Genomic DNA, 72,089 nt, shown 5'->3' with positions numbered 1-72,089 from the left:
TGGTGACCTCGGCCTTTAGCGCAGTGAATGCCGCGGTTGCCGCCTCGTCCTAGGAGAAGCCATCCTTTTTGAGGAGAGCTGTGAGTGGCGCAACGACGGTGTTGTAGTTGTGGACGAATTTGCGGTAGTGCCCCGCCAAGCCGAGGAAGCCCCGGACCGCCCGAGCTGAGCGCGGCGTTGGCCAGTCGAGGATGGCCTGCACCTTGGCCGGATCCATGGCCACGCCCGCCTCAGAGATGACATGCCCCAAGTATGCGACGGAGGGAACGCCGAAAGCGCACTTGCTGCGCTTGACGAAGAGCTGGTGCCGCCGCAGCTCGGAAAGGATGGCGCGGAGGTGACGAAGATGATCCGCCCAAGTCTTGCTTTATATCAAAATGTCGTCAAAAAACACAAGAACGAAACGGCGAAGAAAGGGCCGAAGTACATCGTTCATCAGCGCCTAGAACGTCGCCGGGCCGTTGCAAAGCCCGAACGCCATCACCAGGAACTCGTAGAGGCCGTCGTGGGTGTGGAACGCGGTCTTATGCACATCTTCCGGCCGCATCCGCACTTGGTGGTACCCGGACCGTAAGTCCAGCTTGGTGAAGAACCGCGCCCCATGGAGCTCATCGAGTAGCTCGTCGACCACGGGGATAGGGAACACATCCTTTATGGTGAGCGCGTTCAGGGCGCGGTAGTCGACACAGAACCTCCACGACCCGTCCAGCTTCATGACGAGGATGACTGGTGAGGAGAACGGCAAGTTGCTGCGGCGGACGATGCCCTGCGCGATCATGGTTGCGCACTGTCACTCCAGTTCATCCTTGTGGGCCGCCGGGTACCGGTACGGGCGAACGGCGACTGGTGGTGCGTCCGGCTTGAGGATGATGCGGTGGTCGTGGGCGCGCTGGGGAGGTAGCCCCGTAGGCTCGGCGAAGACGTCCCCAAAGGAGTCAAGGAGCTCGTCGAGGAGGGGCGCGCTGGCGGCCGAGGCGGCGAGAGCAGGCGTGTTGGGCAACTCCAGGCCGGACCAGCTGATGGCGCGCCCCCAGTGCTAGAACGACAGCCGACGCGCAGCGAGGTCCCACACGATGGGGCCCAGGGCTGCCAGCCAACGAGTGCCCAGAACCACGTCGTAGCCCGCCAATGGCATGACGAAGAGGTCTGCCGGGAAGGAGTCACCGCCGATGAGCAGCGGTGCGAAGCAGATGACGCCGATGCACGTGACGCGCTCGCTGTTGGCGACCATGGCCGTGAGGTGTGGACGCTGCTGTAGGTGGAGGCCAGAGCGCTGCGCGGCCGCCTCCGATATGCCAGAGTCCAGGAGGGCGACGAGCGCTGCGGCGCCCAGCACGACCTCGAGCTGCATGGTGTCAGCGAAGGAAACTCCTGCTAGGGCTTGCAGGGAGAAGACCGGCGCATTCTCCGGTCCGCCATCCTCGGCGTCGGCCGGTAGTGCGTCGTCGTCCTCGTCCACAATGCCTTCCAGGAGGAACAGCCGCTGGCAGACACGGTTGTGTCCCCGGGAGTACTTCTCGTCGCAGTTGTAGCAGAGTCCCTTGCGACAACGCTTCTCCTGGTCCACCTGAGTAAGGCACTTGATCTGGCGGCCCTCGACGGTGATCGTCGCAGGGCCAGCCGGCTTGGGAGCCTGCGGTGCCAGCAGAGCGAGGCGTGGAGCCGGCACAGGAAGCAGTGGCGGCCGGGGCGCAGGCTTGGTCACCGGCGTGGAGTACTGCTCGCGCAACTCGAATTGCCGGGCCAAACTCATGGCGGCGTCTAGGGTTTGCGGGTTCTGGATGCGGACGTCGAGGCTGAGCGACAGCATGAGGCCCCCAGTGAACAGCTGAACGCACTGTTCTTCCAGGAGGGGACCCGCGCGGGCGAGGAGCGCCTGGAAGCGATCCATGTAGTCCGCCACCGTGCTGGTGCGGCGGCACTCGGCTAGCTCGGTCAAGGGAGCGGAGCGCAGGGGCGGTCCGTAGCGGAGGTTCAGCAGCTCCTTGAAGTGGCGCCACGCCGGGGTACCCATGTCTGTTTGGATCAGCATGTACCACAGTTGAGCCCCATCTTTGAGGTTGTAGGACGCCATCCACACCTTTTCCTCCTCCATGATCCGCTGCTGGTGGAAGAAGGATTCACAGCGGTTGATGAAGATGAGTGGATCGGTCTTGCCGCCATAGCGTGGGAAGTCCATCTTGTGGAACTTCGGTGGCCGATCATTGTGATGCTCGCCGAAGGTCTACTTGTTGTTGGAGCCCTGCGACCGGTCGGCCGCGAGATCGGCGATGGCCTTGGTTTTGGCCTCCGCAGTGGCCTTGAGGGCTTTGACGGACTCGACCAGGGACGCCACGGTGATCTTGAGATCGTCACCTTGGTCGCCCATGGCGGCGGCGCAAGACGCAGCGGATGAGGACGACGGAGATGGCGGCGTTGCAGCTGGTGGTGGTGAGGGCTGTGGAGAGGGAGAGGATTGCCTAGATCATGATACCAGGTTGTCAAGGGCGTCGGATCCTAGGGTAGCTGGACCTCGGCTACGCAATTCGTAGCCGCGATCCGTCTTCTCCGGCGAGGTTTTCCCCTGCGCCGCAAGCTTGTTTTGAGAGAGAGAAGGTAGGGTTTAGGAATAATAATCTTGCTTAAACTTCCAAGAGTCACGATTACAACTTATATGGCCACAGGCCCACAACCGAATAGGAGAGTCCTTCCTTGATTCTTTGATCTAAACTGATAACAAATCTTATTTCCTTAATCTAGCCACTAGGATCCGTCTAGTCCTCGCCGTCCCGATCCACGCGTGCCGCATCCCGGCGTACGTTGCGTGCGCGCCTACGCCTAGTGTACGTCTGACCGTACATGACAGCCTCTTTCAACTTAGTTAATGTGTATGGCCCTGTTCAGGACTGTAGAAAAGGTGACTTCCTACATGAATTGAGAACCTTAGTGGAGGAGTGTCAAAATGCAATCATTATAGAGGGTGACTTTAACTTAGTAAGGTCAAGGTAGGAGAAGTCAACTGGTGCTGTTAATGAGAGGTGGATGACTTCTTTCAATGATTTCATAGCAGAGGCAGAATTAAGGGAGGTGCATCAAGCTGGAGCTAGATATACTTGGAGCAACAATCAAGAACTACCCATCAGAGTGGTACTAGATAGGGTGCTGATTTCAGGAGAAGGTGAAAGCCTGTTCCCTCTGCTAGGTATTCAAGCAATAACTAGACTGGGCTCAGACCATAATGCTCTTTTGTTAGATTTTGGGGAAACTGAGAATATTAGATCCAGAGTTTTTCGTTTTGAGCCTTCCTGGCTGCTTCAGGAGGGTTTCAGGGGTTGGTTGAGTGAGAAATGGCCTTTGAGGAGCAAACAAAATATTCTGGACCATTGGCATGAGGTTTCTTATAAGCTGAGGAAAGCCTTACGGGGTTGGGATGCTAATGTGGGAGGAAGAAGCAGTGCTTACTCATGAATCTAAAAGCTATTGATACTGAGTCAGATCAGCATGATATCCCTGCAACCAAGTGGGAAGAAAGACATAAATTAGAGTTGGAGTTGATGGAGATTTACCAACAAGAGGAATTATTTTGGAGGAAGAGAGGAGGTGAGAAGTGGTTACTGGAAGAGGATGCTAACACTGGTTTCTTTCATAGATTGGCCAATGGGAGGAAGAGGAAATGCACTATAAAACAATTGGAAGATGGAGAAAACTTAATTTCAGTGACTGAGCAGCTTAAGAAGTTCATCACAGATTACTATAAGAGTTTGTTTGGAAGTGAGCAGCCTTCCAGCATTCACTTGCAGAGTGACATTTGGGCTGACCATGGTTTTGTTACAGCTGATGACAACTCTGAGCTAGTCAAAGATTTCACCATGGCTGAATTAGAGCATGCTGTGAGTGAGATGAAATCTGACACAGCTCTGGGCAAAGTTCGGCTAGGCGGCGACTACTCGGCGGCTACGCGCGCCTAGTCGCTGGGCGAAGCCCGTCGCCGCGACTAGGGGCATAGTCGCACATCGCGGCTCTAGGCGGTCAATTTTGGTGTGCCAAATCAGAGCACGGGAGGAATTCCTACGAGGCCAGGCCCGCGTGCGGCCACGAGACCCAGGCGCGGGAGGATTAGAAGGGAGCGCGGCGCCGTTCGCTTGTCCCCGCGTAAGATTTGGTCGTCCCCGCTGCCGGTCCTCCTCCTCCTGCCCGCCGGTCTTGCTCCTCCCGCCGGTCCTGCTCCTCCTCTGCTCCTCCCCTGCTCATCCAAGCTCGTCCCCTGCTCGTCCCCGACTCGCGCGCCGCCGTCCTACTCGTCCTCAACTGGAACCCCTCCCTGCCGGCCACCCCAAGTACACAAGATGAGCTCCATTCCCTCCCATGCTCCTCTCCCCTCCCATGCCGGCAGCTCCTCCCCTGCTCATCTCCCTGAATCTGCATGTGTTTATATAATTTATGGCTATATTGCCAAAACGCCTAGGAGCGCCTAGGACCGAGTACTCCCGACTAGGCGCTAGGCAATGGGTCAGCGCCTAGATTCCGCCTAGCGCCTAGCTGAACTTTGGCTCCGGGGCCTGATGGATTTTCTACTTTGTTCTTCAAAGAGTTTTGGGAGCATTGCAAATCAGTTATCCTAGAAATGCTAAATGAGTTACACAAAGATTGCCTCAATCTTTCAAGACTGAATTATGGGATCATTGCTCTTATCCCTAAAATTAAGGGAGCAGTCAACATTAAGCAGTATTGACCTATATGTTTGATGAATGTCATTTATAAAATTATCACAAAGGTTCTCACAGTCAGGCTAACTAAAATAGCTAGAAAAGTAATTGGTGAGAGTCAGACAGCTTTTATCCCTGGAAGGTATATTTCGGATGGGGTGGTAGTGCTGCATGAGGTTTTACACGAATTACAAAGAAAGAAAGAGCAAGGCATTGTGTTAAAATTGGACTTCGAAAAAGCCTATGACAAGGTGAGATGGAGTTTTTTTTGCAGGAAGTGCTGGAGAGGAAGAATTTTTCTGTGAAATGGATAGGCTGGATTATGGTAGCTGTAACTGGGGGCAAAGTTGCTATCAACATGAATGGTGAAGTGGGTAATTTCTTTAGGATTTTTAAGGGCCTTAGACAGGGGGATCCTCTTTCCCCTTTGCTGTTTAACATTGTTGGAGATGCCCTCTCTGAAATGCTCAATTTGGCCAAGAAAAATGGAGTGATAACAGGCCTGGTCCCGCATTTAGTGGAAGGGGGAATCACTCACTTACAATACGCGGATGATACAATCCTTTTTCTAGAGAACACTAAGGAAAACGTGGCTAGGGTCAAATTTCTGCTTTTTTGTTTTGAGGAGATGTTTGGTCTGCGAATAAACTACAACAAGAGTGAAGCTTTTGGTTTAGGAATGGAACAGCAGGAGCAGTTGGAGTTAGCTCAGTTTCTGAATTGCAAAGTTGGAGTGCTACCTTTGAAATACCTTGGCATTCCAGTGAGTAATGTTTAACTTTCTAAGAAGGATCTCAGTGTGGCGGCAGAAAAAATTGAGAACTGATTAGCTACTTGGAAATGTGGACAACTTTCATATGGGGGAAAGGCAGTGCTACTTAACTCAAGTCTTACTAGCATTCCCATGTATTTGATGGGATTCTACCTCCTTTATGAAGGCAATCATCAAAGGATGGACACAGCACATGCATGTTTTTTCTGGCAAGAAATTGGTAAGAAAAAGAAGTACCACATGATGAGATGGGAGGCGCTTAGTGTACCAAAAGACTTTGGAGGATTAGGCTTTTTGGAGACTAGAGCAATGAACATGGCACTGCTAGCCAAGTGGCTATTCAGAATTGAAAGTGGAGATTCCAGCATGTGCATTAATCTCCTTAGGACTAAATACCTGGGGAATTGTGGTGTGTTTCAAGAAAAAGTGAAAAGCTGTTCCTTTTTCTGGTCAGGCTTGAGAAAAGTCAGAGACTGGTATGGGTATGGTAAGGGGGTGATTGTGGGAGATGGTAAAAGCACACGCTTTTGGCTGGATGTGTGGAGGGGAGAATGTCCGCTTAATAATAGATTTCCTTCCCTCTACAGAATATGTTGGGAAAATGAGGCCACGGTGGAGGAAATTGTCACAGGCCACAGAAGCCTCTCTTTTCGTAGAAACTTGGGTACGTTGGAGAGAGAAGAACTAGTGGCCCTTCAGTAGGAGATTGAGGGAGTCAGTCTTACAGAAGAGAGGGATATGGGGATATGGAAGTTAGAAGAATCGGGAAGATACTCAATAAGATCTCTCAACCAGTTTATGCTGAACCTGGGAACAGTTGACCTTAGATTAACAGACATTTGGAACACTAGAATCCCGTTGAAAATTCAGATCTTTCTATGGATGGTGTGGCACGATAGAATTCAGATAGCAGAACAACTGAAGAAAAGAAAGTGGACTGGCCAGGTTCATTGTAAATTATGTGCTCAAAAAGAGGACCTTAATCACCTTTTATTCAGATGTTCGGTGGTCATTTTTGTTTGGTGTTGGGTGCTTGACAGCCTTGGATGGCTGCGTATCCCATCTAGCTTTGAGGATTTTCAGGCAAGCTTCCTGGGAAAACCAGGAGCCAAAAATAATTGTACTCATATTTTCCTTTTTGCTGGAGTTTGTTGGGCGCTTTGGCGCACAAGAAATGATTGGGTCTTCTCTGACATCCTGGTCAGACACCCCAAGCATATCGCTCACCGCACTTTTGGCTTCCTCCAGCAATGGCATGCCCTGTCGACCAAGGAAGCGAAGAGGAAGGTAGAGGATCTGTTGACCAAGCTACACGTGAAGCTCCAAGCGCTCTGAAGACGGCGGCCGTCGCTTAGTTTCTATCTTGCTGCGCCTTTGTCTTCCTTTTTTGCTCTAGTTCCTCTAGTTCTGGTTCTGTTGGTTGCTGAAACGAGGCCCTTGTCGTGTTTCTTGGTTCTTCTGAACCTGTTTGCGCTCTGAGTTGGAGAGGTTAGAGTTCCCTAGAAGGTTTTTGTACTCTATTCTTCATGTAAGCTGGTGTCCCCGGCAAACTTGCTACCTTTTGCTTTCAATACAAAGCAGGACCAAGGGTCTTTGGTCTAAAAGTTAGGACTAGCAATCAAAGCGGTCACGAAAACACTAAATATTTTCATTTTTGTATTTTTATTTGGAGTGTTAGAATGGAAAGTGAAACAAATATAATGGATGGGAATGATTGTACTTATTGATTAGTGGAGACTACTTTTTTATACATGTACAAAGAGAGATAAAAGGTGTTTGTTCCTAAAGGATTTCGGCGGTGACCCCTTCATGGAATTAGCCACTGTCTTATAATATTCTAATGATGTCATAAATCTAATTAAATATTAATTATAGAAACTGAGCACTACTTTATTTCTTCATAACACTCTCCTTTGATCAATTTTTTTTCTTTATATGGCCTTGTAATCAATCGAATAACTCCTTGAGAACCATGTGGGAAAAATCAGGAGACGTATGAATATGTCATGGGAAAAACTTCTTAAATCCTTTCCGAGAAAATGGGAAAAAATGTTAATATGGCATATATGTGTTGGTATTCCATTAAAACTCCTTTAAAGCCAAATGGAAAAATATAAGCAGAAAACGATATGGAATATCATTGATTGCAAACTCAAATGAGAAAAATTTAGAAAGGAAAACTCATAAATAAGTTTCAATGTTTCAGAATCTATGGATCATATCTGAACTAATTCTCCCCCAAAAACTGATGGGAAAATATGCGGAAAAATTATATCTTTAATATCTTCTTCAAAATTTTGGTGAGAAAAAATAGAAGCTATGACATATGTAATATGTTTTGTATACCCATTCAAAACCCTGATGGGGAAAATAGAGATATGACCTAAAATATTACGTACCTTATTAAAAATTTATATAGGAGAAAAATCTTGATATGAAAAACTCATTAGGAAAAGAGAGCAAATTTATTATCAGAGTTATATGAAGGGTTCACCCCCCTATACTTACAAATCTTTAGGTTGTATCCAATTCTGAAATATATTTTTGTAATAATGATGTAGATAAATATTTTATGAATAAACCTGCAACATTATCGCATGACTTTGTTTGCAATATTTCTATCTCTCCATTTTTCTATAGCTCATGAGAAAAGAATAATTTAGGAGTAATGTGTTTTGTGATATTGCTCTTTATGTAACCTGCATTCATTTGTGCAATACAAGCTGAATTATCTTCATAGATAATTGTTGGTTTTGTAATTGAACCAATATCACATGATTGTTATATGTGATTGATCATTCTGTGAAGCTATACACATTCACGTGAATCTTAGTATAACGCAAATTTTCAGAATGATTAGTGGATGTGGCTATTAAAGTTTGTTTGGATGATTTCCATGATATAGTGGTTCCACCATATAAAAACACAAATTCTATCCAAGATCTGGCATCGTGGGGATCATATGGATGGCCAACATCTGTATATCCAACTATTGATCTATCTTGATCAAACTGATAGAATAAACCAAGATTTGTTGTACCTTGGAGATATATGAAGATATTCTTAAGTCCTATCCAATGACGTTTTGTTTGGAGCTGTGCTATGTCGAGCTTGTAGTTTACCACAAATGCAATGTCAGGCCTAGTGCAATTTGCGACAAACATTAGCGCTCCAATGGCACTTAAATATGGAACTTTAGTTTCCAATAATTTTCATCTTCGTCCTTTGATCTAAATTGATCCTTAATCATGTCAAGTGATCTAACAACCATTGGTATCTTTGATGCATATGATTTATCCCTGTTAAATTTCTGAAGAATTTTCTGGATATATGTAGACAGATGTACTAATATCCCTGATGGGAGGTGTTCAAGTTGAAAGCCTAAGTAAAATTTGGTTTTACCCAAATCTTTTATTTCAAATTCCGTCTTTAAATGGATTGATGCTTTATCAATATCTTGTGTATTCCCAATGATATTGAGATCATCCACATACACGGATATGATGCAAAATCCACTTAAGAATTTCTTGATGAATACACATGGGCAATCATCATTATTGGAAAACCCCTTCTGAAGAAGGAATTCCTTAAGTCGGTTGTACCATATTCTTCCTGACTGCTTCAAACCATATAGTGATTTTTGAACTTTACACAATGCATGTTGCGAGAATGATTCTTGTTCGGAATGTCAAACTCTTCAGGAACTTTCATATAAATATCTGAATCTAGTGATCCATAAAAATATGCTGTCACTACGTCCATGAGATGCATGGATAGACTTTCATTAGTTGCCAATGATATTAAGCATAAGTATGTTTCATTAAAACCGATGCTGGGTCTCTGCGTAAACTCTTGTGCTACAAGCCTCGCTTGGTATCTCACCACCTCATTGTTTTCATTTCTTTTTGAACAAAAACCCATTTTGACCCCACATGAAAAATGTTTCGAGGAGTAGGTATAACCAATCAGAATACCTCTCGTTTCTTGAGCAAGTGCAATTATGCCTCGATTGCTTCCTTCCATTTGATCCAGTCCGAGCACTTGATGCACTCTGCCATGGTCTTAGACTCTGGATCAGATTGGAGGTCACTTGCAATCTTAGATGCGAAATTAATGCCGACAATTGTAGTCTTTCTATTGAATGATTCTCCAGAATCAATATAATAAGTGGAAACTTCATTTACCCTTTGTGACTCTTCTATGTTTCCCAAAATGTTAGAGTCTGGGTCTTCCAAAGTCCTAGCGTTTATATTTGCGTGCACATTTGTACTAGAAATATGGTGTATCTGTTGAACATCCATATTGTTTGGATTTTCAATATCCAATTGGTGTCTATCAAGTTGATGTTGATTTGCATTTACTGTTTTGGAAGTAGTCTTCCTAGGCTTCCAAGGAGGCTTATCCTTTGTTCCCGTACTTCTTCCACTCATATTTTGATCTAGGAGATTTTGAGTAGGTACCACTACTCTTTCTGGTAAATTACGGTAGGATTGTGTGATTTTGTGATACCTCTGTAATCAGTAAATGCTTCTGGTAGGTTATTTGCAATGTTTTGCAAATTGATAATCTTTTGAACTTCACATTCAGTTTCTATAGTACGTGGATCATAGGATTCAGTACTTGAGGCATTTCAATTTATTTCTTGGCATTCGTATTGGTACATATTGTCTTCCCTTAATGCCGGGAAATTGTCCTCATCGAAGGTGCAATCAGCGTTACGGGCAGTGAATAAGTCCCCTATAAGAGACTCGAGGTATTTTATGATTGATGGTGATTTATACCCCACATATATCCCTAATTTTCTATGGGGGCCCATTGATGTATGCTGCGGTGGTGAAATCGGTACGTATACAGCGCAACCAAATTTCGCAGATGGGAAATACTTGGTTGATTCACACGTACTAACTGCAGTGGGGAAACTAGTGGCATGTAAGACGGCATGATCCCAACATGATGTTGGTAATTTGCAATCCTGTAGTAATAGTCTTGCAATTAGTTTTACTCTTTTGATAAGAGATTCAAAATCAATTTTGTATATGTACGTAAAGTACCGAATGTTCCACATTAATGCCAAAAGCCATAATAGTCATTGAAGGCTTTTGAGGAAAAAGTCGGCAGTATTATCCATCCTGATGAATTTTATTGGGTTATTCGGATAATGTGCTCTTAATTTGATAAAGTGAGCTATGAACCTTGCGAAAGCATGGTTTCTAGTGGACAATAAACATATATGAGACCATCTTGTTGATGCATCTAAGTACCATGAAGTACCTAAATGGACCAGTTAATGAATGAATAGGACCACAAATATCTCCTTGAATGTGTTCAAAAAATGTTAGTGGTTCAGCTTTGATCTAAGATAAGAGGGTCCTAAGATTAATTTCCTTGTGGCACATGTGGTGCACACAATTCTGAAGGTCTATAAAACTTTGAAGTATTCATGTGATGACCAAGTGAATTGCTTATAGTTTTTTGAATTATCCCAATTCCACGATTACCTAGGCGATCATGCCAAGTCTAAAAGATATCAAGATTTTGAAAAATTATCTTATATGCAACAAGTTGTACGGGTTTGATGTATGTGAAATACAATCCAATTGATAGTGAAGAAATTTTCTCAAACAGCTGCTTGTTACATCCATCCTTTTTGGTGATGAGTAGATATTCATCTTTGTTGTCATTATATGTTTCGATATGAAAACCATTTGATATCTTTGTAACTCAATAAGGTACATGTTGAATCAAGCTACATGAGTGCATTTTTTTATATTAATTGTGTATCCATAGGGAGAATTATTATGGTTCGTCCTGAACCAACAATCACTATATCATGCCCTACGATAGTCGTGACTTTTCCTTTACTGTTAGTAAGAGTTTGGAAATATTTAATTTCCCTGAGTATAGTATTAGTGGTAGCACTATCCACTAAACAAAGTTCTTCCTCCATTAGGATTGTCCCCGTAGGATAATCTATAATAATTGAGTCAAATATATTAAGAACAACTCAAAGATTATATAATACATATATTATTGAATAAGTATCATATATATTACAATACTTACCACAACATAATTATTACAGGAATATGTCTAGATAATCATTGGTGTAACGGAAACTAGTTGTTGTCTCCATATATGTTGTTGGATTGGATTTCAATGAGCATATCGTCAGTGTTGAGTAAATCGTCTATCTGCGGAGGAGTCTTCTCATCATTATTTTCCAGAGGAGTATCCTCGGAGCAACTGGCATCAGTCGGTTGAGTAGTGAAGTGAGCTTCATACTTGTCCCCTTGAACTTGTTTGCCAACAGATTTCTAGTAGAGTTCAACCAAATGCATGGCAGTGTGGCATTTCTTAGTGATGTCGTTGTGACAACCACACCTTTTACAAACTTGAGAGTTGTCATTGCGGAAATTTTTCTTAGAAATGCCCTTGCCTTTGTGAGAATCCTTATTTTTTAGAAAATGATGCTTATTTTTCTTGTTCCACTTTCCCTTGAAATTATTTTTGAATTTCTGGCCACCAAACTTATTTTGAGTGTTCTGATTGTTGTAGTGAACTTCAGATAGAGGTGCTGCACCCATGGGGCGTAATTGACGATTCTTTGTTAAGAGTTCATCATATTTTTCTGCCTAGAATAAGTCATATATCAAGTCAGAATATTTAGTATAGTTGTGGCGGCGGTAATGCTACTGCAATAACCTATTAGCAGGAGAAATGTAGACAAAGTATTTTCAAGTTGTTCTTCATCATTAACTGGTTGATCACGAAAATGAAGCTTGGAACAAATCTTGTGAATGGCAGGGTTATATTCTGCAATAGATTTGAAATCCATGAGATGATGTAGAAACCATTCTCGTCTTGCTTCGGGCAAAATGATTGCCTTTTGTTGATCATAGCGTTCTTTGAGTGCAACCCAAACTGCTCTAGGATTCACTTCCATCATATATTCATTCTTGAGATCAGGGTGTATTTGGGTTCATCTAAAACAGGGGCTTGTGGATTTGGCTCTTCAATCTTGATATAGCCTTTTGTCATTAGCATGATTTTAACGTCCATAGCCCAAGTCAGATAGTTGTTACCATCTGCAGCAAGTTCAACAAAATCTTTGTTAACTAAGTGAGCCATTTTCCTACCTGAAGGATCATGTATATGATTAATTTACTGGTAAATTAAATAATATGTGTGTGTAAATTTGTGCAAAATAATGAAATCAAGATGATCCGTGAATCATATTGTATAAGATATTGTATAAGGTATATTGATTTGAATAGTGTAACTGTTTTGTTTGTATTCCCGCTGGAATTAACGATAGTCTGAATATAAAAATTTGATTGTATAGAATATTTGGATATACACTTTATATGTAATCATCATAAGATGTAGACCTCTTAGTAATGGGAAAATAAGTTGCTGCCTAAAAGCATGGTGTTAGGGCAAATAAGTTCTAAAATAATTTATCACCTGATGCCTAGGTCTCCATTACTTTATGTTTTTTTCCAAAAATTCATATTTATATACCTTAGTTTTGATTTTGCATATTACTACATGATGTAGAATATAAATAAAGTGTCATTTTTGTACTGATACAAATAAAATAATTTGCACATGAAAAGATTGTTCTAAAATAATATTTGCATATCCAATGTGCGATCAACGGATCACAGTGTACAACTCCTGCGATAATTATAGCATCTATATTAGATTGGTGCTAATTTACAGAGTTCCTATGGGAGTTGAAGAAGCTTTTTTGAAGCTTTTGTATAACTTATCAGTGGAAAGTTTAAGACATTTGAGTCTATTTTATGGAGTGTGAAAGTACTTATTCTCTATTGTTTACGTTGTTGAACATTGTCCTTGATATATTCACTTATGACATCTTCTATATGTGTGAAACTTGATTCTAGCGCACATACGAGATACATCTGGTCTTCTTATGACAATCACTTAAGATATATTATGGTCTCACTGCTAAAAAAAGGAGCAAAGAAGAAATAATGGAAAAGAAAAATAACCTGCAGATGTATCTGCACCCAGCGGCCACCCACGGGCACGGTGGCAGCAGGCAGCAGCACGCTAGCCAACACAAAGAGCATCCAAATAGTCCCACCTCGTGACAGTAATTGGGAGAGCAGAGTTGGTGGCCTATGAACAAGACTGAAGCGTCCAAACTCTATTAGACACAACTTGCTTCCTCGCCGTGAGGTACAAGTAAACTACCTGGGGCAATAGCCCCATCAAGTCTTTTCCATGTACTTACCCGGGGCTGCCTCTCCACACGAGACAGATAAGAAGAGTGGACATTCAACTACTGATCGACAAGGTTGCTACCAGGCTCCAAGCTTGGAAAGGGAATTTCCTCAATAGGGTAGGACGTCTTACTTTGGTTAACAGAGTCCTCTCCTCAATACCAACTTATTTTCTCATTGTTTTCCCATTGCAAAAATGGGCAATTAAGCAAGTGGACAGAATTAGGCGGAGCTTCTTGTGGAAGGGATCTACAGATGCAAATGGTGGTCATTGCTTAGTTCAGTAGGCTCAGGTAAAAAGGCCAAAGAGACTTGGAGGCCTTTTTTTTTGCGAATGACTTGGAGGCCTTGGTGTACTGGATTTGGAAGTTTCTAGTACAGCTCTTAGGCTCCGGTGGCTGTGGTTTGATTGGGTGTAAAAGGACAGGCCTTGGGCTGGTGGCCCTATTCCTATCAATGACGTTGATAAGCAACTCTTTAGAGTCTGTACCATGGTGCAGCTAGGGAATGGAGGCATGGCTCAATTCTGGGAATCGAGCAGGCTAGATGGCAGAGCACCAAGAGACATAGCACCTTTGCTCTACAAGTTTGCTTGGTGGAAGAAACTGATAGTGCGAGAACAACTAGAGAATCAGAGTTGAACATGGGGTTTATGGCGCATGTCAACGGTGGAAGAGATGGCAGAGTTTGTCATGCAGTGGGACTTGGTGCAGGGCGTGCAGCTCACTGAAGCTGAGGATGAGATCTTCAGGTTTGTTTAGATCCCTCCCCAAAAATTTTACATCCCATCACATCAAAGAGAATCTTGCTATTTAGAAGTATTAAATAAAATATGTTTATAAATTTTTTTACACAGATGAGTTGTATATCGCAAGATGAATCTAATGACAATACTTAATCCATGATTTGCAACAGTGCCGCTACAGTAACAATCCGCTAATCCTAAATTAATATACCTCATTAGATTTGTCTCGCGATTTACAACCTATTTGTGCAAAAAGTTTTATAAATAGATTTTATTTAATACTCCTAAATGGTAAGATTCTGTTTCAAAAAAAATTCGGGGGAGGAACTAAACACAGCCACTTCAGATGGACAGTACAAGGCGAAGTCTGCTTATGATATCCAATTCGGAGGCTCTTTCTGCTCCTTCAGACCAAAGTGGATTTGGTCTGCTTATGCAGAACCTAAACACAGGTTCTTCACATGGTTACTTGTGCAAGAGAAGATACTCACAGCGGACAAACTGCAAGACAGGAATTGGCCTTCCAATCCTTTGTGTTCCCTTTGCAAGCTAGCGCCTAAAACAACAAAGCACATCTGCCTGGAATGCTCGTTTGCGCAGAAAGTACAGGCCTAGTGTGGACACATCTGGGAGCTCGTTCAAGTGTGGACACATGGCCTAGTGAGGAAGCTGGACGGTGATATGTGCATCGAAGAGTGGTGGACTCAGACATTGTAAAATCTACCAAAGGACCAATGAAGAATGAAAATTGCAGTCAGCATGTACATGGTATGGAACCTTATGGAAGGAGAGGAACAGAAGAACATTCGATGGAAAGGAGGCTGAGCCGGCGATTGTGCTGCAACAGATCAAGGAGGAGGCCAACCTACGCTTCCAAGCTTGTGGTACCCCAGCGGTCAATTAGCTTTTTTATGTTACTTATTCTTGTTTCTGGAGTGCGTACTCTTGTTCAATGTAATATTCGTCTTGTAAGATCTGAACCTCTTCTTCTTCTAATATGATTTGACAGTGATCCTGCCCTTATTTTCAAAAAAAAAGGTACAAAGAAACTGCAACACAGCATTAAATATGGGAAGAAATTTAAGAAAACTGGAAATTCCTTTTAAAATCTGGCGTTGGGGATTGCCACCTTCGACATGGCCAGCCGAAGGTTATGCTGGTCTCCAGAGTAAATAGGAGACCATGACGATAACCTTCGATCGGTGATGTGTCCCATGTGGAGGAGGTTTCTTTTCTTGTTTGTCACTACAAGTCAAAGCGATTGGAAGATCGAAGGTGGTTTGTTCCTTCCCTTATTTGTCACTACATGTCAAATCTTCTGGAAGATCGAAGGTGGTTTGCAAGTCCCGTAGAAGGCGTGGAGGGCTTGTGGGACCTCCGAAACTTACCAAAGAGGCCCGGCGGTGTATGATCTGAAGACCGATGATCAGAGGTCATCGGGCAATCGTTGTAGCGTGCGAGGATCATGCTACAGCCTCTGAGTGTGCCGGGATCTTCTCACAAACCAATGAAGGAGAAGACAAGCGAGAAGGATGGATCCACAACCGGAGGATACCTTCGGAATCATATGAGAAGCATGATTTTGTAAGAGTAGTCAATTTGTACACTCCAACCCCAGGAAAAGACCTTTGGCCCGGAATATGCTTCGGATATTGGGGGCAGGTAGGCCATTTCTGGGATTATGTAATGAGGGTCAGGGTATAAATACCACCTCCCGATTTCACTATATGAGGGTTGATATTTTTCAAGAATATATATCATTTTTACACACTTTTACCTTCGAGCTCATAGTCTACCTTCCTTCCTTTTCTGTGCTTTGTAACTTACAACCCAACAGAGGCACCTACCGTGTTCCCCGCTCGAAAAACAACCTTCGATGGCACTCGCAAAGAAGAAAGCCACCAGCTGCCAAACCAACACCGACAGCGAGCCTCCTAGGCTCCACCAAGTTCCTGTCATTCAAACCACCACTAAGACGACTGTAACCTTCGACCCAACTTCCGAGCAACAAAGGCAGGCAAGAGTAGAGTGCAACCTCCAATCAAAAGGCAAGGGAAAAGCCTGCTCAACTAAACAACCAAGAAGACCATAAAATTAAAGATGCCCAACCTTCGCAGGCGCAACAGTCGCAACCGTGGCGCAGCTCAAAAGTGTCGTGAAGACCAAGGCACAGCTCAACGCGCAAATGGTAGTAAAGCAAAAGGCAACACTGCAGGACAAGCAGGTGGCCAAAGCCAAGCAGAAACTAGCTGAAATATAGGCTGAGCTTGAGGACCTCCGAAGAGCCCAGGATGACACCATAATGTTACTGAACAAATCTCGAACCATTACTCCATCAGAACCTCCCACTAAACAGAAAACACAACTCAAACACAACTCTCGCCAACAAAACCATCAGTGCACAATTACGAAAGGTCCCGCTAGACAAGCTTCTACCAGACAAAGTGATCACCATTAGTCCAGCTCTCGAGCAACAACAAGAACAAGAACTACTTGATTTCCTAAGCAAGAACAGAGATGTGTTCTCATGGCCTGCCAGTGACCATCGCAGTGTCAGTAGAGACATCATAGAGCATAAACTCGACATTGATCCTTCCATCAGACCCAAGAAGCAGAAGCTTCGAAAGATGTCAGATGACAAAGTCACGTCAGTCAAAGAGGAGGTCCAGAGGATGCTAGACGCAAGGGTGATCAGAGAGGTCAAGTACCCAACCTGGTTATCCAACACTGTTTCGGTGAAAAAGAAGAATGAAAACTGGAGGATGTGCATCGACTTCATAGATTTAAACAAAGCTTGGCCAAAGGATGACTTCCCGCTACTCAGAGTTGACAGTGGTCGATAAGCAGCTAATAGCCAACTCATGTCCCTCCTCGATTGCTTCTCTAGTTACCACCAGATCTGGATGAGGAGAAATGAGCTTCATCGCACCCTTCAGCACCTACTGCTTTGTCAGAATGCCGGAAGATCTAAAAAATGTGGTACAGTCATTTTCCAGAATTTCCAGTGTGGTCCTCAGCCCTCAACTCAGAAAAAATGTACTAGCCTATGTTAACAACATCATTGTAACTAGTGCTATCAGGCGAAACTATGTGGCGGACCTTGTTGAAACCTTCGCCAACCTAAGAAAAGCGAACTTAGCCTCAATCTTGAGAAATGCATCTTCAGAGTACTCAAGCGACTTAGTCAATTAGTGTTAATTAATGCTATAATCGATTATACATGCTAAGAATTAGGAATTAGGCTGTAAACAAATTGCTGTTGAAGATTTTGAATACCCAGGTTTGAAATCCTAGGCCAGCCCTTGATCACCACTATCCATACTAAGAACACATCTTGAACTCACATATATATGTAAATAAGCATTAGAAGAAATATATCATGAAGCATTGATAGGGCATAAATACATGAAGTAGTTAAATATCAAGGATCCAATTCACCTTTGAAAAGAAGAGAAGCTTTACTCCATCATTATTAGGGATTGCAGTAGGTACCCGAAACCCAATGGGTTTTTACTCTATTAGCACGGGTCTGGGTCAATTCTTATACTCGTGGGTTTGTTATTGGGTGCAATACCACATCCATCAGGTTTGCAGGTGTGGATCTAGGATAATAGAACCCGAACACACAAACCCGCGGGTTTGTTAAACCCGATTTATCAAATAAATAGGCCCATGGCCATATACTTGCACAACCAAATTTGGCCCATTTAGCCTAATATATAAGACTAGAACCATCCATCACCTATCCCTTCCCTCCCATCACCCCGTTCAGCATTACGTAGGGGCGGCGGCGCATGTTCTGCAGGCCTGCAGCTCACACTTGTAGCTTGCCCTGTGTGTCTGTTCCCCACACGTGCTCACCTCGCACTCACCCTCAGTGCGCACACGTGCTTGTGCGCGGCCGCGTTCGCGCACCCGGCTCCTCACCGCCGTAGATCTACTCAGCCTCCGCAGTGCCTATCTTCGTGTGCTACGAGGGTTGCCGTCACTAGCAGGTAGCAGGTTCGCTTTGCAGCCCATCTGCCCAACTGCGCCGCATCGCCCTCAACCCCCCTGGTGTCCGCGCACCCGGCTTTCTCACACTAGAGCACCCTCGGCCCCTTGCCGACTCTCTTCCATTGGCGCGCCTCAATGCTACTGCCACCCGCGGGTGCCCGAGACCTAAGCGGGCACGGGTTTGGGCAGAAATTTGTACCCGTGATGGGTCGCGGGTTTCTTAACGGACCGATTTTCTATTCGCGGGTATGGGTTTGGGATGGATAAACTTAGCGGGTTTGTACCCATTGACATCCCTAATCATTCTACATATTTTGAAGCAATATCTTGAAGCATAAAGGGGTTGCAAAGATTCAGAAGAACATCATGACCGATGATGCAATGATGATCTAATCCCCATTCCTCTACTTGTGGCGGTGGTGGTTTGGGTGAAAGGAGGTCTTTTCATGGAACCTGAACGTCCCAATTAGTTGCATTCCTTCAGGGTGTATTTATACTACTTTAAACATCGGTTGGTGTGCCTTCTAAGAAAAGTGTCTACAGGAAACCCTGGGATAATTGAAACCTTCCATCTAACGAAATGGGACATTTGTTACTACTATGAAAAGGGTTTGCAAGGGTGGGTTCCAGGGGCGGGTGTGGTATCCCCTCTTGCTTCTCGTAGCTAAAATGCTGATTGCAGGGGCGGATAACGTGACCCCCCTTTGAAATTGGTTTTCAGGGGCATGTTAGGGGGTTACCTGCCCCTGGAAAGATCCAGCCCGCAGGCAGACGACCTTCCCAATCCCAACCTTTCATCCCCGCACACGATAGTGCAGTGGACTCGGGCTGGCGGGAGTGTACTCCGGCAAAGATGGTCGCTGCTTATATTGGAGATCAGCACTAGCGCCTGACATCTGCAACGTGGCGATATGAATGACTCGCCCTCCCAAAGGGGATGGAACAAGGTGTTGCCGATCACCTTCCTTGGGGAGAGAACCCCCACAGTCCATCCTGTCGGCATGTGCGTGCATGCACATTGGCCCCCTTCCATGTACTCTAGATGGGCGATCTCACATGACATGGAGCCAATTGGGCTAGAGTTGAGGCTGGCCGGCATGAGGTTTTTGCCTAGCCCTCAGGTGGCAAGGACATGGCCTCAGCCATTGCCACTAGCTCAATGATCCTGAAGTTGCTCGATGAAGCGCAGCTTTGGTTGGACTTGGATGGTGCTGAAGGTGACGTGTTGACCATGGGAACCGATTTTGGAGTTGTGGGAGTGGTGTGTTTGGCCGTCAGGGATCTCGAGTTTGTATGAAATTTGGAAGTGGGAAGGAATGACAGGCTTGGGAAGAATAAGGAGTTGCGACCTTTAGTTTTAAAACAACGTTCCTCGACCTAATTCTCTCGGTAGTTCGAAAAGGGGGAAGGATAGGATCCATTCAAACTTGGGCTCGAGGCCAGGCTGACCTAAGGGAGTTCGAATTTGAACTTGAACGTTCCTCGGCCTAATTCTCTCGGTAGTTCGAAAAGGCGGACAGATAGGATCAATTCAAACTTGGGCTCGAGGCCAGGCCGACCTAAGGGAGTTCGAATTTGAACTTGAATATCACCTTCAAATCATAATAATTTTGACTACTAATAAATTTGTTAAAAAATATTTATACAACAAAGAGAAAGGATATATTTATGAAAAATAAATTTCATGACAAATTTACTCATATTTTTCAAAATTAAAATTCAACACATAAAAATGTGATATGCGACTTAAGTTTGGAGTGGTTGATTTACGATAACTCCAAAGTGTCTTTTATTACACCAGTGAACATGAGTGTGAACCTTATTGTGGTCTCCAGCCTAACAACTATATATACTTCGAAGCACTTTGCGTCCTCTCGATGGAGACAGGTTAATATTTTATTATATGTATTCTAGATTACAGAACTCATTGAACAGTGAGTATATGTGTTACACCTATAAATATAGTCTTCTCCTTTCATATCATGAAAGGGAAAGAAGCTATCAATCATTTAAGATTACAATTTAGACATGCATCTAGACGCTGCAGTGGGCAAGGTGCATTTTTGTATTCTAATATAATTATATTGCTGGTTACACATTTGATGGACCGAATTCTCACATTGTTCACTGAGAAGAGGAATCTAGGACGTCACACAATATTTGAATTTGTAGCGTTGGATTATAGTGCTATAGATTAGTCGATGTATAGGTGTATATATAGAAACACAAAAAAGAAACATAGTTACAATAGCAAGGTCTTAGAATTGGAAAAAAAATGAATACACCCAGTTAATATGGTTTGAACTATAAATACGAACATATAAAATTTACTATGTTCGCTTAGCTGTGGCTGGTACTGATTTGGTATATGAGAGAAAAGCACTGGTGGTTGGTTGGCTGACAAACCAAGTGAACAGAGAATAACCTATGAACATATTGTGTGGGCTTAAGGAGAGCTTAAGTATATTATGCACAACTTTTATAGCCTTAATTTAAGCTCGTTTAATTTCATTATACTAGCAGGTACGGTTGAGGTAATTATTAACTCATTATAAACATCAAGGCTATACAGATCATAGAAATACCCTCGCAAAAAAAAGATCATAGAAATACATGCAGATAGGCAAAATTCACGCCCAAAGAGTTGCCGCCTGACGGTCAATGCTTGGACCTCGTTTGAGATGCTGCACTGTTGAACATGTTTTTTGTTCCTCTGCAGATGCAGCTCAAGAGCATGTTGATCATTACAACCCAATTCGTTTATTTAGACTACTATACAAATTAGCTATCTAGACTAATAACTTTTGGTGGAAATTAGCTAGATACGTATATGTTATGTGTATTTCAACTACATCTGTGTACAATAATAATATATGCTATAGCACACCGAGAGCCCAACAGTTAGGCCTTGCCACCTCACAAAGATCTTGTACTCGAATCTAATATCTGTGAGCACACGATCTATTAATTTTAAAATGACAAGTCAAATTCCACCAACTTATTAACTAAATCCTCTTTCATGACATTACATGTAAATTGTATATGCAGTACACTTGTTAAGCAACCACTAATATACAATTCTCGTCTCTTAAAACAGATGTATGGTATATTTCTGGTGTATTTTTTATGTGCATCCAGCTCAAATTCTATCGTGTACTTGATTATATTGAGCTAACTGACTAGTTGTACTTGATTATACTTATCTCCCAACAGCTAACGAGGCGAATCTATGAACATGGGTAAGGTTTAATTTGACGGTTGGATTAAGATTATGTTTGCCAATGCAAGCATGTGCAGACAATTACTTTGCTCTTGACTCTTAGCTTGGGCGATAGAAGAAATAGAATTTTGCTTAGACCAGAAAGCCAGATTGCTTAATACTATATAAATTAAATGTCGTGCCTATAACTAGCAACTAATATTGCAACATCAACCTCTCAAGAACTATGGGCTGTTCCTCTCTGTTTGAAGTCATATATATCATGCATGTCTTGGAAAGGGTACGATCGAGCTACCAAAAAAGAATATTTAGCTTACTCGTGTGAAAATTATATATTTACATTTATCTTTTAAAAAAAGTATATATATATAATATAATATAATATAATATAATATAATATACTCTTAGATTTGTATTGATATATATCTTTTTTGCTAACAGTTCCCAAAAAAATAGGAAAAAGTCTACATAACCCCCTCAGGTTTGATGTCTGGACACTTAACCCCCTGAACTCAAAAACCGGGTATTTTACCCCCCCAAACTTTGCAAAACCGGACAAATCACCCCCTGGGGTGGTTTTGTGGGCGGTTTTGCTGACGTGGCGCTTCTAGGGCCCACTTGTCAGTGCCACGTGTGCGTTTACTCTCTCCACTCTCTCTCCTCTCTCACACCCTGCCCCAACTCCTGCGGTCCTGCCCACCGCCGCCCGTCCACTCGCTCGCCGTCGGCGCCGCTTGCCTGGGCGCCCGCTCCCCGGCGCCACCTGCGCGCCCACTGCCCGCGTGCGCTCGCCCGGCCGCGGTGGCGGCGGAGCGGCTCGCCCTGCTCCCCCACGCCCGGCCACGGCGGCGGCGGAGCGGCTCCCGCGAGCGCTCGCCCGCGCGCGCCCGGCGGCGGCGGCGGCAGAGCGGCTCCTACGCGCGCTTGCCCAGCCGCAGCGGTGGCGGAGTGGCTCCTGCATGCCCGGCCGGGGCGGAGCGGCTCGTCCTGCTCCCGTGTGACTGGCATGGCGGTGGAGGGGGCCGCACGGGCTAGCAGCGCAGAGGAGGAGGGCATGGCGGCGTGGTGGACGTCGTTGCCGCCATTGCCGGCGGCGCGGAGGAGGAGGCCACGATGGCTCGCGCACGGGGTCCTCGGCTCCCCGCCGCCGTGGAGCTCTCACGTGGCCGGCGGCGCGAAGGAGGTCGCCGTGGAGCTAGTCCACGATGGCAGCGCCGCGGAGTTCATCCACCAGGCCACCTTCAACGACTCGGCCGGCCTCTCGACCACCCACGCCGAGGAGGCGCTCCGCATGGCCAAGTACGCCACCGATGGCGAGCTCGCCACCCCTGGCTCCGCCTTCCTCCCCACCCTCGCCGCCGCCTGCTCCCTGCTCGTCGAGCACTCCCACCGCGTCCCGCTCTCCCTCGTCGAGGCCGCCTTCTGCTCCGCGCCCACCCTCGCCGACCTCGTCTCCCGCATCGCCACCCGCCTGGTCCTCTCTCCCCTCCCGTGCTTCGACTACGCCGCCGCCGCCCAGGCCCGCTTCCTCCTCCGCTACGCCTCCAAGTGGAGCTAGCGTAGAGCCGCACGCCTCCGCGGGAGCGCCGCTGCCGGATGCGCTCGGGGGAGCGGGAGCGCCGCCGCCGGGTGCGCGCGGGGATCTGCCGCCTGGGAGAGAGCAGAGAGTGGGAGAGACATGACAGGTGGGACCATGCCACGTGTTCTATGATGTGGCGTCGACATGTGCGCCACGTCAGCAAAACCGCCCACAAAACCACCCCAGGGGGTGATTTGTCCGGTTTTGCAAAGTTTGGGGGGTAAAATACCCGGTTTTTGAGTTCAGGGGGTTAAGTGTCCAGACATCAAACCTGAGGGGGTTATGTAGACTTTTTCCCAAAAAAATAGCAGTGAAAAATTATCATGGGGCTCTTGGGTTTTCCAAACTATACAGAACATGGAAAGATCAGAATTTAACCATTGGGAATTCCTTGCTAAACAATACTGCTTGGTGTTGTATACAAGCTTAGACAAGCATGAGCAAGAATCTAAAACTGGCAGCAGCACTAGTATACAAAGGAAAAAAAATACCGTGGAGACGGTATGCAAATCGATTTGCATACCATCTCCACGGAATTTTTCTCCTATACAAAGAAGACTGGATATGAACACGAAACTTTACCAGAAGAAGAATCGCCCACTTTCCCTCTTGGAAGGAGCATAGCCCTCTAAGCCCTGTAAAGAGGAAGAGAGTGTAATGCCTTAAAGATCTCATTTTCCTTTTTTCATTACTCTAAACTAAAGAAGCGACATGCCGTTCTTGAGTTAGGAAGGAACTGATTTCCGATTTTCGGGAATTGAATCTTGTGCTACTTTTTGGTATAGAATTGAACAAGTAACTTCTTTGCCGAAACTACTACCTCAAAAAACTCCCTTTTCTTGCAATCCCCCTTCTCTCGAGCTTCCGCTTGACCAGCTCCTATTTGGCCTATTAGAGTCGGCTCCATACCTGATGACTCCCCTCCCTCAAAGAAGGACCTATTCGCCTAAGCTTGACTTGAAATACCCAGGTCTTTGTCCCTAATCAATGCATCCATTTAGGTCAGAATTCTCTATACCATAACTCCTCTTTTCTCTACTGAGATAGATTTCAGGAGTACACCTACACCAATCCAGATTTACCTTGGCGGCCTGGATTTTTCTAGGTGGTCGCAACTTAGCCATCAAGGAATATAACATTTCCTTGGCGGTAACAATGAATAGCTAAAAAATATATTTTCTTGGCTATTTTTGTGAGCCGCCAAGAAAAATGTGTGTTTTCTTGGCTGTTTTCATCAGCCACCAAGAAAATAGTGTCTTTCCTTGGCCGTTTGGCCGAGCCGCCATGAAAATGGTCTGTTTCCTTGGCTGTTTTGGTTAGCTACCAAGAAAACGGTGTGTTTTCTTGGCTGCTTTGCTGAGTTGCTAAAAAAAATAGTGAAGACCACATGTATATTTCATATTTCTCTCTTTAATCCAAAATTAAAATTTTTAATTCATATTTCCCTCATATGAACTCAAAATTTGATTATTCTTCTTCCAAAAATTTTCAAAAATCATGATCTTTCATTTAATGTTGTCTGTTTTTATGTTGATTTCTATTCTTGGATCTTTTATGAATTGTTTTCTTCCATCCAAATAGAGAATATAAAAATATGTTTTCGCATAAAAATTAATCTTGTAACTTCATAGTTTCTAATATTATGGTAGAAACAAGATTGTGTCAAAATTTGAGGTCCATACGAATTTTAAAATATTATGAGATATTCAAATCTCAAATTTTCACTTGAGTTATAATAAACTATTTGAGAGATGTATACTTTTGAGAACAATGTGTGATCCAACTTTATTAAAACTATTTAGGTTTTTTATGACAAACTTATGAACCAAAAATATATTGTCACTTCAATTTGTAGAATTTTCTAATCAAACTTAGATATTATTGTAATCATTATGTGGTAAATTGGAGAAAGAAGTTTGAAATATCACTATAAAATAGTTGAAATTTCCATGTATCTCTGCCGGATTTCAGCAATAGCCCAATTTAGCGTCCATAACTACTCTAGCGGCAAAAATACAAATAGCATAGCGGGAACTCACTAAAAAAGCTACAACGGAGCTATATCGGGGCTATAGCCCGTTATTTAAAATCATGATCTCCGGGAAATCGACATGAATGGAACATATGATCCTACATATAATTTTTGTAGAATTTGGTATATCTTATTAGACGGACATTGAGTTCAATTTAGAATTATAACCATGTAGAAATTCATTTAACATATAGAAAAAACAAATTAGTTCCAAAAAATTTAAAACTTCTACAAGACATCTTATATGTAGTGTATTACATATAAAAATTATATTTGTGTATATAAGATAATTATTTTTATGTGCTACTTCACAATCATGCAATACAATAAAAAGGGAAAAGAAAAATTGTTAAACCGGCCGAGAAACTTATCCAGGGTCGTTTTCCACTAGGGTCCAAGTTCTCTCGGACGTCCATCCCCGATGCAACGATTAGGGTCGATCCATATATGTATAAAATGCTGGTCGACTTGAAACCCTATCTCCATCTCCTCATCACCACCGCTCCTACCTCCGCCTCTGCCTCCAGCTCCCGTCCTAAGATCTATGCATTTGGTGAAACATTATATTACAATGTGCCATGCTTTGTTAGCTGATATACTCATTATTTACCCATTATTTTTCATAAGGTGATGAAGACAATGGCTGTGATTTGTAGTGATGTGAGGTTAAGTCGGTCTATGGATAACATTGTTAACTGATAGAGCTATGTATTGTGATGCATGGTGTTTAATCGAGGCTTGTAGCGTAAATAGATATGTAATGATCTTGAGAACATGTGAATTTTCAAGGCCAATGTGTGTGCTTACCAAATTGTGATTTCTAAACATAGCAGCTATATTATCAATTCTTGTTGGCTTTTAAATTTATAATTTTTTTTGTTGGTGGTATGTGTTTTCTTGGTGGTTGGCAGACAAAGAAATTATGATTTCAGCACCAGGTAAATAACTTTTCTTGACGGTCCAAGGCCGCCAAGTAAATATCTTTTCTTGCCAGATAACCATCAAATAAAGTTATATCCTTGGTGGGTGGTACATTTTCTTGGTGCTTTGGCAATTTTAATGTTGTTCTACTTTTCTTGGTGGTCAAACCGGCAAGTAAATGATTCGTGGCGGTTGTCCACCAAGTTAATGGAATTTCTGTGGCGCTCTATTCTTGGCGGACTTTATTTGGCTGCCGGCCACCAAAGATCATTTCCTTGGCTGTTTTGTATTTTTATTGGAAGTATTTGGCCACCAAGGCAATTCTGGTTTGGGGTAGTAGCTAGCAGTAGCACCCAAGTTATGGTTACGTTGACACTACTACAATAATCTTTACAGAAGCGGCTAAAAAGCATTTTCAGAAGCGGTCAGATGCAACCGCCTCTGAGCATACGCCTCTGTAAATAAGGTGTTTTCAGAGGCGGTTGCACAACAACCGCCTCTGTTAATTGATCGGAAAAACAAAAAAAAGAGCCCGTCGAGCCCATCACGCGCCCAAAGAGAGCATCTGCGTCGCACCGCCGCCGGTCGTGGTGGTCGCCTTCGCCAGCCGCTGCTCCTGCCCGCTGCCCGCCGCGGCCGCTCCTGCCCGAACCGCGCTCGGGGCCGTGCGGCACTGCCGTGCGCTCAATGCCATGGCCGCCCACCGCCGCCTCTAGTCCGCTCATCCGTGGCCGCGCCGCAGCCCGCGGCCCGCCGCCGCCCATGGCCGCCAGATCTGGCGTCCCTACACCGCGCCATGGGAGGGGAGAAGAGGGGGTATGTCGGGTTGCGAGGGATGGAGGAGTCGCCACCGCGCAGCCGCCGCTCCGCCCGCTGCCACCCTTCTGCCCGCCGATGGTCGCCGCCCACTCGTGCCTATGGCCGCCATCCGTGCGCGTCCGCCGGATCCGGCCGCCCGCCACCGCGCAGCAGCCCCTCCAATGCCGCCTGAGCGCGCTGCCGCTCCGCCTGTCGCCGTCCTTTCGCCCGCCGGTGGCTGCCGAATCCGGCCGCCCCCTGCGCGGCCGCCCCCTACGCGTTGAGGGAGAGGGCGCGGAGCTACACCGCGTTAAGGAGAGAGGGGAGAGAGAGGGGTGTGGGAGAGGGGAGGGAGTGAGAGTGGAGGACTGGAGGGAGGGTGGCTGCGGGACTTAGAGATATTGAGGGTTTGTTCACTATTTACTGAGGCGGTTTCTATAACATGTCACGTTATAGGCGGTCACCTCTGTTAATCGATTTTCTAAGGCGGTTTTTGTAACTGCCTCTGTTAATAAGGAATGACCGTCTGTGTCAATATTGGGCATTAACAGAGGCAGTTATTTTTTGTGCCCGCCTCTGAGCTGTTTTTTAAGTGCCTCCCTTAATAAAAATTGTAGTAGTGTGAATATATATATATGTGTGTGTGTGTGGACCTGTCCAAAACAAAATAAGCAAAGCCATGATCCATCATCGCAATGAACAAAATATTTATTCTAGTGGGATTTAATTGCTTTATTATGAAATCCCAAAGTCACGGACAAGCCTAATGGGTTCATGTGCCCTTTTGCTCAGGACCACATTGCCTGCCTCCCTGACCAGGACCCCCAAGAACCCACCCCTCTGTATCTCTAGTACATCTCTCCTGACTAAGGCTGTCCACAATGGCAAGAGCAAGAGCAAATTTGCTCTTGCCTCGTTTCCCACGCCCTCTCTGTCTACAGTGCCAAACAGTACATCTACAGTGCCAAACAGTAGATTTACTCCTCCATTTCCTCCTATCGCTGTGGACGGTCTAACCATTAGCAGCTGACATCCCCCTCTCCCTACAACTTCAAGGCCACATTTCAAAACCCCAAGCTCTACTTTTAGTCAAACAAACTGCATCGATCTCTCAAGGAGAGCCAAAGGACAATGCTGGACAAGGAAGATAGGACGAGGATGCTCCCCAAGAGCTCGAGCCAGAAGACGCTCCGGGCCGCCATGCTGGAGGAGCGAGCCACCATGGCCAGCCGCCTCCTCTCCAAGGACCCCTCCTCCGTCTCCAACCCCTCCTTCCGCGTCTACTACGGCGTCGCCTCCGCGGGCTCCGTGCCCTTCATGTGGGAATCGGCGCCGGGCACGCCCAAGAACTCCATCTCCGACACCACCCTCCCGCCGCTCACCCCGCCGCCGTCCTACTACACTAACAAGGGCGCCGCCAAGACCATGTTTTCCAAGTCCCGTTCCTCCAAGAAGCTCTTGTCTTCCTCCAAACCGGCCAGCTTCGTCCAAAGCATCCTCCCCAAGCTGCGCAGGAGCCACACAATGCCGTCACGCTCACCGACGTCGGCGCCGCCGTCAAAGGATGGCACGCAGGTGCAGTGCACCCGGAGCCGGAACAGGCTGCTGGCGAGCCCGCGGTCGTCGTTCTCGTCGAACTCGAGGGGCGAAGACGAAGACGACGGTGGTACGGCGGCGTCGCCGGCGTCCACGCTATGCTTCCGGACGCGGCACTCTGGAAGCGGCACCGGGAGGCTGCATGGGCTGCTGGCGTCCGTGGTCGGAGGGCAAGGTAACGCTGCCTCTTGATTGGGGTTGTATCTCGCATTGTTCTTGGTGACATTTTTCTCTTGGTAGCGTGCTGCGTCGTCTTGCACACTGTTCTTACCTTGAGGAAATTACAAGGAGGGCTTTGTACGTCATAAAACAATGTAGTAGTGTTTTTAGTAGGATGCACTCAAAACAGGTGATGATTTCTGATTTGTTCATGCTGAAGCCAAAATAATGTGTCTTATACAGATCTATCTCTTTGTCACCGTGTGAGCACATACCTGCTTTGTCCATGCTTTCGCTATCGCCTTTAAGAAATATACTTCGTATTCAAGATTCGAGCAAGTCCATTGTTGTCACCACGCCTTGATTCTTGCTTTATAGTTACGAAAACGTCGCTCAATCTCAAATCCTGGAATATCAATATATAATCTCCAAACTTGATAGTTTTCTCAAACTGATATATATCATGATTATTTTTCCCCTTCAAGATGCTAAAATGGACCTGCACCGTACCTATCTTGAAGTCATCAACAAAGAATATGTGGAATTTTACTCAATGAGGCCACTACGAGGTCGTCCCAACTCATCAATATATAATCTTCATAGATTGTTTAATTATCAGAAAATGTTAGGGATAATAGTCCCTTGCTTTTGGACTGCAACGGGCCTTTGATTTTCTTTCTTCATATAGAACAGAGAAAAGGCCGGTGTTCTGTGTAGCTGTCGAAGCCTATACACATTGTACGCCATCTGTTTGCTATTTATTGTTTTCACATGGTGAGCTTACCACGAAAGCTGGTTTTCTGTGCATGCTTTAAAGTTTAGCTACAGGAACTTGAAACTGAAGCACACCGAACTTTCTGCTAAACATACTTGCACGTCATCTGCGTGCATCTGTAGTTCCAGCTTGATGCAGAAATTCAGCAAAAGAGTTGCACGCAGCAAGCTAAGACGACCTGTAAAAAGCAGGTGAATTCTCGCATATGTTTTCTTTAAAAAAAATGTTCAATAGGGCATCAAAGTCTCATGGTGGAATCTCCCTCTTCGATCATGTGGCCGGCCGGAAGGTACGTGTGAGACGTGATGATATGAGAGAGTAATGAGGAGCCGGCCGGACGGTGCCACTAGCTGCCTGGTACAGATGCAGTGGAAGCTTGTGAATGAATAAAGATGGATCAGGAGTCGTCAGACGACGATCGATCGACCACACAGTAGCCATGCATCTGACCATTTATTGGGAGGGCAGCCTGGTCTGATCGATTGCTGAAATGCTGTCCCCCCGTTGACCAAACTGACGCCCTGAAACTTTGCAACAAAATACTTGGTTGTTTTATCAACCCTAGGTCGATGTTTTCACATTAACATATCCAAGTAGACAATATACTAAGACGTGTGTGGTGTCCATTGCTCTCTGCTTAATGTTAACCCCCAATAGTTAGCTATAACTTTGGTCTAAATTGCTTCTTCATAACGTCCTGGCTAGGAGACCGAGACTCTTGAGGATTATTAGAACAGATCGACAGTAAACTGGCTGGCCTGCCACCACTATCAGATGATTTTGCAGCATCAAATTGTCATTCTTTGTTGCCAAGTGAAGGCTTCACTTCAGCTGCCCTGCTCTAATGTCTGCTTTCCGTATACGCAGTGAGCATACCACACTTGAATTCTATCTAATCTGTTCAGGCTAGCTAGGATTGACATGACTATGAAATAATAGGGCTCTTTTAATTTCTCCCTTGGCCTAGCAAGTGATGATCAGATCTCAAGCAAAGCAATAGCATTCATACTTAAGTAGCTACCTAATATAGCAGAGCCATAATTTTCCTTTTTCTTTAAGATGATGTTTTGATGGAAGGTGGAACACTGCTGAAACTTTCCATAGTGTCCATGGATCTAACTTATGTTCTGTGCACGAATGATCTTAAAAACTCGATGCCTTATCGGATATTTTTACATTATTAGCGCGCATTTCATTTATATGCTCATCAGTCGGGCTTCTTGAATGCAACTTTGTCAAAGGCAAAATAGTCAAAATCATTCCTGAACTATAGGGCTCGGCTCAATTTGGTCCTCGAACTATGAAAACATCCAATTTAATTCCTGAACTATCCTAATCGAACCAACTTCGTCCTTAAATTCAACATGACACGCCATGTAGGTTCCTCCAGTCACCGCGTAGTCAGCTTGGGGTATGAAATACTCGTTTTACCCTCCTTCCATAAAGCAGATTTAACATATAGCCAGCTTCCAAGCCATATCGAGCTGAGCTGGCTGGGAGGGGGTAGTGTGCCGGCAAGGATAGGGTGGCGAGGGGGCGGCGACATGCGCTACCTGAAAGGGGCGGCGACCTGGCAGGGGAGGGAGCGGTCTGGCTCGATGCGAGCTGCAAGCTGCCTGTGTAAAAGATGCCTATGGATGGAGGGTAATAAGGGTATTTCACAACCCAAGCTGACCGTGGGGCGACTGGAGGAACCTACGTGGCGTGCCACATTGAATTCAAAGATGAACTTGAGGATAGTTCAGGGACTAAATTGGACGTTTTCAAAGTTCAGGGACCAAATTGAGTCAAGCTCCATAGTTCAAGGATGACTTTGGCTATTTTGCCTTTGTCAAACTTCCATATTGGAGACTTTGTCGATGTATAAGAAGATATATCTATGAACGCAGGGCAATATCTGGATGCTTCAAATTATATAGGGTAAGGAATATGGCCCAGTTAGGCTATAGTCTGTGATTTACTGATTTTGGTGACTGTGACAACATAATCAATAGAACTAACAAATTTGTGAGCTCAGGATTGTAAAATTTCTAGGTTTCATGGATGTAGTCCAAACCATATCCAAGATATCCAATTCGCTATCATGGTGTCCAAATGGCAGCCGAGATGGGTTGGACAAGTGTCTGCAGAAAACAGGCAACCGGTTAAACCGAAGGCATGGAAAATCAATAGGACAATGTAGTGAAGAATTACAGCTAAGATCAAGTGTAGAAAAGTCAGTAGCACTGGTTAAACCGACAGTGTAAATAGGAGGCATCGATGAATTGGTACTGCCATTGTCCAGAGATCATGTCAACCAGTTGCCAAGTTCGAGAGAAAAATCCTTCACGACTGATTAAACCGATGGTGCATCAGTTGAAGGCGTCGGTTCAATGACGTAGGCAAAAGCTGGTGTGTTAGAAGGGGCCAACAGCTATATGCAACTGAACAGGGTGACCGGTTGAACCGACACCCACTAGGCAGAGCGTCGGTTTAACCAACCTTACTGGTTTTTTTATGGCCATTGGAGAAACGGCTCTATGGAGTTGCTAGGCTATACCCCCCCCCCACACACCCACACACACACACACACTTTCGCCCATTTGTGGTTGCTGGAGTTCAGGGAAGCTTCACACACATTTAAGAAGTCCTCCAAGCCACTAGAGAGCCAATTGGTCACATCTATAGGTGCTTAGCAAATCTTCGAGAGTATTAGTGCTAGCTTAGCTCCTAAGAGAGTGAGAAAGCAAGGTGTTGTTGCCTTGTGGATTCATTCTAGAGTGAACCACACCTTGTACTTATGGTGTGCGGACACCTTGTAGTCTTGGAGACTCACCGGCAAGTCTTCGACCCTCCGACTTGGTCTGGAGTGGCATCTACAACCTTGTGTGGGGGACGTGGAGACCCCCATCCTTCGTGGATAAGCTCCTTAGTGGAAAGCGGGATCAAGGTGACCGGAAAACCTGGGATGAGCCTTAGTGGCCTAGCCTTTGTGGCAAGTCAAGGGGTTCCCGAAAGAGACTTGGTGGCCAAGAAAAGCAATACTATTAGCGAATGCTTCAACAATGTAGACTAGGAGTGGCTTAGTGCTTACCGATATCATGGGATAAATCCTTGATTGAAGAGTTTGCTTTCCTCTCATCCCCTCCTTTATGTTTTGTAACGAACATGGCCCCATTTAGGCCATTTCGAGTGATTTTGGTGATTGTATGACAACGCAATAAATGGGACTAATGAGTTTGCGAGATCATACTTATAGGATTTCTTAGGTCCCTTGGATGACGTCCAAATCATATTCGAGACATCCAATGCGCCGTCGAGACGAGATGTCCAATGCACCGCCGAGACGAGACGTCCAATGCGCCGTCGAGACGAGATGTCCAATGCACCGTCGAGACAAGGCGTCCAATCCACCGCAGAAATATCAAGGCGTCTAAATGACTGCTGCGACGAGTTGGACAGGTGGAACAATAAACAGAAAATTCCAGTGGGGTCGGATAATCCGAATAAGCCAGGTCGGATAAACACTTCAAAGCAGCCAGATTATCCGACGCGTTGAAAACACAGGTCGGATTTTGAGTAGTAGCATTACTTAGAGAGCATATTTTCAGGGACTGAAAATATGCTATAGGGTCGGATTATCCGACGCTATGGAAATGAAGGTCAGACAAGGTTCGGGTGATTCTGCAGAGAGCCTGTCTGTCGAGATGGAAAATTGCCTTCAGGGTCGGATGATCTGACGTGGCATTATCTGAGCATCGGACTAATGGGCAGTAGCAATGATTCAGAACACGTTGGACTAACAGGTCGGATAAATGACGTCAGCAAAAGTTGCAAAGGGTAACGGCTACCGGGAATCTCAGTGGGGTCGGATGATCCGACGCCCTAGGGTCGGATTATCCGATGCCTACGCAGAAAAAGCAGTAACGGCTCAAAACGTCTAGTTCAAGTTGGAGGGCTATATATATGGGTTCCTCCGGTCATTTGAAGCTTGCTGGAGTTCAGAGAAACCCTAGACACTTTGAAGAAAATCTCCAAGCCAACCAAAGAGCAAATTGATCACATCCTTAGGTTTAGTTCTAGATTAGCTCTTGAGTGAGTGAGTGGGCAAGGTTGTGTGCGTTGTGCCCTGGTTCTTGAGTGAACAAAAGTGTATCTCGGTGAGCCGGCCATCCTTGGAGTCTTGGTGACTCGCCGGCACGTCTTCGACCCTCCGGCTTAGTGTGGAGCGACGACGACAAGCTTTATGCGGGGGACGTGGAGACCCCCTTCCTTGGTGGAGAAGCTCCTTAGTGGAACCCGGGATTAAGGTGACTGTAGACTTGGTGTCTTCGGAAGAGACTTGATTGCCGAGAAGTAATACTCTTTTTGAGTGCTTCAACAACGTGGATGTAAGTGTGCCTTTGTGGCTAACTGAACCACGGGTTAAATCCTCGTGTCACAAGAGTTTACATTCTCTCATCCCTCTTTAAGCTTCCGCATTTACTTATTGCAATCTTTGTGTGCCTTTACTTTCTAGAGTAGAATCTTGATAGAATTGGCTATAGGTTGCATAACTCTTTTGGGATGAGGGTTTTCACACTAGAAGAACACTAGTTGCACATCTAGATAGTATGTCTTAGTTTAATTTATGTGCAAATAGTTGGAGCTTGAGGTTAAGATTTTTAGTTTGCCTAATTCACCTCCTCCCCCTCTTAGGCTACGAGCACCCGATTCCTTTTACGTTTCCGCATTTCATACTTGCAAGTTGTGTGCCTTTACTTTATTAGTGTAGTACATTGCTAGGATTGACTATATGTTGCAAAACTTATTTTGGGATTAGAGTTTCAAATTAGTTGAACCATAGATGCACATATAGATAGCATGATCTAGTTTATATTTTGTGCGTAATTAGCTTGGGTGATAGGTTAAGGTTTTATGTTTTTCTAATTCTCCCTCCCCCTCTTAGGCTACGAGCACAGATTACTCTCATTAAGCTTCAATATCTACATCCGAAAAGGGTGTCATGCACATTTCCATGTACCATGATGTGCACTCCTGTATTATTAAAGGTTTCAATCGAAGTGAATCATCTTTCCTCCCAATCCCAGATGAAAAAAACTATTATTGTTTCTTGCCTTCCTAGTTTCTAGTTCCTAGGAAGTTTTGTTGAATCAAAACTTATGAGTTACATTGTTGGTGTTTTTTTTGTCCACGAATTAATCATAAGTTAGTTTTTAATCAAAAGTTTCACCTCACAAGTTGTGAACTTTAATCTAAGAACTGATAGTTCTCCTGAAAACCTATGGCTCATTTAACAAAAACCAAAATTTTATTTCACAAGCTGGAAAGATTATCTTCCACCAAGTTAACAGGGTGTGAAGAGGAGAAAGCGAAGCGGTCAATATAAGAGACCTAGCCAATGATCAAGAACATTGGTACCGGCCAGTAGGGGCCAGTACTAATGCAAGTACCAGGCCTAATTATTATCTCTTCTGGAGGCACTTTGGTAATGTGTTAGTATTACCAATGGGTACTAACGTGTGCATATTAGTAGACATTATATTGGTGTTACGAGCCAGTACTAGTATGCCTAACGTAAATTAGTGCCAAAGTGCATCTAGGCTATTTGCCCCTTTTTCCTTCCCAAACACTAGCCATGGATACAGATAACTCTATTCATGGCACCACGTGTTCATGGGACCTGCTGCCCAATTTTACATGTTCTGCGGGGATTTCACTCATCTAAGTGTTCTTAAGTTTAGAAACTTCCTCCTCTCACATTTTATGGTTAGGATGGTGTGTGTTTCTTGCTCTAGAGATAGAGAAATTTACAGTTTTTTGGAATGGAGTGTCAGGGTTAAGTATCACAGTTACCATGAAGAAAGGCCTTTCCGGGCCTAATCGCCAACGAGAAAACAGCCCAGGAAGGTAAGCCTAGGAGGCAAGGTGTTTTGACCAGCGCGGTCGCGCGTCAGGCGGCGACCCAAGGGTTAGGCCACATGCCGGTAAGATGCATGGCAGCCTCCCGACCCCTCACAGAACTCGAGAGGCTGGCGCCCTCCAACGGCTAGATCCGACCTCCCGAGTCCCGACCCGCTGGAAGATAGGAGGAATGAGCTGGTGGAGAAGCATTCAATGTGCCCAAGTTGATGGACGTGCACGGGAGCTCATACCCCGCCTGACAAACTGGTCAGGGGTGCTGTGAAGACCAGAGGTCTAGCACGCAAACCCCTTGGTCAGCCAGAGCATCATGATATCGCGGACCGACGACCACGCCATCTGCGCCCGTCCTGTCCCATCAATCCAAATGGGGCAGGATGTAACACATCGCCCTTCGCCATCAGATCTAAGAAAGGGGTGGCGCTGGCGCATCAGACTAGCGGGGGCCGCGGCGCACTACCAAAGCACAAGAGAAGGATCCGAGCCCCCCCCCCCCCCTCCCGCCCACCCCCACCCCCTTAACAAAGAGTTGGTCCCTAGCAGCACAGCAAGGAAGCCAGGTGAAGCCAGTTGGGGCAGCCATACGACCGTTCCGCCCATGCTATGTCTTGCTAAGGGGATGGCAGACATGACCAATGCCACACCAGCGACATTGTGGTTCAGATAAATAAGACTTGGCATCAAGCCATGATCGCAACCAGCAGCCAAAAGGCTCTATACTAGGATACATGTTGAGCTCCCAACCTCTTCGGAGGGCAACCTTGGGGCAAACCACCCCTCCTGCTCGATTGTAGCCAGTCCACAGACATTTAGGTGGAGCTGGGCCTTCAGTCTAGATAGTCTTTCAGATATTCACTCTTTCACATACAAGCACTCACTTGCAGCACCCTATTGTAAGCAACCAGGACTCGAACGTAAGGAACACAAAGAACACCACCCACACTGGACGTAGGGTGATCATCCGTATAAGGTAAAATCTCATGTGATAATAAAATTTGCATACAGTTTTAACTATGTTTCCATATCATTTTGAGCTCACAACAGGGGTTGGAGCACAGCTAGCCCGGGTGCTGTCTCCGCAACTACCAGTATAGCTATCGAGCGATGCAAATTACTCCGGTGAATGAAATACCGACATGGAGAGAATGGAGAAAGTTTTTGAATTATACAACATTTGAGCTCTAAATGTTTTTTATAGTTTGCATGTATTGACGTTACTTTGTTGAAGATGTTGATAAAAATGAGGATAGAGGACTAAATAAAGTATGCTTGTGTTTCTTGGCTTAGAGAGAGAGAGAGAGAGACATTTTGTTCTTTGAAATGGAGAGAATGTGAGATTTTTTATTCATACATCCATTTGAGCTTTAATGTTTTTTGGTTGTTTGCATGTATAGAAGTTGATGACATTTTTTATTCATACATCCATTAGAGATCAAATAATATAATCGAGTTAATTTATATGATAGGATAATTACTTAGATTATTTTGATTAAAAAATATATTAAAGCATAATTACATGGCATAATGCTAAAAAAAGTAAATTTTTTCATTTTTATTCATTTAGTAAAAAATATTAACGTAATATAGTGTAGATGAACTAGCAATGGATGCACAATGTGAACCGGTGCTTCAAGGAGTTCATTGATGGCATGCATGATTTTCCAAAGGTAGCCGAGGCCAACTACCTGTCAGGTTTCATGTGTGTCGATGCAAAGTCTGCCAGAACCGAAAGGATTATTTTTTCTCAAGGACTCTTCAACGCAACTTGTTTAGTATGGGTGTCATACCTAAGTGTATTTGTTAAACTAGGTATGAAGAAATAGGCATTATAATGGAAAATAATTGAAGGATCGGCACGGACGCCCAGATCAGGTGAATGAGAGCATTTAAAAATTCTCCTAGAGAATAAGGCATACGCTCCGAATTCAACCCCACATGCCTATCTGTTGGGAGCCCACCCGCCCAGGTTCGATCCCCGGCTGGGATGTTCTGGGTGCTGCACCGGGGTTTAATCCCGAAGCTTTCTTGGGAGCATCAAGCGCTATGGACCACAATGGGATGACGTGCCCGTCAGGTGTATGACGTGCCCGTCAACTTGCACCTCTAGAAAGCGTGTGTGTATGGGTTGTAGTGTCGGATTAGCGCTATGGACCACAATGGGATGACGTGCCCGTCAACTTGCACCTCTAGAAAGCGTGTGTGTATGGGTTGTAGTGTCCGATTAGTTAGGGAGTGAGTTTAGATACTACAACTTGTACCTAAAAACACACTGAAAAATCCAGTCGCTTGCTGTTTCTCATTTCATTTTTTTTCTGCTCCTTTTTTTCTTCCGTTACTAGTTTGATTTTCTCACATCCCCTTCCGTTACACTTTCTCTTGTATCCATTTTACAAATATTTTTAGTCTTATTTGGTTCTTCTTTTTATTTCCCTTTTTCTTTTATTTACTTACTTATTTTTTCTTCTATTTTCTAAGTAGAAGTTTGCTCTATAGATTATTCGGTCATATTAACTCATTTGTTCGCTTTATAGAATAAATTATTTGGCCATATTGACTCATTTGTTCGTGATATTTATTTTTCATTATTTATCCTGTGCAATCAAATATTTGCGATATTCATGTTTTGTTTGTTGCACATTATTATTTGTTCGTCATGTATGATTATTTGTTCGTAAAAATAAATATTTGTTTCCAGTAGACCAAAACTAATTATTTAGTAGTAAAAATATTTTTAAAAATATCATGCAAATATAGGTAAGTGTGGTCTCATTTTGAAGATTTATTGTAAAAAAGATAATGGTGCAATTTAAATTGAATTTGGACACACATTTGAGATCTATAGTTTTTGAAGTTTTAAATTTTTTGCATGTGGGATGACATCAACATCTTTGTGTTTTCTGCATGCATATACTGGCTCTTTTCTTTTCAGAAGAAACGTAAGCATCCATTACGTAGTTAACTAATTAAACACAATATGAACCCTAGGGGCATGTTTAGTTCCCAAAATTTTCCCCACACTGTAGTAACTTCGAATGTTTGACCACTAATTAGGAGTATTAAATATGGACAGCTGACAAAACTCATTCCATAACACCCGGGCAAAATCACAAAACAAATCTAATGAATCTAATTATGTAATAATTAGACACTGTCGTGCTACAATAACAATCTCTAATGATGAATTAATTATGTTTAATAAATTTGTCTCGCGATTTTCCGTCCCTCCGTGTAATTAGTTTTATAATTAATTTATATTTAATACTCCTAATTAGTGTTGCAAATGCTTCAAAAAAATTTGTGCCCAAAGTATTTTGGAAACTAAACGCGCCATATAACCGCCGCCGCCCCCCCCCCCCTCCCTCCCCCCCCCCCCCCCCCCCCCCCCCGCCCCGGACGACCGTGCAGAGTTGCTGGCCCCTTCTTGGACCATTTGCGTGCTCTGTTTGCAAAAATTCCCTACATTACTCCTAATCAGCTGAGGCGGCCCGCTAGGCTAGCCGCGCGCGGCCTGCTCCTTCCGCCCCGCTGGCTGCCGAGCGCCTGGCCGCATGCGCCCTTCGAGCGCCGCCGCTTGTCTGGCTGGCTGCCCCGCGCGTGTGCCCCTCACGCCGCAGCTGGCCGCGCCGCACGAGCGTGCCACCAGCCAAGCACTCCTCGAAATCTCCTGCGCAAGAGCAGACGAAGACTGAAGGGAAAGCAGGACCCAAATTCAAATTTTAAACGCAAATTACTTACTCAAAAATTTATGGATCCAAACGAAATTTGAACCGTGTATGTACGACTGCCAGCTTTAGTAGATCCAAAAACAAGTTTGTGAAACAATGAAGTAAATCTCGCGAATCGAAAAATTAACCGAAAACACTGAAACATAGAGGAAAAAGAAAAATGCTCAGGAATGATAAGATCAGGGGCGGAGCTCAATGGAGCTATCGGGTCGCCGGAGCCCGATAAAATTTACTAATATCAATAGAAAAATAATGTTTAGCACTGTTTCTCTACATGGTCGACCTCAGCGTTTAATACATCCGACCCCGATGGCTTTTTCATCTGGCTTCGCCCCTGGATAAGATGAACACGAGATTGATCTTTAAATTGTCTCAAGAGGCCAAGTTACAAGCCACTCGTACTTCTCTCCCTCTTCCTAACCCTAACAAATCACTCTTACAAACAAAAATAAAAGGACCTCCACCAAAAGAGATAGCTACCTCAACAACTTATCCATATATATTGGTGTACGACAAATGTCCAAAACACGCCTATACGAAGCACACAACCAAGTACCCCTCAGAGGTAAAACCATCCATGTTTTTACCGGACCACTGAATTTACGACTTTGCTTTCGGCTTGACACAAACTTCGAGATGACGCCACGTGTCCTCCATCACCATTATCCAACCGCATCGGACACAGCTCTGGTTGAGCCAAACCGGTAAACCTATTGACGCCCGATTTGGAGGCACAAACCGGCAAACTTGCCACCTCTGATTTCGACGCATGTCCGGCCTTTGCCAAGCTTTGATGCTTTCGAGTCTTTCACGCTCCCGCTGCACGAGCAGAGTACTCGAGCTTGCCATCGTTTTCCTCCTTGACTTCACATATGCCATCTTTATCACCATCTCGCCCTCCACGTACTCTTACTATGATCATGCACCAAGCCTCCACTTGTCCTTCACCACCACATGATGCATCAGTGCCAAGCCTCTTGCTTGCATGTCATCACCTCATGGTCCATCGCACCCAAGCTGGAGCTTACCCTTCACCAAGTGCTGTCGGCCATCACGTCACATCTTTCACATGCACATCAAATCCACAGGACATTATCAGTCACTTATCATCCGATGGTGATCACCATTGGCTCTCAATAATGAAGAAGAAAAGGTGACAACAATATTCCTGACTTTGCTATATAAAGTAGCTTTACTCATACAATATGGTCTGTTTGGTTGCCTAGCCAAGCCTCTAAGCAACGCTCCAGAGCTAGCCAAAATGACGCTAGGGTGGCTTGCTAGTAATGAGAACAAAGCTCGTTTCCAGTAAGCTAGGCTACCGCTAACTTTCTGTACTCAAATTTCCGCATGCCCTTACTACTCAGTCTACACAATCTCCTCACTCGGTCCCTTACGGCAGCTCCAATGTATGGAATGTGAGGGGGTGCTAAGACCATGGTATGTCATTCCTGCTAGCTCAGCAAAATTTGCTCCAATGTATAGCACCTCATTGCACCCACCCATCCATGAAGTTGGGCCCACAAGCCACAGCCTCCCCCCTTCTCTCTCCTCTAGCACTGGGTGCCCAAACAAGATACCGATGTTAGAGATTGCTAAGCTAGCAGCAGCACTCCAATGTATAGCACCTTCTCTACGTCTTTCTCTCTCCTCTTAGCACCTCCTTGAACACAAATTCACTACTAGAAAACGGGCCAAATGTACCAGCTACTGTTGCAGCCGGTACCGTTGGTACCAATGGTACCGGCTGCAACAGCAGCTGGTATCTTTGGCCTTGGACCGACCCCGTGGAGGACAATTGGCACCGGGTGGAGGTACAAACCGGTTCCAATGCGGCAGCATAGGAACCGGTTTGTACCACAACCCGGTGCCAAATGCAGACGCCGGTATAGGCACCGGTTGGTGGGACCAATAGGTGCCTATTATGCTGCAAACGGCACCGGGTACTGCCACGACCTGGTGCCGGCTGACGCTCGGGCCAAAGGCACCGGTTTGTGCCTTGACCCGGTGCTATTGAATAACATTTAGCACCGGGTCATAGGTACCAACCAGTGCCTTTTGTCCACACCTATAAATACCCCAACCTCTCCCCCCTCCAAACTATTGTAAACTCATTGTTCATGGCAGCTGAGTGAGGGGAGGGGAGGCGAATTTTTATTTTTTTTCAAAAAAAAGTTAGTTATTTTTCTCCATAACTTTGCAATTGGTTTTTAGAAGCAGTTATCATTTAATTTAGTTTATATATGTGATAATTATTTTTAGTTGTAGTATTTTATTGTAGTTATATGCGTTATCCATTTATTTGATATGTGAATACTATCAAATTATTATATTTATATGTTTTATCAATTTATTTGATAAGTGAATAGTATCGATTATTATAGTTATATGCATTATCAATTATATATTTGAATTCAAATTTTGTATGGAATATTATCATTACATATGCAAGGGTGCTTTATTTAGTTCCCTTCAAAATTCCAAACTTTACAAGATTCCACATTCGAGATGCATGCTGCGCCAATTCGAGACCCGCAGCTCAGCTAGGCCAGAAGGCACATGTGTTGTTCTTGTACAAAATAAAGCTATAGAGACAAATTTTTAGTTTCAAAAAAAGCAGTTATTTTTGTAGTTCATTTTTTAGAAGCAGTTATCATTTAATTTAGTTTATATATGTGATAATTATTTTTAGTTGTAGTATTTTATTGTAGTTATATGCGTTATCCATTTATTTGATATGTGAATACTATCAAATTATTTATATGTTTTATCAATTTATTTGATAATGAATAGTATCGATTTATTATAGTTATATGCATTATCAATTATATTTGAATTCAAATTTTGTATGGAAATATTATCAATTACATATGCAAGGGTGCTTTATTTAGTTCCCTTCAAAATTCCAAAACTTTACAAGATTCCACATTCGAGATGCATGCTGCGCCAATTCGAGACCCGCAGCTCAGCTAGGCCAGAAGGCCACATGTGTTGTTTCTTGTACAAAAATATAAAGTTCCATATAGAGAAACAAAGTTTTTACACAGTTATGCAGTCAGAAGACCATATGCATCGTTATAATTTTGTAGTTCAGTTTTATTAATAGCATATTCAATATTAGTTATAAATTGGTAGTATGAATGAACTATTTGTACACTACAATGATGTATATAAATGTATTGTGGACCCAGATGAGTCGGCAATAGATGTACATGGCCGACCGGCATTCAAAGGAGTTCATTGATGGCGTGCATGAATTCATAGAAGCGGCCGAGAAACACAAGTATGACGGTTTCGTTCGTTGTGCATGCAAATTCTGTAAGAATGAGAAGGATTACTCATCATCAAGAACCATGCACAGTCACTTGTTCAATAGTGGTTTCATGCCGAACTACTATGTTTGGACCAAGCATGGCAAAAGAGGAATTATGCTGGATAATAATATAGAAGAAGAGGACAGGATTCCTGACTTTGCAGCCAATTATAATGCCTTTTTCAATGACACTGCAAATGGGTGAGCCTGAAGAAGATACTAAAGGATACGTTGTAGAAGATGATCTTGGTCAGATGCTGCGCGAAGCTGAGGAAGGTTGCGAAACAGAAAAGGAATCGAGAGATCTGAAGCGTATGTTGGAGGACTACAGAACATTATTGTACCCTGATTGCAAACAAGACCAAAAGAAGTTGAGTACAACATTGGAATTGTTGCAATGGAAGGCATCAAATGGTTTGTTTGACAAGGGATTCGAGGAGTTGCTGAAACTTATAAAAAACTTACTCCCTGAGGGTAACACCTTGCCGGCGACAACATACGAGGCAAAAAAAGTTGTTTGTCCTTTAAGATTAGAGGCACAGAAGATACATGCTTGTCCTAATGACTGCATCCTATATCGAGGTGAGTATGAAAATTTGGATTCATGCCCTGTATGCAACGCATGCCGGTATAAGATCCCTCAAGATGATCCAAGCGACGTTGACGGGATGCGTGTCAAGAAGAGGGTGCCTGCCATGGTGATGTGGTATTTCCCTCTAATACCACGTCTGAAACGTTTGTTCATGAACAAAATGAATGCTAAATTGATGCGATGGCACAAAGAAAAATGTAAGTAAGACAATATGTTGAGACACCTCGCTGATGGGTCGCAGTGGAGAAAAATGGACAGAACATTCCCAACATTTGCAAATGATGCGAGGAACATAAGGTTCGGCTTAAGTACGGATGGCATGAATTCTTTCGGTGAGCAGAGCAGTGGCCATAGTACCTGGCCTGTGACACTCTGTATATACAACCTTCCTCCCTGGTTGTGTATAAAGCGGAAATTCATTATGATGCCGGTGCTTATCCCCGGCCCGAAGCAACTCGGTAACGATATAGATGTGTATCTGAAACCACTGATTGAGGATCTTCTATTGTTGTGGAAAGAGGAGGGTGTTCATATGTGGGATGTGCACGCAGAGGATCATTTTAACCTTCGTTCATTACTTTTCGTAACCACCAACGATTGGCCAGCACTAAGTAACCTCTCCGGACAATCCAATAAGGGTTATAGGGCATGCACCCATTGTTTAGAAGAAACCGACAGCACGTACCTCAAGCAGTATAGGAAGATCATGTATATGGGTCATCGTCAATTTCTTCCGATCAAGCACCCATTAAGGAGGAGGCATGCTCACTACGATGGAAAGGCAGATCATCGTACCAAGCCTAGACACCGTTGTGGGAAAATAGTATTTGAAATGGTCAAAGATATAAAAGTACTATTCGGAAAAGGACCTGGCAGTAGATCAGTGCAGAGTGATGACGGACGTGCACCTATGTGGAAGAAGAAGAATATTTTTTGGGAGTTATCTTATTGGGAAGTCTTATACGTCCGCCACGCAATTTATGTGATGCACCTAACAAAAAAACTTTGTGTGAACCAGGCTTTCTTGGTGTCTATGGTAAACCAAAGGATACATTGGAAGCGCGGCAAGATCTTCAACGTATGAAACAACGGGCCGCCCTACATCCAGAAAAAAGGGATAAAGGACGTCATTATCTAGGTCCTGCATGCTACACTCTTAGTAAGGAAGAGAAGCAAAGTATGTTCGACAGTTTGAACAATATCAAGGTCCCATCAGGCTACTCTTCGAATATAAAGAGGCTACTGAACTTGAAAGAGAAGAAATTCGTACACGTAAAATCCCATGAATATCACGAGTTGATGACGCAATTGATTCCAGTTGCACTTAGAGGTATTCTACCAGCTAATGTTCGAGCAACAATTATAAAGCTGTGTGCCTTTCTCAACACAATTTCTCAGAAGGAAATTGATCCATCGAGTTTAAGCAGGCTACAAGAGGATATTGTCCAAAGTTTAGTCAGTCTTGAAATGATATTTCCTCCATCATTCTTCAATATTATGACGCATCTTCTAGTTCACCTGGTCAAAGAGATTGGTATTCTGGGTCCTGTTTTCCTTCATAATATGTTCCCTTTTGAACGATACTTTGTAGTCCTAAAGAAATACGTTCGTAATCGGGCTCGTCCAAAAGGAAGCATTGCGAAGGGTTACGTCATAGAGGAGGTCATTGAGTTTTGTGTTGACTATGTGGAAGAACTCTGCCCAATTGGGATTCCAGTATCATGTCATGAGGGGCGACTGATTGGAAAGGACACAGTTGGAAGAAAATCAGTAAATGCCACAGATCATGCCATGTTGAGCAAAGCACATCTCACAGTTCTGCAACAATCAGTCTTGGTGGCTCCATACATGGAGGAGCACATCCAAATTGTGCGAAGCATATACTCTTTGAAGTCTGAGACATGGATTACAAAACATCATAACGATACATTCGCCACCTGGTTGCAGAAGAAAGTCATGGCCAACGATCAAATTCATGAGCAGCTAGCTTGGCTGGCCAGGGGTCCGGCAAATTCAATCCTGATGTACCAAGGATATGAAATTAATGGTTACACATTTTATACAAAGAGCCCAAGATAACAAGAGCACCAATCAAAATAGTGGTGTCCGTATAGATGCCACCGACTCTAGTGGCCAAACGAACTCATATTTTGGTTACATTGAAGAAATCTGGGAACTCGACTATGGGCTGTTGAAGATACCTCTATTTCGTTGTCAATGGGTTAAACTCACAGAAAAAGGTGTCGATATCGACGAGTACGGAATGACAACGGTAGACCTCAAAGAGCTTGGCTATCGAGACGAACCATTCGTCCTAGCTAAAGATGTCACTCAAGTTTTCTATGTGCAGGACATGTCTAGTAAACCGAGAAAGGACAAGTCCGGGAATAAATCAAGTTTTGTAGGTGCCAGAGATGAGCCAAAGCGCCATATTGTTCTGGCAGGAAAAAGAAAAATTGTGGGAGTCGACGATGTCACAGATGAAGAAGAATACAATAAGGTTGAAGATATGACTCCGTTCGCAGTGGAGGTTGACACAAGTATTCTTTTAGCCGAAGAGGAGGCTCCGTACGCACGTCATGATCATAATGAAGGAACGATTGTAAAGCGAACTATCGTTAATACTCCCTTAGTTGAATAATTATGTCTTGTAATATTTTCTGTAAACATTATCAAATTTCTTATGCAATGAATTGATTTATTGGGCAATTAAATGATTTATTATACAATTATTTGATTTATTATGATTTATTATGCAATTAAAATGCTTAGTTATGCACCTAAATGATTTATCATGTAGTAATTAGAATTATTGTGCATTTAAATGATTTATTATGCAATTATAATAATTAGTTATGCACCTAAATGATTTATTATGTAGTAATTAAAATTATTGTGCATTAAAAAGATTTATTATTCAATTAACTAATTTATTAGATGATTAAATTATTTATTAGGCTATTAAATGATTTATTAGGCTATTAATGTAATTATTTGCTTTGAACATTATCATATTTATTGGGCAATTAACTGATTTACTAGGTATTTATCAGATTTATTATTTAATTAACTAATTTATTAGACGATTAAATGATTTATTAGGCTATTAATGTAATTATTAGGCAATTAACTTATTTACTAGGCATTATATAATTTATTAGGTACAATAATTTTTTCGAAAACCATGAAGCAATATTTGATTTATTGGGCAATTAACAGATTTATTACGCAACTAACAGATTTATTAGAGAAACAGAAAAGGGAAAAGAAAAGAAACAGAAAATCCTTAGGTACCGGTTCAAAATATGAACCGGTACCTAAGGCTGCCTAGTCCCAAAAAGGGGTTGAGAAGTTTCGAACCGTGGCCGCGGCGAACAAAATTCCTAGAGTTACCATTGCGCTATCGAGTAATTTCAGTTAGATCATCGCCAACAAGCTAGAAAAGCAAATGTCGTGGAAGCCTTAGGCACCGGTTTTCGTTCCCCACCCGGTGCCAAATGGGAATTTCAGTTCCCGCCCGTTGGGCACCTAAGGCACCGGGTGGGAGGTCACCCAGTACCTAAGGCTTTCCTTAGGCACCGGTTGGATACCCAACCGGTCCCTAAGGCTGCCTTAGGTATCGGGTGACTTTATCACCTGGTGCCAAAGGCTTCCACCATATAAGCACCGGCCCTCTCCATCTTCCTCCACTCGCTGCCGCCCTCCGCCGCCGCCGCGCCGCCGCCCCACATCGACACTCCTCGCTCTACAGCTCTGCGCCACCGAGCACCGCTCCCGTGCGCCGCTGCCGTCGATCCGCCGTCCCGCCGTGCCTCTTCGCCTCCCGTTCGTCACCGGAGCTAGGTGAGGTGGTGAGGAAGCCCCATACCCCCTTTCCCCTCTCTCTCTCTCTGTCGCTCTATCTCGCCGGCGATTCCTCGCCGAAGCCGCGGCTTCGCCCCCTCGCCGCCGAGCGGCCACCTCCGGCCACTGCCGCTCCTCCTGGACCCCCTAGCTGCGTTCCCCGTCACCCCCTCTCCCTCCCCGGCCTAACCCCGCCACGAACCGAGCCCCGGAGCACCGTTTTCGGTGTACTCCGGCGGTCCGCCACCGCCTCTGCTCACCGCCGGCGCAAAAGCGCCGCCCGCCCGAGCCACTGGCTCCACCTAGCGCCAAGCCGCGCCGTCGCCAGAGCCGCTAGCCAAGCCACCATCCGCCTAAGCCGTCGCCCGAGCAGAGCCGAGCCGCAGCTGAGCCAGCAGCCGCGTCTCAAGCCGCCCCCACCCTTTTTCAGCCATTAGATCGAGATCCAACGGATCGGATCTGTTAGATCTGAGTCGAACCAGAGCCGCCCTGGCGCTTTTGCTAAAGAGACCCTGAGTTTCTTGAAAATTAACCCGCAGTCCTTCCTAGTTCAAAAGAAATTCCAGAGAGGCCATTTCTATATTTTTCTTGCAAATAAGCCCCTAGAATCTTGTTTTTGCCATATCTTTCACATTTTGACTCCGATTTTAGCGATTCTTGCGCTCACGCGATCCTTGCATCATGCTCTACATCTTTTTTAACTTTTCCAGTAATATTTTTACTGTTTTTGTACTGTTTCTTATTTGTATTATTTTTTCCTCTTGTGTGATCGTGTAAACGACGTGCCATTCGAGTGTGATCTTTCGAGGTGAGATAATTTTTTTCTAAACCCATTAATGGACTTTCTATTATTAGTCTTATGTATAGTGTACAATGTTTTCATTATATATAGTGTATAATTTAGTTATAGAATTTAGTTATTAGAGAGACTTTATTTAATCATGTATTTAAATAGAGAGTGAATAATGCTTGTACTTATGTATTTATCATGTATTTCTATAACTCATGTATTTATCATGTAACTCATGTATTTATCATGTAACTCGTGTATTTCTGTAACTCATGCATGTATTTATGTATTATGAATTCTTCATTCTTCATTATGAAATCAAACACGATGCTCTCTCCTTAACGACTTCTTAACGGCGATCGGTCTCTCGCTAACTCTCGTTGTCTCCTTGTCCCCGACGCTCTCGCTGTCTCCCCACCGACGCTCTCTCGCTGTCTCCTCACCGATGCTCGGTCTCTCGCTCACACACACGCGCGCGCGCACACACAGACACAGTCTCACACACACACACACACACTCACTCACACACACTCACACTGACACACACACACACACTAACTCTCTCTCTCTTTATCCCACTAACACACATAGACTCACACACACACTCACTAACTCTCTCTCTTTCTCTGTCCCACTAACACACAAACACACACACCCTCTCTCTCTCTCCCTCTAACATACATACACTCTCTCTCTCACACACACACACACACTCTCTCTTTCAAACACGCATATTCATTCAAAGAATTGAATTCTCCTGCTTCATTTAAGGATGGACACATACTCAAACACATTTTTACGGTTTCAGTTAAGGATGGACCCCTTCGGTGATGACGAGGTCGCCGAGCAATACATGTTGGACGCAATAAACGAAGATACGAGGGCCAACACCACCCAGGCAATCACTGAAGAAGATGCTCGGACAGCTGATTCGTTTCTGAATATGTCTGGAGATGCCGATGAAGAAGATGACTTTGCGCCGCCGCCCAATCAACAGCAGCATGTTCCAATATGAATCTTAAAACTATATGCATGGTGACTTCAGTAGATTAGTTTTGCGATTAATATATCTTTTCTGTAATTTAGTCGACCTCCGCATCGACTTCGTTGAGCCAGTCAAAAGGGAGACGCCGGCCAACCAAGAAAATGGAGGGAAGACAGGTCATCACAAAAGTGGACGCAGAGGGCTGTCCAAGTGCTCCAGAGGTTGCTAGCACAAAATTGTCAACCAATGTGGGGTTATTGTTCGGGCAAGAATTCCGATCACCACAAGACTATGGAAAACGAGCAAACCCGAAGAACAGCAACACGCCATGCTTGCACATCAGAAGGAAATACTATGGGCAGAACTCAAGGATATGTTCACTCTTCCTGAAGGAGTTGACCAAGAACTTGTGAAGAAATGTGCCTTGAAAAAGATGGCCCTTGCCTTTGCAACTTTCAAGAAGAAGTTGTACATCAATTACATCAAGAAGGATAAGGAGCCGAACTGGGACGATCTTCCTCAGATTAAACCATTCTGGGAGGAGTTCAAACAACACAAACTATCAGAGGAAGCCCAAGAAAAATCCGAACAGGCCAAGGTGAATGCAGCAAATAAGAAGTACAGCCACCACCTTGGGGCTGCTGGGTACAAGAAGTCGGTAAAAAAATGGCAGAAGACGGAGCAGGATCTTATGGATAGAGGCATCAGGCCGACGACTTGGGATTGGCCGGATAGATCCAAGTGGTTGTTATTTGGTAATGGCGTGATACTAAACCAGTTGGATGGAAGTTTGGTCGTGCCCGAGCATATGCAAGAAGTGTCCCGCGATCTAGTCGCTGCAATAGATGAGACCCAATAAGGAACATTCCAGCCTCAAAGGGAGAATGATGAGCTAACAAGGGCATTAAAGAATCCGGAACACCCTAGATGAGCCCGCGGCATCGGCTTGGTCCCATGGAAAGTTGCTTGGGCCAGAGATTCCTCTTACAAGACTCACCGAAAGAGCAAAGCCGAACAGGAAGAGAAACTTCGTGCCTTGCAAGAAGAGATGACCAGGAAGGTTGTGTCCTTGGAATCTCAGATGGACGCCAGGGTCAATAAGGCAGTGCAACTAGCTCTGAGCCAAAAGGGCACTGCTGGGTCGCACTCGGATGTTGTGATAAGCCCGGTCTCTCAGCGACGCAGCAGCTGTGCATCCACAGCGGCGCTCGACGTACAAGTTGAACAGCAACCCCAGATTGAGCCAACGGCGGTAGATGACCAGAGGTATCCAGTGGACGATGTCACCATGCCGACACCGTGCGAGCTTCATATGCGAGCAAGAAATATATCCATTCATGTCGCATACGGGTCAGCCCTGCCCCTAAATCCTTCTACTACAATTCAAGGAAGGCCGATACCCCCTGGCTAGACCTTCGTCACAGTCGAGCAGATACTTGGAAACAATGAGGATCTTGAGCTCAACTTCGTTGGAGGGGATGGAGAGAAGACATTGGTAGACGCACTACACGGGGTCGTTCTATGGCGCAAGGTCGACATCAAACTTACTGCAAGCACAACGGCTCCCGTGCAGACCGATCGCCCATCTCCACGGTCTCCCTAACCGCCATCCCCACAACCACCTCCTTCACCACCGTCTCCGCCGGCACAAAGGGCCACGAGTACTCCAACTCCTCCTGACCCAGAAAAAGGAAAGAAAAAGACTGCATCCCTCCCAGCGGCTGGACCCTCAAAGAAGAAGCAGAAAACGGTCGAAAGAAAATTAACCTACGAGAAAACCGCTGAGGAGTTGGAAGAGGAGACTGCTCGATATATAAAAGAACAATTGAAGCCTAAAGTCCCCCCGCTGAGGGAAAAGGTACCTCTAGAACTAGGGAAAAAGCTTCTCGCAAACCTAGACAACCCACCAAAACTGAAAAGCTTATCCTCGGACTATGATCGTACTCTGACAAAAGCACACAAGGTGAGAAATCTAAAGAAAAAATGTGGCAAGACCATTCCTTAGCTTGGCACACAACAAAAAGGACTCGAGCCCCTCCGGGTGCCAGGGTTGCCACTCCTACCCCCGACGGGCGTACAACTCCCGGCGGACCTACAGGCCGCGATATTTCTTTCTGAAACTGGATTAACGCTAGAGGAGGCAATGGGGCAAGTGGAGGCGGAAATCCCTGTCGCTCCCGTTCTTACTCCATTCCAGCATGAAAAACCTTTTGTCACTGAGGAAGAGGAGAAAAGTCTAGGCACGCAGATGTTCAATTTGTATAGATGGTACCTGCGAATGTCGAATGACGAAGGGAAAATATTTGCAGTCAAGTATCGTGACCATGATTTCTTCCGCGGGGAGGATGACTTCTGGGTGTACTTCGAAAATTTATATCACATTTACCATCGACAAGCCCTCGACATCTCTATCATCACCATTTGGGTGTTGTAAGTATCACTTACCTCTATATTAATACTTTTTGTTAACAAAAACATAATTATATGTGTGCATTATAAATTTCAATTGTATCATTTAGACAGGAGACCCAAAGAAGCTGAAAACATGTATGGCACCATCAGATCGGCTTCATGTCTCCTTTGCTAGTCAACCAGAAAGTGCTCAACGAAAATTTCAAGGAAACGTGCCAAAACATGTATGATTCATTGACTAGGCAAAATTACAAATCCTATATATTCATACGATACAACTTTGGGTAAGCCTTGGTCGACTCAATCCTCTGTTATATTACTAAATAAATACTAAGTCGTCTAATGCATGTATGTATATATCCTATCTATATCTGCAGTTATCATTGGATTTTACTCATACTTTCCGTAGAGACCAGCAATCTTATAATCTTTGACTCAATGAGAAATCCAAAGTCCGCAATCCAACATATCCTAGACCCCTTAAACAGGTAAGTTCAGTTTGCACAATCAAATCTTTTTTCTGTTAATAACAATTCCTGAATATCAAACTTAACTTTGAGCGCAGGGTTTGGAAAAAATTTGTGAAAAATAACAAAGGACGTGGTCAATGGAGGCCCGAACTGAACGTTAACATGGATTATCCGGTATGTTGATTCATAAAGATTTGTCTAGTTAAGTATATAATCCCAAATTGTTCTAAATTGAGTAATTTATTTGTTTCTCCTTAAGTGTGCGAGACAACAACAAGGAACTGATTGGTGCGGGTACTACGTATGCGACTACTTGCACATCATAACTCCATACAGGAAGGCTACTGATGAAGACAAGAGTACGTCCAAACCGTTCACTAGTACATTTTCATAATTGTACTAACGCACATGATGTTAATCCTTTTTTTCCTAAATAATAGATGTCTCAAATGGGTGATGAATGTTACTCTACTGATCGGATCAACGCCGTGTGCGAGCAGCTCGCCGGATTCATTTTGAACGAGATCTTGGATCCTAGAGGCGAGTTCTACCACGATGGTCACATCCATGGAGGACTTCCATCGACCTCCTGAGGGGACCAGTAGTTGGACTGCAAACATGACTTGTACATTTGTAAATATTTTTAAACGTTATGCCTTGATGTTTGTAAATTTGTAAATATATTAGTTCATCTAATTAGCTTAATTATATGCTCGTATTTCACTTTTAGTTAATTTCAAATATTCTCTTAAAACGAACACGAACGACCAATGAACGTATAGTACTGTAGAGCTTGAGTGCGTTTAGCAATTATAAAAGAATAAATAGTAATAAATATAACAAACAAAACTAGATTTGGAAAAAAAAAGAAAAAAATCATTGGTACCGGTTGGAAATACCAACCGGTACCAAAAGGGCTGCCACCTTGCGTCAGCGTGACAGCCTCTTTGGTACCGGTTGGTCTTTCCAACCGGTATCAATGGAAGCCTAAGGCACCGGTTGAAAAATCCGGTATCTTAAGGCGAGGCCATTGGTCTCGGTTTGCGGGAACCGATTGGAAAACTGGTGCCTAAAGCCTTTTCCAACTGATTTTCATAGTCTGTTTTCCGGTAGTGATTGGAGCTACCCTTACGGCAAGCTTCAAAGCTAGCGTTGGCGCTCCTTGACGTGCTCGGCGGTGGGACCTTGCGTGACAACAGCGCTCCCACACGTAGGCTGGTGGAGTAGCCACACGCGGGTGTCTGAGCTACGCCACAGTCGCGCGGAGCTGCTAACATCAACTAGCCGTGCTCACCCCAGGGATTATAGAGCTACCAAGAGCGGCCAGCCGAGCTCCCCCGCGCGGGCAATGGAGCTATCGTGCGGGCGGCCGAGCTCCCACTTGGGGGTGGTAGAGCTCCCATGCGGGGCAGATCTGCTAAGACCGGCTGGCCGAGCTCCCCGGGCCCAGCAGCGTCGCTCCCACACGCAGGCTGGTGAAGCGACCCTACACTATGGTGGAGCCGGCCCGGGTGCGACGTGAACCGCCTGCTATATTCTAAGTTCATTCTCATCCCTTAAACCATTCTCTCTTATCCTCTCATCTCTTATCCTCTAATCCTCTCTCACCTCCCATTCATAGCGTGCAACGCCGGCGAGCCCAAACTCCAGCGAGCTCCTGGATGGCGCGCAGCTCGCAGCCGACGCACGAGGCCCTGGACACTAGCTCGCGGCCTTATCTTCGGTTCGCGGCCAGAGCTAGCAGCCAGTGGAGCTTGCTGCCGGCAAAGCTCGCGGCCAGAGCTTGGAACCAGCGAGTAGGGAGGCGAGGCGGCCGATGGAGCTCGCGGCCTGTGGGCAAGGACTGAGGAGTGCGGCGGCAACGGGCGAGCAGTGCTAGCGGCGGCTGGGAAGCAGGTGGAGCATGACATTTTTTATTTTTTTCAACACAGGTTGCCTAGGGTCCCAAGTTTCCTAGGAAAACTTTCTCTAGGGTTTCCATCAAAATCGTAGGGTAATAGTTGTTTCCTGTCCAATTTATCCCTACCAGTCTTTCGCCCCTAGTGTTTTTTGATCATTTCCCTAGGATTTTGGCCCTAGAGAAATTCTGGATACAGCCGTGAGTGGAGGAAGGGTGAAAATGAGAGAAGAGGAGGTGACGCGCAACAGTTTATGGGTTGGAAAAGAAGAGGTGACTCCACCAAATAGTATAAACCAAACATAAGAAAAAGAAACCATGCTTTACTTGTACATGCAACCAAACATGAATTAATTTTTTTTTTGGGGTGGACCAGATGTACTAGTGGAGGAAGGCCTTCTATCCTAACTCTCGATCCTCGGCAGGCTAGCGCAAGCCAATTAAACTGGCACATAGTAGACAAGGCAGAAAAAGAGGCTGGAGAACATGACCGTATTGATGACATATGATGGATGTTGTGCGATGTAACAAAAAACTGCGATAGTGAAAAGAAGTCAAAAAAGTTCCAATGTATGTTAGAGGATCATAAAACATTATTGAGTCCTTGCAAAAAGGGGCACAAAAATTGGGTAGCACACTAGAATTGTATAACGGACGTCAATAATTTTTTTTAATAACGAAAGGATTTCCAGCCTCTACAAAGTGTACATAGCCAATTGATATTTTGAAACATAGCCGTCCATTGGCTAATTGGGGAATGAACAAAAGAAAAATGATCTAAACCAATCATGAGGTTATGTTTGCACCCATGATTAGTTAACTCCAAGGCAACAGCCTCCAATGCAAGACTCATCCTTCGAAACAACACCTTTGTCGTATCTTTATGCTGTAGTTGCGCCCATAAGCGCAACCAGTAGATCACCCTGAAAATAGTTTGCATAAATGATGAATACTTGGTTGAACAAAATGTAGATGCCCCCACCAAAACGACATGCCTTTCCTTGTCATCAAAATTTGAGAGCCCAGCATATGGGAAATCGATCTTGGCAGGGTTAACCCTGTAGATAAATAAACTATCTTCCAAATCTCCTTTGCATGGTAGCATTCAAAGAGGAGATATGTAATTGATTCATTACAATTACATAAGCTATACTTCAAATTCCCCTTCCAATAATTCCTCGCTAGATTATCTTTTGTTAGGATAACTCCTCTTTGGAGAAACCAAATGAAGATCTTTTACCTTGAGAGGAATTTTTAGTTTCCAAATCAATTTGTGACGAAAGGGAGCATGTTGGTTTATCTTGTGGAGGTACATAGGTCTAACAGTAAAGATCTCGTATTTACGTAAATTCCATCTGAAGTGATCACTCCCTTCAACTAAATTGATGTTGGTTATCTAGCTACCAGATCAAACCATTTTTAGAGTTTTTCATCCACCAAAGGACCGAAACATTTCAGGTTCTGAAATGCCAACAAATGGTGTATGGGATAGCGAATTTTAGGGTTATTGCTCATAAAAAAGATGCTTCGGGAGGGTAAGAAATTGTCTGCCAGAACATACAAAGCAACATAAGTTGTTTGTCTCTAGGATTGAATGTATACAAATTAAAATACAGCATAACCTAGTGATTGTATCCTTTGTCTGGGTAAGGAGTAAAAGAATTTGAAGGCTTTGTCTCGTATGTGTAAAATATCAAGCGATGTGACCTTGATGATGTTGAGGAGGTTAGAAATGGCAACGGGTACAAAATATCCACATACCTGTGTATACCAAATCGGATGGGTGCGGATACGGGTCTGAATTTGTGCCCACGGGCTCGGGCGCAGGTATAATTCTAAACACAATAATATCTTCTAATGGGTTTGAAAAATTGATACCTGAATCCTCAAACCCGCAGACAATGACTCTTGTAATGTATCATGTATGAGATTAGTTTATTTATTTGCTCAGATTTATTTGTTTCCTCGAATAAATGGTGTTGACATGTTGCTTGTTGATTTATAATTTATTAGTGTTGAGATATAAAGGTGCATTCTTATATATAATATTTACAAGCTATTAAAAACCCTACTTGTGTGCTTTATTTTCTAAAGTTTGCGGGTATATGGACGTGCCTCGTAAGAAGAGAGTTCCACAAAGGTGATGTGGTATTTTCACATAGAAGATATAAGACCCCTTTAGTCTCTGTTTTTTCTTCTGTCACAAAAATTCTTGATTGTACATTTTACACAAACTAGTTTAACATTTTCATGCAAAATGTTTAAATAGTGAATGATAAATGTTGAAATCACACTGCTAGAAAAATCAACATTAGTACCAGTCAGCAACCCCTCTTTAGTATCGGGCAGCTGACCGGTACCGATTGGTCGGTACTAAATGGTACGTCATTTAGTACCGGTCAAAATGCCCGGTACTAAAGTGGGCCGGTACTAAACAGTTTTACAGCAAAAAAAATAAAGAAAAAAAGTACCTTGAACCCCCGGGAGGTCCGCACACGCAGTAACGTCCCAAGTCACAAGTCACGCTGAGCCATTTAGTACCGACCCAAAACACCGACCAATACTAAAAGGCGACATTTAGTACCGGTCGGTGTCTTGAGCCGGTACTAAAATGGCTCAGGGGACGTTTAAATTTTGGCCCGGTACTAAAATGACCCCGGGGCAACGTTAATACCAGACCAAAATATGCCTGGTAGTAAAGACCGCGGACGAATGAGCCATTTTCTAGTAGTGTCAGTAAATTTCAATGTTAAAATAATTTTATAGGATAATATATATATATATATGTATTGGATCCTATTTTATGTTTTAGTTCTTAGAAACAGTTTTGGAAATAGATCCGTGGTTTAAGAGAATTTCTTTTTTGACATTTGGGGTCTAAAATGAATCTCCACCTATCTCAGCCAATACGCGCTTGCAACTGATCACAAATCTGCAATTAGTTTTGTAATTTGACTTTATTTAAAACTCTCTCCGTTCAAAGTTATAATTTATTTCACTTTTTGAACCTCAAGTTTGAGCACTCGTCTTATTTAAAAAATTTGTGCAAATATAGTCAAATTTAAATCATTCTAGAAAATTTGTATTAACAAAGCGAGCCACAATAAAATAAGTGATATTTTTATATTTTTTTGAATAAAATGAGTGGTAAAACTTGGAGTTTAAAAAATCAAATGAATTATGAATTAGAACGACTGCCTCTGAGTTTCTTCCTCATGGAGCCTCCCTGACTAGTCTCAGTGGAGCTTCATGAAGGGTTTTATGGCATTAAATATCATCAATTTTGCTGATATGGCAAGAAGAGATGGAGTTTCATGGGATATGTGGAGTGTTTCATCATTATGAAATTTATGTGGCATAGTACCTAGTTTTCGGTCTAGACAACTGGACTATAAAACTGTGCACTAAGATGAAAAACTTCTGTTATGCATTTATGCCGTACCATCTGATCCGCGGCATGAGTACAAAGCATTGTGTAGGCCCTGTTTTACTTTTCTCGGAAAGCATAAGCCCTGCGAAATGTTAGAGGCCCATTAACAGACCATAAACTCGTGGTATAGGTGTCCATCGAGTGTCCCCACTCCCCAGTACTTTTCACGATCAATCAGCCTGCAGCTTGCGCGTCTTTGGCCGTCAATGGCGCGTCGGTTACCTTGCCATTGTCCACCTTTCCCTTGTCGCCGGCCATCTCCAACTCCGGCGTCCCCGCCCGGTCCACCTCCAGGAACTCCCTCTTGTACTTGTACCACGTGGCCACCCACACGAAGAGCGCCGTGTTCAGCACCGAGAGCAGCAGCAGGAACACGTAGTAGTAGTCGAGGTGGGAGTCGTTGAGGTTGTCGCCGATCCAGCTCTTGCCCCCCCTCGTCGCCCGGTCGACGAGCGTCACGAGCAGGCTGTTGAGGAAGTTGCCGACGCCGAGGCCGCTGGTGAAGAAGGTGGTGCCCAGGCTGCGCATCCCGTCCGGCGACTGGTCGTAGAAGAACTCGAGGATACCCACGGAGTTGAACACGTCGCCCACGCCCATCAGCACGTACTGCGGCAGCATCCAGAAGATGCTCATCGGCACCGTCTCGCCGGCGCCGCGGACGGAGCGCTCCCGGATCACGCGCATGCGCCGGACCTCCACGAGGTAGGCGCACGCCACCACCGCCACCTGCAGCGCGCACCCGACGCCCAGGCGCTGGAGCAGGGTGATCCCGCGCGGGTCGCCGGTGCGCCGCCGGACCAGCGGCACCAGCACGCGGACACGCGGTCGTACACCGGGATGGACAGCAGCATTGACACGGTGATGAAGCTGCCCAGGGACGCCGCCGGGATGCGCACGCCGCCGACCGAGCGGTCCAGCGTGGTGCCCTGCTTCACGAACAGGGTGTTCACCTGCGCCCACACGGTGCACGGCACCAGCGTCGTCAGCCACACCACGATCATGCCCACCATCAGCTTCACCTCCTCCACCTCGGTCACCGTGCACGGCCGCCGCCCCGTGCCCTCCTCCTCTTCCTCAGCCGACGACCTCAGCGCCGCCCTGTCGAGGAACCGGAGCGCCGGCGTGCGGTGCAGCCGCCGCTTCCCCGCCGCGGCGTACCCCGCGGTCTCGTGCTCCTGGAACTCGCCGGCGTCGCACGGCAGCTGCCGCCTCCGGTTCGCTAACGCGCCGCGGAACACCCTGCCGACAAGCCTCGCCGGGCCGGCGGCCGCGTCGCGCTGGACGGGCTTGTGCCGGTAGAACGGCGTGCCGACGTAGAAGAGGAGGAGCGACAGGGCGAGGCCGGCGGTGGGGATGGTGTACCCGACGCCCCACCCGACGTTCTCCTGCACGAAGACGAGGACTAGCACGGCGACGAGGCCGCCGGTGAAGGAGCTGAACATCCACCCATAGTCACAAAGTTCCTAGGTCGACCGGGTCGAGAAACAGGGTCGAGGGTCGAGGGTCGTCACTTTATAAAATTATGGTACGAAGGGGGTATACATCTATGGAACGATAAATTATTATGTGGGACGCGACCCTAATTCATCGGGGTCGATATCTTCGGGTCGATAAAGACAAAAACTATATATATGCTACTAATGAAGAAACTAATCTGCACAAGCATATAAGAAACATATAAAAGAGTACATTTAGACCATGCTACACGTACTCAGCTCATTGTCTAACAAAAACCACACCAATCCACTGTCCTTAACCTCCTTATCCCAATTAAATCTGCTAGCAATGGGGCTGCGACCCCTTTCAAACCGGGACACGATCCAACCTTAAATGGGACACTGACTCTCTTCGACCCCGACCCTCGAATCGGAACGACGTTCCCGGGTCGAGGGACGAGGCATCGACCCGATTCCTGTGACTATGCATCCACCAGTTGAAGAAGGAGGCCTTGACCTCGCGCTCACGCGCGTCGAAGTCGTCGAACTGGTCCGCGCCGAACGTGGAGATGTTGGGCTTGGTGCCGCCCGCGCCGACGGCCATGGTGTACAGCGCGCCGTAGAAGAAGGCCACCTGCTGCCGCGTCGCCGGCGCGCAGCCGCCGTCCGGGGTGCATTGCGGGTGCAGGGACTTGAGCGAGACGGCCAAAGTTATCAGAAGCATGCCCTGCAAACATTCCGTTGGTGATAGCAAGTTATCAGACGGCCGACGTTATCAGAAGAATGGACTACGAAATGCTGCAGAAGAAAAACAGCATTTCCCCCCAGGACAAATAAAACACTACTTCTGCTTATCAGAAAACTTGAAATATCAATTGCTACCATTGTATAACTGAAAACGATTATTTCTCCTATTAACGAATCAAAATTGTTTCCATCTCAGTGTAAGATTCAGAGAATTTGACACTTCCTATCTGAAATGCAGGGGTACATGTTACAGATATTCTAGCACCATGCTTAAAATTCTGAATGTATTTCAAATGGTTCCCACTCCGCTGTGGGGGGCCCATAAAAACGCATGGTGTAAGGATTTCCCCTTAACCAAAAAGTTGTGTCCACACGAAAAAAACACAAAAAGTTTGTAAATTATATCCGTTGGTACTAGTTTTTTGCTGGAAGAAAAATGAGTAGGCCTTACAATTTACTAGACATAACATAAATTTATTCGAAGACATTATGCAAACTTTCCCAGGAAGGTTCCATGACATTTTATTTATTTATTAAGGAGAAACTTCTACACCTTTCCATGCATTCAAAAGCTAACATAGGACCATATCTTGATCGTTAAAAATGAGAAAAGCTAGAATTGCATTGTTTCTTAATAAAGATTAATTAGAACAAAGCGATATTGGCATATCCAGCCTAGATAGAAAAATAGCTAATGTCAAGATAGTTAAATAGTTTTACCATTGGACTAAGGCCATGTGTGTTTACAAGTAAGAATAATCTGAATTATTATAAACTTGAAAGAAGTAATCTATATGTTGTTTGACAACATAAATTATTTGAGGTCTAGGATTACTATATTGTGAAACAAGCGTGTTTTGAGCGGCTTATGGATTATTTTAATCAATGGTGAGTGTTTGTTTCCTTATGAGAATTTTTCAGATTTTAAGTTGGATTATATAATTTTATGGGCTAACAAACATAGCTTAAGGCCTTCCTTTGCTGCTAGCCAGCACCAGATTACTGGTGATGCATATATGTAGGCTCAAGACATGCAACTCTAAGAACATGGTTAATAATATAGCGGGCTGCTGGCTGCAATGATCCTTACAGTCTACCTCTCTGCCTGTTCGTACAATAGTTAGTCATTCATCATTAAAACATGGCCCACTTGTCCCTTTTAAAAAATTTATTGGTTCTTAGACCAGTCTCAATAGAGAGTGTCATCGTATAGTTACTAAGATTAGGAACTTGGTAGCTACGCTGGAGGAGTGTCATGGTGATGACACTCCTCTCTCCCATGAAACTTCCCCTCTCTCCACATAAATAATCTCGCCATGTTAGTAAAATTTGCTGATGTGACATGATATTTAATGCTCAAGGGTGGCTCTAGGGGAGGGGCAGCCGGTGCGATCGTTGGGGGCCCATGAAGTTGGGGGGGGGGGGGCCAAGATCATATAGGTAATTAGTATATAGAATTTTCTATTTGGCATAATAATCATCATAAACCAACTTACGAGACCATGAGTTAGGGATAGTAACGGATCATGGCCTCAGTGCTCATAATCCAACTTGATCCTTATATATTTTTAGTTCAAAGTTGAATAAGATACGAGTCTAATTCCTTTTTGGCCTGGTCCTTAAATTGTCTAGGCTAAAATTTGAGATCTTTTACCACCTCTAACCATGATGTATAGCGTCATGGAAGTCTTCCAGTTTGTAACCTAACCATTGGCGGAGCGCAGGCATGCTTTGAAGTTTCATTCTCGTTTCCTGCCGCTGTCGCGACTCCAGCACCCTGCTCACGTGCTCGCACTAGTCTAGGTTCTAGCTGAGAAGAGGAGATGCTGAAACCGATCTAATTCGTTCCTTACTCAGCAACTGGCAACGATAAGGACGGCGAATAACAAACGCACACTATCACAATAAGCATTATTTTTTTTATTTAAGATAATTATAATGGTTGTTACTTTTAGTTTCTTGTTACATATTGTTATGTTTAGGAGCTAGACATGTATCACAACTATAATTTTGATACTAAAAGCTACTCCAATAGACCCTTATCTTCTTAAGTGCCCAAGCGCTTTTGAAATTATAGACCCAGCCTTGTTAATGCCAATGACACTCATATGCCCACTGAGACTGATCTTATGTCGAAGCCGGCCGTAACCTTACAGTCCGCTTCTCCTCTTTGTGCTCTCCTTTCTCCTCCATCAAAGATTTGTGTTCGGTTTGAGCAGAGGCCATACGCGTCAGTGTGAACACTTTAGCGACGACCAATCATGAATCCATCAAAAAAAAATTTGCGAAAGAATCTTGCTAATTTAAAGTACTAAATGAAGTCTATTTACAAAACTTTTTGCACAAATGGGTTATAAATCGCGAGACGAATCTAATGATGCTAATTAATCCATAATTACCGGATGGTATTGTAGCATCACTGTTGCAAATTATAGATTAAGTAGGCTCATTAGATTCGTCTCGCGATTTACAGCCCATTCATACAAAAAGTTTTATAAATAGACTTCATTTAGTACTCCATGCATGTGTCGAAACATTCGATGTGATATTTTTTTGCGTTTACCGGATTTATGGGGTGGGAACTAAACAGGGCCTAACGGACCCAGCATCACAACATGAGCCTTTTGTCAGCCAACGTTCTCACACGCAACGACAGCGGTCACTGTCTAGCTCTCTAGCTCCAGTCCAGTCGACCCGGCTGAAGCTGAAAGCAGGCCCGCCCGAAAGATTCCACGCCGGCTAGCTTGCTTTCGGCATGGGCTTCCGGTGTTTCCGGCGTGCGTGCGCGTTTTTTCCTCCGCTCGTCGCAATACAATCTGGCACGAAAGGCGATCGCAGGTTGCAGCCGAAACACTGGTCAGTCAGTGTCAGCGTCACTGTACCTGCTACTTACTGACCGAGTTACGGCTGGCTTGACATCTGGGCTGCGGGTGGCACTTGATCATTCACTAGCCCTACTACAAGTCTACAACATGTGATTCTCATCTTAACAACGGAGGATGAAACAAGACCACCATCTAAATTTGGGGATCGGTTGACGCAAGGATAAACAGAGGATGAAAAAAAGCTCTCTGGAGCATATATAGGGGATGAAGAGCAAGCACCAAGCAGGGGTTAAGGTTAATTACCGCGAGGTAGATGAGGGACGAGATGGTGAAGGTCCAGAAGCGCCCGAGGAAGGTGTCGGCGATGTAGGCGCCGACGACGGGCGTCATCCACACGGCGCCCGTCCAGTTGTTGACGTTGCGCACCGACGGGACCGTCGCCTCCCGGAGCTGCGTCGTCAGGTACACCACCAGGTTCGACGCCACCCCGTAGAACGCCATCCGCTCGAACGACTCGTACCCTGCAGGTCGACCGTGACGGAGCTAGCTAGCCCATCCATGGCGATCGAACCGCCCGGGGAGCGACACGAGGAGCGAGGACTGTTTATTACCTACTAGGAAGGCGCAGGCCTTCCAGCGGCCGGTCCTCGCGGCGACCGCCGGCCGCCCTCGGAGGTCGACGGAGCCGTCCTTGGCGTACGCGTCTTGCAGCTTGTTGGCACCTTCCTCTGCTTCCATTTCCATGGCGTCGGTCGATGCGCGCCGCACGCAAGTCGGCCGTCAATCTTGTGGTGTTGAGATGGGCCTGGCCCGCCGGAGCAGAAGGTGCTTTATATTTTATATATCGATAGATACTACACCGCTACACGCTGCCTAGTGGCTACCGGGCTGAGCTACGCTACTAAAAATCGATTTGCAACAACATACCGGGCTGAGCTACACTACAACATCTCGAATTTTCAGGGGTGATCAAAATATGACCCGTCGCTACAAATAGAACAGAATTACTATAGTAACAGACATGTCCCTTAAAATACAATTTTAGAGGCGGGTCACCCCTCACCTGCCTCTAAAAATAGTCCATTTTTAGGGACGGATGAGTGGACAAACTGCCCATAAATTTAGGGATGGGTCAAACCCTCACCCACCCCCACATATAATATTAAATTTATTTCAGAAATCCATTTAATTCAAAAAATAGCAAAACACACAAAAAGTAAAATTTGTACCATAAGTCTATCTATTGTAATCTATAGAACTAGAAAAATATTAAAAGTATATTCGCTGTACCGGCTGGTCTTTCCAACCGGTACCAATGGAGGCCTAAGGCACTGGTTGAGAAACCCGGTGTCTTAAGGCGAGGCCATTGGTCGCGGTTGCGGGGCACCGGTTGGGAAACCGGTGCCTTAGGCCCTTCTCAGCCGGTGCCCAAGGCCCGTTTTCTAGTAGTGACATAGTGATTATGAGTGTGGAAATCACAAAGCAAGTCTTAAGTTATATGAGAGTAAAGTAAGTTAGTTATATATTATGATTTCACAATATTAACCATTATACACCATGAAATATAGTTTTGATATTTTTATTAAATTCTACATGTCATAATAGGCTTATAGCAAAAATTTTACAATTTCTTAAATTGTTTTGCTATTTTTAATCAACCAAATGATTTTTCAAAATAAATTGAAAAATTATTTGTAGGGGCGGGTGAGGCGTCACCGGCCCCTAAAAATAATTTGGGGCGGCCGCCACCCCTACAAATTATCTTCAGACTTAATATAAAAGAATATCATATCCTATATGGAGTCACAAGTGATTGTATGGTGCGGTTGGTAAGAAGCAGCGAACAATGTATGAGGTAGGTAGTTCAAATTCCAGGTGATACAAGTGTTCATATTTCATCAATGTTATCTCGACGCTACAGCTTGTGGTGGTGGCTGGTTGCCTGAAATATTTTTTATTTTGTTGTTTTCGATTTTTCGAAACTTTTTTGTTTTCTAGACATGGATCGGATTTGTAGGGGCAGACTATGGCATGATCTATCTCTAAAAATCGATTTCTAGGATATAATAACATTCTAGTGTATATAATAAGAAAATGTGTTCATATCCTAACCTCTACTATGTGATCCCAATATCTCATACTACTTAAGAGCTACTTTGTGTTTTGCACACTTTCGAACTCGCAAAATAAAGAATTGTATATTTAAAATTCTACATCGTGACGCACCCCTACAAATTGATTTCTACAGGCAGATCATGCCATGATCTGCTCCTAAAAAATATTTTTAGGGGCGGGTGCATAACCCGCCTCTAAAAATAGCACTTTTGGTATCAAGACTAGAGGTGGATGCAAACTCCGCCCTTAAAAACAGTTTTTTTACCCGTTCCTGCAAATGGTTTTTGTAATAATGCTACTGGCTACGGTGGAGAGATATACCAGCTAGATAGCTAGCAAGGTACGTCTAAAAGGCATATCAAGTCAGCCACTCAGACACTCAGGTATGGAAGAAGAGCCAGCGCTGTGATATAATAATTAAATAGATCAATTATAATGATGTGAAACTAAAGATTACTTTAGAATCGACTAATCCATTCACACATTTCTCGTCATGTGTTCAATCTATGTATTTGTGGGGTGCTAGTTGAGTATTTCTTGCTGGAAAATAGGCCCATCTTAGAAATTCCAAGGTAAGAGTGTATAGAAATTGCAAGGTAAGAGTGCATAGGATCCGGTAGTTCCATACTGCTAGTTTGAATTGGTGCAAACCAACTTAAATTGGAGAGCTCTTCCTGTTATTGAAAATACAATAAAAGGAAGAATGGAACTGGTTTACACAATGTGCGCGCATATTCGCATATGTTTTCACGTGAGAAACCACGTGACTTGCAAGCAACCAAGTCAGGTTGGTGTAAACCTTTTTGCAATCTGTGTATTAATCTTTTGACAGCAGTTATTGATGTGATTAGTAAATAGTCAATGGATAATCCCAAGTTAATTGCTGCTGAATTTAAACCAAGTTATTTAGGTGATTACTGCTGCTGATTAGTGGTGAATTTATAGCGAAAACAGTCAGCAGTGGGCTGCCTCGTCTATGAGAAGCCCTGAAGAAGTCCAGAAACAGACACAGGAAAGACCCACGTTCACCTCTCGCTTTTTTCCATTTAGTGAATTGTGCTGTCATACTGAGCTGTTGAATCTCGTTTGCTCTTCTCCTTGGAGTGCACCAAGGAGAAAGGTGAGCTGTATCTCCGAGCCATTGCCGTCAGGAAGCCTACGTGAGGGATTACTATAAGATTTCTAGGCAGCGCAACTACGCGACCACTCAAGACCGATCGACTACGTTCTGCGCTGCCTCAACTACGATCTGCACTGCATTGTACATTTACGAGAACAAAGGGCTGATCTTAAGTGTAAATTTTGATTCGGCTCGTTTTGCTCTGTCTGTTTTCCGATCTGAAATACATAGCAGTACCATATTTTGTGCAATTTACCTTACATTAATATCTGGTCTATTTAACCATATATTTACAACATTTCTGGAGCCACAGGGCCGGACAAGTGGTTCGCTAGGTAGAGAGTACAGACTTGCTGCAGGCTGCACAAAATACTACTACTGCAGAAAGGGTTTGTAGGGGCGGGCGAAATGCTATTTTTAGGGGCGGACGGCGCAACTGCCCCTGCTTTTCGCAGCTAAAAATGGCGATTTGTAGGGGCGGGCACGTGAGCCGCCCCTGAAAATGGTTTTGTAGGGGCGGGTGGGGGTCGCCCGCCCCTGAAAATCGTTTTGTAGGGGCAGGTTGGGGCCTCACCCGCCCCTACAAAAAGATTTTCAGGTGCGGGTGACACCTAGACCCGCCCCTAGAAATAGTTTTTTCGCCCGCCCAAAATTTTTGAATTCGCGTTTTTTTACGGGATTTGAATTCGCAATTTTGATCCATACGTCTATTATATGTCACTTCCGCACTATTATACGTCTATTAATGATAACGTCTTAACTTCAAGCTCGTTCGCGATCTGGACGTCGAATATGTTAGACATAAGATACTTGCTCATATAAAATTCATAATAGATGAAAAACAAATATCAATATAGTACATCATCACAATTCAGCTCTTATACATGTTTATCGTTCGTTGCTAAGTCTGAAGTACATCATCACAATTCATCACATCATACTACATAAGAGCTCCTTTGTGTTTTGCACACTTTCTAACTCGCAAAACAAAAATTATATATTTGCAATTTTTGCCCAGATCTACAGGTTATTATATTGTACTGGTGAAAATTTCACATTTTTTAGTCATGGTTTGCTATTTGTTACGGATTAAATTATGTTTCAACAAAAAATGGAAATCCATTTGTAGGGGCTGGTGGGTGCTTGACCGGCCCCCTACAAATGTATTTCTAGGGGTGGACCTTGGCTTTACCCGCCCCTAGAAATGGATTTGTAGGGGCGGGTGATGGCCCCACCCGCCCCTACAAACATTTTTCGAAAATAGTGTTATATCAGCAAATATAGTAAATAACATCAAAAAAAGTTGAAATTTTGACCATACCCCAATTTTTATATGTGAACCATTGCAAAAATACCAAAATAACATTCTAGTGTATATAATAAGAAAATGTGTTCATATCCTAACCTCTACTATGTGATCCCAATATCTCATACTACTCAAGAGCTACTTTGTGTTTTGCACACTTTCGAACTCGCAAAATAAAGAATTGTATATTTAAAATTTTGGTCCAGATCTACAAGATATTATATTCTAATGGTGAAAAAATCACGTTTTTCAGTCATGGTTTGATATTTTTTGCGGATTAAATTATGTTTCAACAAAAATTGGAAAACCATTTGTAGGGGCGGGTGGGTGCTTCACCCGCCCCTACAAATCTATTTCTAGGGGCAGGCCTTGGATTCACCCGCCCCTAAAATCGGAGTTTTTGGGGCGGGTGACAGCCCCACCCGCCCCTACAAATATTTTTCCATATTTCATTCGGATATTCGTTTAAATCAGCAATAATATTAAAAATATCAGAAAAAGCTAAAATTCTAACCATACGCGTATTTTAAAGTTGGAAACAGGGGGAAAATAGTAAATTTACATTTTATTGAATATGATAAGAAAATATAATGGAAATTGGGTTTTTTTTGAAAAAATTGGGAGTAAGGCGTGCTAAAATATAAACAGTACCAAACGACACCAGAAGACCGGGAATTGTATAACATGTTTATACAATTTTGAGAATACATAAATGCATGCGATATTTAAGAGGTAACAATTCTCGATTCGCCATCTTTACGTGCCCACGACTTGTCATCTTTTCGTATGCCTGCTTCTATAATCCTCATCTTATGTGGTTGGTCTGTGAAGAGGTGCATTTGATCATACTGATTATATTCTTCCACATCCTTGATACCATCGACTCCTATGATATCTTGTTTTCCAGGGACGACAACATGTTTTGTCTTCTTTGCAGGATCAGCTACATAGAGTACCTGTGCGACCTGTGAAGCAAGTACCCATGGATCGTCTTTGTAACCTGTATTGTTGAGGTCGACAATTGTGAGCCCATAGCCGTCCACCTCAACACCTTTGGGGTGCTTCACCCAACGGCACCGAAAGACTAGGATTTGTATATTGGAACCATAGTGTACTTCCCATATATCATCAATGACACCAAAATATGTTGTATTTTGATCTGTTCTCTCATCCAAGGCCTCAATACGAACACCACTATTTTGGGACACGGTCTTCTTGTCCTTGACGGCAGTATAGAATAGATATCCATTTATGTCGTACCCTTGCCAAGATGTGACCTAGCTAGATGGGCCAGCTGTCAATCTTTTGATTGTTTGCTCCTTGACAGTCTCCCCATCTGGTAGATCTAGGTCCTTCAACCATGTAGTAAGTCGACCTCAACAATACTGGTTACAAAGACGACCCAATCATCCAAGCGTCCATTACATTGTGCCTGAAGTATGCTCAAGTGTTCTTCGACTAAAGGTGTCAATACCGTGAGATGTTGCATGATGCAATAATGTGCTTGTTGCACACCTTTGAAATCTTTGTCGATGAAGATTTTCCTGCTTACTGTGCCCACACCTTCCAACCTCCCCAAAAAATGTGGAATTGGCAAACCAAGAGACACAGTATCCTTTAGATAACCTAGGCAAGACTTGATGACTTCCTCAGTATTGTATTCCTTTATCATTGACCCCTCAGGATGAGTACGGTTCAATATATACCGTTTCAGGATAGACATGAAACACTCATATGTCCACATTTTGTGTAGGTAAAGTGGACCAAGTGCTTGTATTTGGTCGACAATGTGAATCATTAGGTGTTCAGTTATATCAAAATAACCAGGAGGGAAACACATCTCTAGCTATGCCATAGTCTTCGCAATGAATTCTTTAAGATCCTGCAACTCATCTTTACATATACTGGCTTGATCGCTCTGATTGCAATCGGGAGGAACACCATCAGCAGCACATGACAATCTTGACAGTTGTAGCCGCATAGTGATAAATCTTTCATCAAGACTAGTTTTCTTATGTTCGACGTGAAACAACTCGGAACTCAGATCCCTCTTAAGCTCTCGCACATTGCCTTCTACTCCTCACGTGTCAAGTTGTAGCTAGCTGGGGAGTTCATATCTGCCATTCCCTTTGTCCACAGGGTGAAGATCTTGTCTAATCTTCATGGCTACCAAATCCTGATGCGACTTCAAGGTATCCTTTGTTTTGGCTGATGTCTCCAGGAGGAGCCCTATTGTGTTCCCAAAAACATTCTTCTTCAGGTGCATACCATCGATTGCATGGCGAACCTCGAGATCCGCCCAATACGGCAAGTATTTGTAGAAGATGGATTGTTTCTTGAATGGTACACCATCGATAGGTGCCTTATCTCTCTTTCTCTTCTTCCCAACCTCCTTCTTCTTCCCATAAATGACCTAGATGGTCCGAACCATTTTGAAAACATAGTGGCCGTCTCGTTGCACTGGTGCAGAATGTAAATCAGGCATGCCGTCAAAATGATTATAGAACATCTTACTTCGGTACCTATGTCCTTCCACTACGAAGTGTCTGTACCCAAGGTAAACTATATTTCTAGAAACTTCAAGAAAAGATGATACAGTGTCATCCACGCACACTGTGCATCCTGTCCTTCCTTTGATCTGACCTGATAGGACAAACAATACCTGGTAATCATGGATGGTGACAAATATAATAGCTCTAAGATTAAAGGGATGCCGTGCAAAACCATCAAATATATCGATACCCTCCTTCCATAGAGTTTCTATTTCTTGCATCAGAGGCTCAAGGAAAACATCTATATCGATGCCAGGATGCTTGGTGCCCTGTATAAGCACAGATAGCAAAAGATACTTTCTCTTCTGGCACAACCATGTAGGCAGATTGTACATCGTCAGTATCACTGGCCATGTGCTGTGGGTGCTACTTCGTTCACCGAACGGATTCATTCCATCCGTACTCAACGCAAACCTAACGTTTCTCGGATCATTCCCAAATTCATGATAATACTTGTCATCGAATTCCTTCCACTATCGAGCATCAGATGGATGTCGTAGCTTTCCATCACCCTTCTTGCGCTGATCTGAATTCCACCATCGCATCAGCTCAGCATCTTTTGGGTTCGAGAAGAAACGCCTAAGGCGATCAGAAACTGGGAGGTACCACATAACCATGGCAGGAATTTTGCTCTACTTCCCAGACATGCCTAAAGTAGCGTCGTCTGCCTCACGGATGAAACTTGATTGTCGTCACCACTGTAACCCGCATAGGTTTTGTACCGACTTGCAGAACACAGGGCATTTCTTCAGGTCTTTCAAAGTATCCCCACGATACAAAATACAATGATTTGGACATGCATGGATTCTTTCAACACCCATCGTGAACGGGCTAACAAGCTTCTTGGCTCGGTATGTGTTGGCAGGCACTTTATTTGGCTTTGGAAGCAACCAAGCTAAGATACATAACAGATCGTTGAAACTACCATCTGACCAACTATGTTTAGCCTTCAGAGTCAACAGCTCCAATATGAAATGAAGGACGGTCCAGTGTTCGGGCATCCCTTGGATCGCTCATATATATTTTCCTTTGCTGATTTTCTCACATTCTCGAAGTTTGGTAACCCCCTGGCACTAGCAGCCAATACCTCTGCTTTAGTGTGGCGCAACAACTGGCTTAGAAAATCTCCGTCGTCAAGTTCATCTTCACTACTATCACTATCAATGGGCCTGTCATCATCGACATCATCACTATGGAATACACCCGCTCCATCATCAACGCTGACACCATCGTCATCTCGGCCATGATAATAATAAGGATAAAAAAATCTACCGAAATCATCACCTTGTATGATTTCATCCAATGGATTATTCTTCGGAGGGGGAACATCCATCTCGCCATGTTTCTTCCAAATCGTGTAATCTTTAACAAAACCACTATCACATGCGATCTGATTGTTGTTGACTCGCTAAATACTTTCAAATTCCCACAAACTCTGCACGGGCAATGTATCAACACTGTGTTCTCCTTTCTTGCGTGGTTCTCAGCGACTTTAATGAATTTATCTAGCTCTCCACGGAAATATGCGTCCATCATGTTTTGCATTGTACATCCAAACCCTATTCATCTATAAAAATTTAAAAATAAATAAAAATGGATTAAAACACATTCATAAATTCATGCCTTCGGGGAAACTATAAATGACAATACATAATTCAAGCATAAATATGGTACTAAATTACATATAACGTACTAAATGAGAAAATTAAAGCCAAAGATAATGCATAAATTAAAATATATTATGGCGTACCACTACATCTTAAAAGAAATTCATGCTTGTGTGTAAAAAAAAGGAAAAAACCTAATCTTCTCCCTCCTTCATAGATCTAGTAAATACTATCCTTAGATATGAGGGTAAAACATATAAATGTAGTCTAAATGCTTACATAATATTGTTCTCCTACTAAAATAGCACAACTTCATCCAAAAGTTTGGTGCAAATAGACTCACAAATGGCTAATCTTAACCATGGAGATCTAGATCTAGTGAGAGCCTAAGAGAGCACAATTTGAGCCAAAAAGCACACAAAAACCTTTGAAATGACAAGGATTAAGTGCTAACTTACCTCTTAGAGCCCTCAGCTCGATGGAAATCAAGTTGAAAACCTCCCCCCTTTTTTCTTTTTTTTCGGATGTTGGGGGAGCTCCTCTCCCGAGCCAACAATGGAGGGTCGGGAGGAGGAAGAAGGCAGAATTTATACACATATGTTTAGGGGCGGGTCGGGGGCTCCACTGCCCCTAAAAATCCATTTGTAGGGGCGGCTCACCCCATCCGCCCCTACAAATTGCTCTTTTTTAGGGGCGGGTGGTGGCGTCAGCCACCCCTAGAAACACCATCTGTAGGGGCGGCTCACCCCACCATGCGCCCCTACAAATTGGCGCCATTTGTAGGGGTGGATGGAGGTGTGAGCCGCCCCTACAAATGTTGTTTCTAGGGGTGAGTGTATTGCTATAGTGTTCTATGTCTATTTGTAGCAACGGACCAAATTTAGGCCCGTCTCTAAAAAAACCGGGGCGTTGCTATAAATCGTTTTTGTGGTAGTGTACTCTTTAACTAAGTTTTCTGCATATTCGTCTTTGGATTAGGGCCAATGGGAAACGTCACACGCTCGCTGAAGACAAGCACGAGTATTCCTGCAGCGCGCGTGTAAACCCAAGTGGTCAAGTGGAGGAACTGTGAAGGAAGGAATATATACGTACAGGTACAGCGCATGGCTACCATACACGCACAGCACGCACGTTTGTCAGTTTGCTCGTTCTTATTCTTAACCACCAACGACGAAGATGGATGATATCGTGCGGCCCCAACCAGCGATGAGGAGAGTGGCAATGAACATATTTGAGCATGTATTTTATTAAGAGGAAGAGAATTATAGCAACGCAACTATGATAGAGAACCTTTGTAGCATGGAGTTACAAAACCACTAAGCAAATGGTAAATAACCAAGAGGGAAATGAAGCATCAATTGAGAACACAAAACCACCTAGCCTAACAAACCTAACCGAAATGACCAAGACATCTAATCCTGGAAAAGGAGCCATCCCATCGTGCATAAGATTACCTAAGGAGCTTACTAAACAAGTGTATCAGTGTTGGCAAAGCA

General features: G+C 44.3%; 2 protein-coding genes and 1 long non-coding RNA gene across 3 annotated transcripts; 2 read left to right on the top strand and 1 right to left on the bottom strand.

The window, feature by feature from the left end:
* Positions 1–28,015: 28,015 nt before the first annotated feature.
* On the top strand, positions 28,016–29,006 carry LOC120665891. Its single transcript, XM_039945606.1, has one exon. The coding sequence runs from the start codon at positions 28,129–28,131 to the stop codon at positions 28,783–28,785; it is 657 nt and encodes a 218-aa protein (XP_039801540.1). The 5' UTR covers positions 28,016–28,128; the 3' UTR covers positions 28,786–29,006.
* Positions 29,007–52,773: 23,767 nt separating this feature from the next.
* Positions 52,774–55,478, top strand: LOC120665890. The gene is made up of 2 exons (XR_005671419.1): positions 52,774–53,099; positions 53,180–55,478. It is a non-coding gene; the product is annotated as an uncharacterized LOC120665890 (long non-coding RNA).
* Positions 55,479–56,847: 1,369 nt separating this feature from the next.
* Positions 56,848–62,767, bottom strand: LOC120665889 (protein NRT1/ PTR FAMILY 5.1-like). The gene is given in 5 exon segments (XM_039945605.1): positions 56,848–57,707; positions 57,710–58,331; positions 58,816–59,048; positions 62,197–62,414; positions 62,505–62,767. Coding segments are annotated over 5 exon segments (1,854 nt in total). The 5' UTR covers positions 62,638–62,767; the 3' UTR covers positions 56,848–57,059.
* Positions 62,768–72,089: the final 9,322 nt, after the last annotated feature.

This window comes from Panicum virgatum, chromosome 3N (genome assembly GCF_016808335.1).
Source record: "Panicum virgatum strain AP13 chromosome 3N, P.virgatum_v5, whole genome shotgun sequence".
Taxonomy (NCBI): Eukaryota; Viridiplantae; Streptophyta; class Magnoliopsida; order Poales; family Poaceae; genus Panicum; species Panicum virgatum.
Note: the sequence above shows the minus strand (reverse complement) of the source record. Positions and strands in the feature narration are given on the sequence as shown.

Coding starts and splice junctions, on each gene's coding strand:
- LOC120665891 (XM_039945606.1), top strand. CDS start 28,129: ATGCTGGACAAGGAAGATAGGACGAGGATGCTCCCCAAGAGCTCGAGC.